Here is a 72,089-nt window from a genome sequence, read left to right on the forward strand (position 1 = left end):
CCACAGAGAATGTTCGGTCTTCAAGCAGTCCGACAAGCTCAACGCCGTACACAAAGGGGAGGATACACCAAGCGAAGACGAGGATGAGCCTCTCAAGCAAGACACTGGGGAACAAAAGAAATTTCCACCAGAAGTCAAAACAGTAAACGTGTTACACGTGATCAAGGGGAGAAACAAAATGGCACTCCCAGAAAATTATGCCCAAGGGCCTATCACCGCGGAGTCCCGCCACTGGTCGTCTCAACCGATCACTTTCGACCATCGTGATTACTCAGCAAGTATCCAGCGTGCAGGATGGGCTGCCCTGGTATTAGACCCAATAATTGACAGATACCACTTCACACGAGTCCTGATGGATGGTGGCAGTAGTCTAAACCTGATTGTGACGCCCTCGATGCGGCTATAACTCCTACGTGTCGAAGCACGACTTAGAGGCATAACCGCATTGAAAGCAATGTCGCAAGTAAGATAATCTTCACAACAACCCATGTAAATAGATAAAAGGGGTAAAGGTACATAGTTGGCTTACACTCGCCACGTCACACAAATACATGAATAGCATTACAATCATCCAATACACTCATGGTCCGACTACGGTACCAAAATAAAAGATCAACCCCAACATGCGACACGGTCCCCGATTGCCCCAACGGGGCACCACTATGATCATCTGGGAAAGACACATAGTAACAGCGAGAGTCTTCATCGAACTCCCACTTGAGCTCAAGCGCATCGTCTGGAACGGTATCATCTGTCCCTGCATCTGGTTTGGAAGTAATCTGTGAGTCACGGGGACTCAGCAATCTCGCACCCTCGCGATCAAGACTATTTAAGCTTATAGGTAAGGCAGGGTAATATGTGGAGCTGCAGCAAGCGACTAGCATATATGGTGGCTATCCTGTTCGCAAAAGAGAGCGAGAAGAGAAGGCAAAGCACGAACGAAGAACTATGATCAATAAGTGATCCTAGAACAACCTACGTCAAGCATTACTCCAACACCGTGTTCACTTCACGGACTCCGCCGAGAAGAGACCATCATGGTTACACACGCGGTTGATTCATTTTAATTAAGTTAAGTTTCATGTTATCTACAACTGAACATTAACAAATTCCCATCTGCCCATAACCACGGGCACGGCTTTCGAAAGTTCAAATCCCTGTAGGGGAGTCCCAACTTAGCCCATCACAAGCTCTCACGGTCAACGAAGGATATTCCTTCTCCCGAGACATTCCGATCAGACTCGGCATCCCGGTTCTACAAGACAACCTCGACAATGGTAAAACAAGTCCAGCAACACCGCCCGAATGTGCCGACAAATCCTGATAGGAGCTGCACATATCTCATTCTCAGGGCACACTCAGATGAGACATCCTACGAGTAAAACCAACCCTCAAGTTGCCCCGAGGTGGCCCCGCAGTCTACTCGGTCAGACCAACACTCAGAGGAGCACTGGCCCAGGGGGGTTTAAATAAAGATGACCCTTGGGCTCCGGAAACCCAAGGGGAAAAGAGGCTAGGTGGCAAATGGTAAAACCAAGGTTGGGCATTGCTGGAGGAGTTTTATTCAAGGCGAACTATCAAGGGGTTCCCATTATAACCCAACCGCGTAAGGAACGCAAAATCCGGGAACATAACACCGATATGACGGAAACTAGGGTGGCAAGAATGGAACAAAACACTAGGCAAAAGGCCGAGCCTTCCACCCTTTACCAAGTATATAGATGCATTAAGATAAACAAGATAATATGGTGATATCCCAACAATAAACAATGTTCCAATAAGGAACGATCTCCAATCTTCACCTGCAACTAGCAACGCTATAAGAGGGGCTGAGCAAAGTGGTAACATAGCCAATCAACGGTTTGCTAGGACATGGTGGGTTAGAGGTTTGACATGGCAATTTGGGAGGCATGATAAGCAAGTGGTAGGCATCGTAGCATAGGCATAGCAAAAGAGCGAGCATCTAGCAAGCAAAGATAGATGTGATTTCGAGGGTATGATCATCTTGCCTGCAAAGTTATCAGAGTTGACTTGATCCTCGTAAGCAAACTCAACGGGCTCCTCGTTCGCGAACTCGTCTCCCGGCTCTACCCAAACAAGAAAACAAGCAAAAGGAACACAATCAACCACGTGCAATGCTCAAACAACATGATGCGAACATGGTATGCTATGCGGGATGCGATATGTGATGCATATGCAAGATTTGACAAGGAATGATTGAACCTGGCCTCAACTTGGAAATCCAAGAGTGCCACTGGAAAGGTGAGGTGATTTTGGTTGAAATCGATATAAAGATCACCGGAATCGGGTGCACGGTTTGGAAATGGCAAGAAAAACAAATATGGCACCGATCTGCGATAATCAGCAAGTAGCCATCTAAATGCACCAATATAATTATGCTACAGCTCTCAAACATGACAACAAAACACATGGAAGGGATCCACTCATGATGCTTAACAAAAGATGAACACTGAGCTACGGCTAATTCATCCATTAACAGGTTCAAACAAGCATGGCAAAAGTGCAAATGATAACAGGTTCCAGACTTAGTGAAATTAACACAAGTCTGGAATTTAACATCAGGTAGCACACTTTGGAGCATGAAAACTATATGCTGCAGGAACTTAACATGGCAAAGCAAGGCATGGCATGAAGCTACCCAAAGCACTTAACAAAAGTCCCTTAGTGACCTTGAGCCAAAAGGGATCAGAAAATACAATTGCAAGCCTGTGAACATGGCAAAAACATAATCAGATTACAGACTTAGTGAAAAACTGGAGCATGCAAATCAGTTAACGAGTAGGCATGTTTACAAGCTCGATACACTCACTACAGAGCATGGCATGACAAACTAAGCATACACCCATCAATAATACATATCATAGAAGCTATACATGACAAGAAGAACAACATATCATACATGGATCAATAGCAACATCCTCGGCAAAATCGCTAACAAGTCAACAATCTGCCAGGATTCACGAAATAGCAAAAGTAGAGCTCGATTTACCCAAGCTAGGGTGCTCCATAAATGCAAAAAAAGACATGGATGGATAGAGCACCACAATGTTAACAAATCATACTTAATGATCATCCTCAAAAGAGGCACAGATCACTAGGAAACAACATGAACATATGGCATAATGACAAAATCAGAACAAGGACTTAGTGAAATTCTAAGTCCCCGAAATCAGCATTACCGAATACGCTACTTTGCAAGCTTGTGCTAGTCACCACACATATCACAAAAATACATGGCAAGCACCTCTGTAAAGATGGCATGGCATATAACAAAACTCATGTAGAACTCAGGAGCATAACATGCGCTCATTAATCCTGGCAAAAATGACAAATATCTATTTGATGAAACAGATCTGACAATTTTATCACATAGCCCTCTTTCAACAGCATTTCGGGCATCAATATGAGCTCAAATGAAAATGATGCAATGCAATGAAATGATGTACTCTTTGGGATGAACATTTCAATATGCTACACGCGCAAATTGAAGCTACAGATGCAGAGTTACGGCATGCCAAAGTTTGCAAAAAGATTAGGGTTCGGGGATGAAAAAGTCAACCGAGAGTTTTCCTCAGATCCAGATCCAGCGCGCGGATCGAGGCACGCCGGAGCACTGTAGCAGCAGGGAGTCGCCGGAGTTCGTCGCGGGCTTGCCGGAGGAAGAGGACACCGGGGCTCACCAGAGTTGGTGACAGGGAGGCGCGGGCGACCACCGGGTGCGGGCACCGAGGCGAGGCGGTGCCGGAGCGGCGCCGGCTGGGTGCGGCGGACGCGGCGACCGGGGCAGCGCGCGCCGGTGGCTGGGGCGGTGAACGTCGGTGGTGGGCGGCGGCCGGTCGACGTCGGAGGCGGTGGCCGGCGGAGGATACGAGAGGCGCGGGCGGCGCTGGTCCCAGGCGGCGGGCGCGGGCGACGGGCCGGGAGGGCCCCGCCTGGGCCTCGGCGGGCCGGCTCGCGGCGGCGCGGGGGAAGTGGGCGCGGTCGGCGGACGAATTGGGCGACGACATGTGGCGGCAGACGGCGGGAACGGACACGTCCGGACGGCGGGTTTTCGTCCGCCGGCACGAGGAGAGGGAGAGGTTAGGGTTTGCCCGAGATTTTTGGAAGGGGATTTATATATAGGCATAGAGGGAGCTAGGAAGCTCCAAATGGAGTGCGGTTTGTGTCCACGCGATCGTGATCGAACGCTCTAGATGATGGGAGAGGTTTTGGTGGGTTTTGGGCCAAATTGGAAGGGTGTTGGACTGCAACACAAACGAGGCCTTCTCGGTCCCTCGGTTAACCGTTGGAGTATCAAACGGAGTCCAAATGGCACGAAACTTGACAGGCGGTCTACCGGTAGTAAACCAAGGCCGCATGACAAGTCTCGGTCCAATCTAGAAATGTTTAACCCCCACACACGAAAAGAGGTAGAAAGGAGCACCGGAGGAGATAGGAAAGCCGGAATGCAAAACGGACGACGGGGAAAATGCTCGGATGCATGAGACGAACACGTGTGCAAATGCAATGCTCATGATGACATGATATGGGATGCATGACAAAGGCAACAACACACGAAGACAAAAACCCGAATCCGAGGAAAATAAAATAACTTAGCGCCGGAAACGGCAAGAGTTGGGATACATATAAGGTAAATTACATCCGGGTGTTACAACACTCCGCCACTATGAAAGGATCTCGTCCCGAGATCTAGGACTGGAAAAACGCCGGGTACTCAGAACGGAGGTGATCCTCGCGTTCCCAGGTGGCTTCACGGTCGGAATGGTGTGACCACTTGACTTTGAGGAATTTGATTGACTTATTACGAGTCTTGCGTTCAGTCTCTTCAAGAATAGCAACTGGGTGCTCACGATAAGAAAGTTCTTCTTGGAGATCAATGTCTTCGAAGTTGACGGTGCGGTCAGGGGTCTTGAAGCACTTGCGGAGCTGAGAGACATTGAACACGCCGTGCACATTTTCAAAGTTTGAAGGAAGCTCGAGTTGATAGGCGAGATCGCCTCTCTTGCTGACGATCTTGAAAGGACCCACGTATCTAGGGGCAAGCTTCCCTTTGATACCGAAGCGACGAGTACCTTTCATTGGAGAGACGCGGAGGTAAACATGGTCTCCGATCTCGAAAGCCAAATCACGATGCTTACTATCATAGTAGCTCTTCTGGCGCGATTGCGCTGCTTTGAGGTTATCATGAATGACTTTACACATCTCTTCTGCCTCTGTGATCAAGTCATTTCCAAGAAGTTGACATTCACCGGTCTCTGACCAGTTAAGAGGAGTACGTCACTTCCTGCCATAGAGAATTTCAAATGGGTCCTTGCCCGAACTTGCTTGAAAACTGTTGTTGTAGGAGAACTCGGCATATGGAAGACAATCTTCCCACTTCATACCGAAAGAGATAACGCAAGCCCTGAGCATATCTTCGAGAATCTGATTGACACGCTCGACTTGGCCGCTAGTTTGGGGATGGAAAGCTGTGCTGAAGCGGATGTTGGAGCCCATGGCCTTCTGAAAAGAATCCCAAAACTTGGAGGTAAAGATGCTGCCACGGTCTAAAGAGATCAACTATGGAATGTCGTGCAGAGAGACAATCCGAGAGGTATACAGCTCCGCCAATTGAGCTGCAGTGATAGACTCTTTGATAGGCAGGAAATGAGCCACTTTAGTGAGTTTGTCGATGACAACAAATATAGCATCATTGCCACACTTGGAATTTGGAAACCCAGTCACGAAGTCCATATCAATGTGGTCAAACTTCCATTCTGGAATGACAAGAGGTTGGAGGAGACCAGCTGGTCGTTGGTGTTCTGCCTTCACTCTTCTGCAGACATCACATTCATTCACGAACTGAGCAATCTCGCGCTTCATTCGAGTCCACCAATAAGCCTGCTTGAGGTCCTGGTACATCTTCGTACTCCCAGGGTGGATGGAGAGGAGTGAATTGTGAGCCTCATTCATAATGACTTCACGAAGGTCACCTTTAGGCACAACAATGCGATCCTCGAAGAAGAGAGTATGCTTGTCATCAAGGCGATAGCACTTGTACTTGGGTTGACTCTTGGCAATCCCAATCTTCACCTTCTTCACCATAGCATCAAGAAGTTGAGCCTCGCGAATCTGATCTTCCAAAGTAGGAGAGACTTGAAGGTTGGCGAGGAAACCTTGAGGAACAACTTGCAAGTTGAGTTTGAGGAAAGCTTCACAAAGCTCGGGTTGGTAGGGCTTGAGAATCAGACTGTTGCAGTAAGCCTTCCTGCTCAATGCGTCAGCCATTACATTGGCCTTGCCTGGAGTATATTCGATGCTCGGATTATACTCTTGAATCATTTCGACCCAACGAGTCAGCCTGAGGTTGATATTAGGCTGAGTGAAGATGTACTTGAGACTCTTGTGGTCAGTGAAGATGTCCACTTTTCTTCCCAATAAGAGATGTCTCCAAGTCAAAAGAGCATGCACAACTGCCGCCAACTTGAGGTCATGAGTGGGGTAGTTCTTCTCGTTGGGCTTCAGCTGGCGAGAAGTATAGGCCACAACTTTCTTCTCTTGCATCAACACTGCACCAAGACCTTGAAGAGAAGCATCGCAGAAGACCTCGAATGGTTTGGATCCATCAGGAGGAGTCAGAACTGGAGCAGTGACTAATTTTTCTTTCAAAGTGTTGAAAGCGACATCACATTCAGGAGACCAAACGTACTTGACGTGTTTCTGGAGAAGGTTTGAAAGAGGCTTCGCGATCTTTGAAAAGTTCTCAATGAACCTTCGACGGTAGCTTGCGAGACCAAGGAAGCTACGAAGTTGCTTCATGTTCTGAGGTGGTTCCCAATTCACAATTGCAGACACCTTCTCAGGATTCACCGCTATGCCCTTGGCAGAGATGAAATGCCCAAGATAGAGAACCTCATCGAGCCAAAACTCGCACTTTGAGAACTTGGCGTAGAACTGATGTTCTCTGAGCTTATCGAGCACCAAACGCAAGTGCTTGGCATGATCTTCCTTGTTCTTCGAAAAGACCAAAATGTCATCGAGGTAGACCAAGACGAAGTCATTTGTGAAGGCATTGAAGATGAAGTTCATCATGCGAGAGAAAGTCAGCGGAGCGTTGACGAGGCCAAAAGACATGACAGTGTATTCATATGAACCATAGCTTGTTCTGAACGCCGTCTTGGGAATATCTTGCTCACGAATTCGAATCTGGTGATAGCCCATACGGAGATCAAGCTTGGAGAATACTTGAGCACCTTTGAGTTGTTCGAACAGCTCATTGATGTTGGGAAGTGGGTACTTGTTCTTTATAGTCTTCTTGTTCAATGGACGGTAGTGAACACAAAGTCGGTCCGTTCCATCCTTCTTCTTCACAAAAAGAACTCCACAACCCCACGGAGAAGAACTAGGTTGGATGAGACCCATTCACTCTAGAATATCGAGTTGCTTCTTCAGCTCCTTCAACTCTTCAGGTCCAAGCTTGTAAGGACGTTTGCAAACAGGTTCCGTGCCAGGCTCAAGATCGATGACGAATTCAACTGGCCGGTGCGGAGGCATTCCTGGAAGCTCTTCTGGAAAGACGTCTTGATATTCACAAATGACTGGAATTTGAGAGATGGCATCCAGTTCACCCTTCTCATTGAGATAAAACAGACGGATGGTGTCATCACGAGCGGCAAAGACAATTACATCCTCAGATGAATGAGTCAATTGAATCTTCCTGGCAGCACAATCAAGATGCGCCTTGTACTTAGAAAGCCAATCCATTCCAAGAATAAGATCAATATCCGAGTTTCCAAGAACCACTGGAGAGGACAGAAACTTGTAGTCGCCCAACGTGATAGAGACATCGGGAGCAACCAAACTAGAAGTCAAAAGCTTGCCGGGAGAAACAACTTGCATGACTTTGGGCATAACCTCAGTATCAACATTGTGCTTCGATGCAAATGGGAATGACAAGAAAGAATGCGATGCACCAGTGTCAAAAAGTACTTTTGCGGGAACATCGTTAACAGGAAGGTTACCCATGATGACATCTGACGAGTCCTCTGCCTGAGCTGCATTCATCAAGTTGACCTTGGCGTACTTGGGGTTATGCTTGACCACAGCTGTACTTGCCGATATCACAGGAGGAGGAGGGAGACGCCTCTGATTGAAGCATTTGTTGGCATAGTGACCCTTCTGTTGGCACTTGTTGCACGTGACCTATGAAAGCGGACGGTGATACGAAGCACTCGATCTTGGAGCTTGAGACGAAGTCTTGTTCTAAAAGCTAGGGTTGGGTGGGTGGGAAGATCCACTGCCATCTTTGCTCTTCTGCTGATAAGGATGACGGAACGGAGGAGGAGGAAGCCAATACTTCTGCTGCTTAGCCACTTGAGTTGAGGAAGAAGGAGTAGCATCTCTGACTCGCTTCTTGGAAGCATCGCACTTCAGTTGAGCAGTCTCTTGCTTCATTTCCATGTTGTAAAACTCATCGTACCTCTTGGGCTCAAAGAGAACGAGACCTAGATGGATTTCTTCTCTGAGACCACCCCTGAACTGATATATCATGCTCTTCTCGTCAGGGACGTCCTGCTTAGCAAAACGGGCGAGCTTCTGAAACATCTTGCTGTACTCGTAGACAGACATAGAGCCTTGCTTCAGGTTGCAGAATTCCTCACGCTTGCTTTCAACCACGCTCTGAGGAATATGATGAGCTTTGAAGTCTTGACGGAATTCATCCCAGGTAATCACACGGCCTCCTCTGGAATCTTTGTACTGCTGAAACCATTCTGCAGCTTGGTCTTTGAGTTGGAAGGAATCGAACTTGACAAAGTCCTCAGGTCTGACGTTACTGCACTCGAAATGCTTGCATATGTCCACGAGCCAATCATCAACGTCTGTTGCCTCAACACAATTGCTGAAGGTCTTTGGCTGGTTAGCAAGGAACTGGTTGAGTGTAGCAAAGTGATTCTGATTGTTGCCTTGACCCTGGTTCCCTTGGTTGCACTCTTGAAGAAGTTGCATGATCAGCTGCGTGTTTGCATTGGTAGCGGCCATCACAACTTGCCATGCCTCCGGAGGTGGAGGTGGTGGTGGCAGATCAGGATTCGGAGTCGTGCGCGTTGGAGGAGCCATCCTGAAGAGGTTGACATCCATTAGCACATTGATAGACAAATATTGAAGCTGAATCAAACGGGTTAAAATTGCAACATATAGTCTTCACATTCGAACAAAATGAACGAATGCATTCCAATTGAAATGGTCACATATCCATAAATTGAGAAGCCACTTGGAATTGAGGTAGAAGAGAAACAACAAGGTACAAAACAAGAACAAATACTCGGTAAGGATCACCCAATCTCAAACCAAATATCCGTGGAAGAAGAGCTAGAGCTACAAGAATTCCCACCTATGCAACTCCCGAACCTTTCCGGTTATGCAATCAGGTGTTGGGGATACAGGGGAAGCATAATATCTCACCCAAATCTAGCAAATCCTACATCCAGCTGTATCCATCCTTCAACACATAACCGAGAAAAAACTTCGGAAATCGTCTACCTCAACCTTCGAAAAGCATCTGTTATACAAGTTATGGCAATACTCCCGAACTCCCGCCCCAGTACTGGGTGGCGTCGAGGTTATCTCACCAACAACTGCATAAAAGAGATTTTCGATGTCGGCGAAACTAAACTCAGGTATTCCAGAACTGCAACGATAAAATTATAACGACAACACCTCGGAGCTCAACTCCCCGGGACAATGCCACAACCCCTAAATGACAGGAGGCACCAAGAACAATGTTCTCGTCACAAATCGATCGGAACGATTCCAAAATACTCGCGTGATCCTAAATTTTTTAGTGAAATTTGAGAAGAGAAGAGTCAAAACTCTATGTCAGGATGCCTTAGCAGAGCGATGAAGGGACTGGGGATTAAAAAGAAGTCCTAACTCTCCGATATATATAATCCTAAATGACTCAAAACATTTTTCTAGACTCAATAACGCCAGCTATTCGATCAAGCAGGTACATAGTTGGCTTACACTCGCCACGTCACACAAATACATGAATAGCATTACAATCATCCAATACACTCATGGTCCGACTACGGTACCAAAATAAAAGATCAACCCCAACATGCGACGCGGTCCCCGATCGCCCCAACTGGGCACCACTACTGATCATCTGGGAAGGACACATAGTAACGGCGAGAGTCTTCATCGAACTCCCACTTGAGCTCAAGCGCATCGTCTGGAATGGTATCATCGGTCCCTGCATCTGGTTTGGAAGTAATCTATGAGTCACGGGGACTCAGCAATCTCGCACCCTCGCGATCAAGACTATTTAAGCTTATAGGTAAGGCAGGGTAATATGTGGAGCTGCAGCAAGCGACTAGCATATATGGTGGCTATCCTGTTTGCAAAAGAGAGCGAGAAGAGAAGGCAAAGCACGAACGAAGAACTATGATCAAGAAGTGATCCTAGAACAACCTACATCAAGCATTACTCCAACACCGTGTTCATTTCCCAGACTCCACCGAGAAGAGACCATCATGGTTACACAAGCGGTTGATTCATTTTAATTAAGTTAAGTTTCATGTTATCTACAACCGGACATTAACAAATTCCCATCTGCCGATAACCGCGGGCATGGCTTTCGAAAGTTCAAATCCCTACAGCGGAGTCCCAACTTAGCCCATCACAAGCTCTCACGGTCAACGAAGGATATTCCTTCTCCCGAGACATTCCGATCAGACTCGGCATCCCGGTTCTACAAGACAACCTCGACAATGGTAAAACAAGTCTAGCAACACCGCCCGAATGTGCCGAAAAATCCCGATAGGAGCTACACATATCTCGTTCTCAGGGCACACTCAGATGAGACATCCTACGAGTAAAACCAACCCTCAAGTTGCCCCGAGGTGGCCCCGCAGTCTACTCAGTCGGACCAACACTCAGAGGAGCACTAGCCCAGGGGGGTTTAAATAAAGATGACCCTTGGGCTCCGGAACCCCAAGGGGAAAAGAGGCTAGGTGGCAAATGGTAAAACCAAGGTTGGGCATTGCTGGAGGAGTTTTATTCAAGGCGAACTGTCAAGGGGTTCCCATTATAATCCAACCGCGTAAGGAATGCAAAATCCGGGAACATAACACCGATATGACGGAAACTAGGGCGGCAAGAGTGGAACAAAACACTAGGCAAAAGGCCGAGCCTTCCACCCTTTACCAAGTATATAGATGCATTAAGATAAACAAGATAATATGGTGATATCCCAACAATAAACAATGTTCCAATAAGGAACAATCTCCAATCTTCACCTACAACTAGCAACGCTATAAGAGGGGCTGAGCAAAGCGGTAACATAGCCAATCAACGGTTTGCTAGGACATGGTGGGTTAGAGGTTTGACATGGAAATTTGGGAGGCGTGATAAGCAAGTGGTAGGCATCGTAGCATAGGCATAGCAAAAGAGCGAGCATCTAGCAAGCAAAGATAGAAGTGATTTCGAGGGTATGATCATCTTGCCTGCAAATTTGTCAGAGTTGACTGGATCCTCGTAAACAAACTCAACGGGCTCCTCATTCGTGAACTCGTCTCCCGGCTCTACCCAAACAAGACAAACAACCAAAAGGAACACAATCAACCATGTGCAATGCTCAAACAACATGATGCGAACATGGTATGCTATGCGGGATGCGATATGTGATGCATATGCAAGATTTGACAAGGAATGATTGAACCTGGCCTCAACTTGGAAATCCAAGAGTGCCACTGGAAAATTGAGGTGATTTCGGTTGAAATCGATATAAAGATCACCGGAATCGGATGCACGGTTTGGAAATGGCAAGCAAAACAAATATGGCACCGGTCTGCGATAATCACCAAGTAGCCATCTAAATGCACCAAGATAATTATGCTACAGCTCTCAAACATGACAACAAAATACATGGAAGGGATCCACTCATGATGCTTAACAAAAGATGAACAGTGAGCTACGGCTAATTCATCCATTAACAGGTTCAAACAAGCATGGGAAAAGTGCAAATGATAACAGGTTTCAGACTTAGTGAAATTAACACAAGTCTGGAATTTAACATCAGATAGCACACTTTGGAGCATGAAAACTATATGCAGCAGGAACTTAACATGGCAAAGCAAGGCATGACATGAAGCTACCCAAAGCACTTAACAAAAGTCCCTTAGTGACCTTGAGCCAAAAGGGATCATAAAATACAATTGCAAGCCTGTGAACATGGCAAAAACATAATCAGATTACAGACTTAGTGAAAAACTGGAGCATGCAAATCAATTAACGAGTAGGCATGTTTACAAGCTCGATACACTCACTACAGAGCATGGCATGACAAACTAAGCATAGACCCATCAATAATACATATCATAGAAGCTATACATGGCAAGAACAACAACATATCATGCACGGATCAATAGCAACATCCTCGGCAAAATCGCTAACAAGTCAACAATCTGCCAGGATTCACGAAATAGCAAAAGTAGAGCTCGATTTACCCAAGCTAGGGTGCTCCATAAATGCAAACAAAGACATGGATGGATATAGCACCACAATATTAACAAATCATACTTAATGATCATCCTCAAAAGAGGCACAGATCACTAGGAAACAACATGAACATATGGCATAATGACAAAATCAGAACAAGGACTTAGTGAAATTCTAAGTTCCTGAAATCAGTATTACCGAATACGCTATTTGCAAGCTTGTGCTAGTTACCACACATATCACAGAAAAACATGGCAAGAACCTCTGTAAATATGGCATGGCATATAACAGAACTCATGTAGAACTCAGGAGCATAACATGCACTCATTATTCCTGGGAAAAATGACAAATATCTATTTGATGAAATAGATCTGACAATTTTATCACATAGCCCTCTTCCAAAAACATTTCGGGCATCAAGATGAGCTCAAATGAAAATGATGCAATGCGATAAAATGATGTACTCTCTCGGACGAACATTTTGATATGTTACACGCGCAAATCGAAGCTACGGATGCAGAGTTACGACATGCCAAAGTTTGCAAAAAGATTAGGGTTCAGGGATGAAAAAGTTAACCGAGAGTTTTCCTCAGATCCAGATCCAACACGCGGATCGAGTCACGCCGGAGCACTATAGCAGAAGGGAGTCGCCGGAGTTCGTCGCGGGCTCGCTGGAGGAAGAGGACGCGGGGCTCACCGGAGTTGGCGACTGGGAGGCACGGGCGACCACCGGGTGCGGGCACCGAGGCGAGGCGGTACCGGAGCGGCGCCGGCTGGGTGCGGCGGACGCGGCGACCAGGGCGGCGCGCGTCGATGGCTGGGGCAGCGAACGTCGGTGGCGGGCGGTGGCCGGTCAGCGTCGGAGGCGGTGATCGGCGGAGGAGACGAGAGGCGCGGGCGGCGCTGGTCCCAAGCGGCGGGCGCGGGCGACGGGCCGGGAGGGCCCCGCCTGGGCCCCGGTGGGCCGGCTCGCGGCGGCGCAGGGGAAGTGGGCGCGGTCGGCGGACGAATCGGGCGACGACACGTGGCGGCGGACGGCGGGAACGGACACGTCCGGACGGCGGGTTTTCGTCCGGCGGCGCGGGGAGAGGGAGAGGTTAGGGTTTGCCCGAGATTTTTGGAAGGGGATCTATATATAGGCATAGAGGGAGCTAGGAAGCTCCAAATGGAGTGTAGTTTGTGGCCACGCGATCGTGATCGAACGCTCTAGATGATGGGAGAGGTTTTGGTGGGTTTTGGGCCAAATTGGAAGGGTGTTGGACTGCAACACAAACGAGGCCTTCTCGGTCCCTCGGTTAACCGTTGGAGTATCAAACGAAGTCCAAATGGCACGAAACTTGACAGGCGGTCTACCGGTAGTAAACCAAGGCCGCATGACATGTATTGGTCCAATCCGGAAAAGTTTAACCCCCACACACGAAAATAGGTAGAAAGGAGCACCGGAGGAGATAGGAGCGCCGGAATGCAAAACGGACAACGGGGAAAATGCTCGGATGCATGAGACGAACACGTGTGCAAATGCAATGCTCATGATGACATGATATAAGATGCATGACAAAGGCAACAACACACGAAGACAAAAACCCGAACCCGAGGAAAATAAAATAACTTAGTGCCGGAAACGGCAAGAGTTGGGATACATATAAGGTAAATTACATCCGGGGTGTTACATTGATATACCAGGATACAATCCGCGAAATGGGGATAGACCCAACGAAAATTTGCCATAGCAACACTACCTTTAAAGGAGTAACGCCAGGCCCAGGGGCTCATGGTACGGGCTCCCTGCTACTAAAGGTTATATTCGGCTTCCCCGATAACTTCCGTAGCGAACATTTAACCTTCCACATCGCTCCGTTCCAGAGTGGCTATCAAGCACTACTTGGACGTGAAGCTTTCACTCACTTTAATGCAATACCACATTACGCTTCCCTCACGCTCAAGATGCCCAGTCCACGTGGCATCATTACAGTGAATGGAAGTATTGAGCGATCTTTGCACGCCGAAGAGAGTGCGGCTGCCTTGGCAGCCGCACACTAAAAACGGCCTCACCAACTAAAGCATTTAATAGGTCGTCAAGACCTTGGACACGGTTAGACGAGTCCGGCGCAGCTATATGTAATTCATACCGGATCGATGGTCACACCCCTATTACAAATACAAGGGGCTCAACGCGCGCAGACAAGTGGCAATTTTTACTCATCTTAAATTATACATGGTTTCTTTAAAAACTATCTTTTTGCATGACAACTTTTTCACCTAAGTTCCTCTCTTTTACAGATGATCATCGTGCTACACCCGTCCAGGATACGGCACAACAGAGACATAGGCGCAGACGTGCAACAGGGACCCACTCCAAGGATTCTTTTTAGATTAAGACCCTGCGTAAACCTTTTTTACTGTCTCTTGTTGATACACATCCACCGAATTCTCAGCATAATTGAGAAGGATGCTGACGTCTTGGCATGTGGCCACGTCAGAATAATGCACGTACCTGGACACAAAGGGCTTCTTACAAAGGGCTCTATTTAGGCCCGGTTTATACCATAAAGACCGAATACCTTAGGGAGTGTTCGGCGTCGCGAGTTTGGCCTTATATGCATCAGCTCCGAATCATTGTCTTTGGTCAAATGTTGGGTTTGCCAGGCTCCTGTGTTTTGGTGCCTTACGTTCCGCTTTATCGGCTAAGGCAGCACCAGGAGAACTACTGCGATTGTGCCCTGGTTCATCCGGACGAGCACCTCGGTAGAGAAAGCCAAAAACTGACTGCCATGATATAGCGTGAGACTGGTCAACCACTCGATGACCTATAGGAATGTTAGAATTCCTCCGCCTTAACGAAGGGCCGTTTCCCGGCCAGGCATGTACGCACCCCGAGATCGGGAGAGTGCGGAGCCACCAGGGGATATCTAGTAGCCCCACTGTCAAACTCCTATGGCTAAGTGAAAGTGTTAAAGCATTATAGTCCGGTTGCCTCGTTCGCTGTGCTATCACCTCCTTCATAGGACCAAGACATTGGGTTAAGTGTGAACACGCGTTTTTTGTGAGCACCCCCACATTATATGCATGGGGGCTGAAGCCGACGACTGCAATCTTTCAGGTTATACACATGTATACATAAACGGACGCACAGGAGGCATCATATTACTTTCGGGAAAAAGTACAAACACATCCTTATAAAATTTCATAAAAACATTGTGTTTACAATGGGAATACATGTCATTCAAACATAATATTCTTCGAGCACTGGGCCTCTATCAAATGAGCACCCTCGAGAACTTCCTCAAAATAGCGCTCGGTAGCCACCCGGCCTATGGCCGGACCCTGCGTCGCAACAGTGGTAGCATCCATCTCCGCCTAGTATGCTTTAACACGGGCAAGGGCCATCCGCGAGCCTTCTATGCACGCTGACCTCTTCATCGCATCAATGCGCGGCACCGCACCAAGGACCTGCTGCACTAAGCTAAAATAGCTATTCGGCTTTGGCTTTTCCGGCCATAGCTGATCCACGACAGACCTCATAGCGAGTCCGAACAACCTATTTAGTTCGGCCCATTCGGCTAGCTGATCAGTCAAAGGAAGCGGACGCTCTAGAACGTTGAATTGCGACCAGAATAACTTGTCCACCCCATGATCTGCTTGACCTTGGAAGTATTTGGCCGCATCGGCAGCGCTCGCCGCCAAGTCCATATATGCATCTGCCGAACTCCACAGCCGATCCAGAGGGGCATACCGTGGATCTCCGAACTTCCTCCGTAGCATGAAGGGCTTCCCAGCCGCAATATCCCCGGCTTCCCGCAGCTCCTCCTTCTTCGCTTTCATAGCAGAGCGGGTGTCTTTGTCCGCCATCGTGGCCTTCTCAAGGTCTGTTGCCTTCGCTCGGTTTTCTTTTTCAAGAAGCCAGCAACGGTCGGCAGTGTCTTTAAATTCTACGGCCATCTTGGCCATCTTCTCTTTGCTCTCGCAATGTGCGGCCTTCTTGGTTTTCAACTCTTCGGCCGCCTTCAAAGCAGCCGCGTTACTAATCCTCGCTTGTTCCTTGGCTCGGGCGAGCTCCGCCCGAAGGGTCTCCACGGTGGCAGCTCCGTCTATAGTCACAATATATTAAAGATACTGGCATCATGCTGCTCTTATTGTGTGACATTCACCAGAAAGCATTACTTACCCGGTGATTCGTCAAGCCTCTTGTTAACAAGCTCGATGTCGGCGTCTGCCGCATCCAGTTGCCGTTTTAATTCGGCAAACTCACTAGTCCGGCTAGCCACCGGAGCTTCCACCGCATACACATAAAGGCAGTCTGGTTATTGCCTGGGACTATGATCCTCTGTTCGCCGCCGTTCTCGTCGACAACCAGAGTCTCAGGGGCTACTATCTACACAGGGCACACCTAACATGTGCGGTACCATCACATACCTCAAAGCCTGTCAATAGACTCATAAAGGCTTCATGTAATCCGCTTTCGACGGATGAAATTCTTTCCATCACCGTACCCATCAGCGTACGGTGTTCTTCTGAGATGGCCGCTCGCCCCAACAGCTCCCTCAGAACATCCGACCGCATACCAGACGGTGCCGGACTCTTTTGTTCGCTCTCCTCGAGAGCCGGACGCTGGGGACTTCGGGGGTCTATGGGATTATCTTCTGGCCTCACCGGATCCGGAGAGGCCCTCTGTGACGACACTTCGGGGTCGCCCGCTTCTTGAGCGGAGGAGTCTGGGGGAGGCGTTTCGCTCTCCATCATCTCTAGAAGAAGATCCCCCGAAGACGAGCTCAGCTGAGAGGGGCTAAGACCCGAATTGCAAGATATATGCGGCGGTTATTTTCTCAGAAGAAAGATAGTATACCTTCACTATTAAAGTATTTTTTGGATCATTTACGACTCGTTGGAGGGCTGATCCCCCCGTGGACTTTGTGCGGCAAGAGCACCCCCCGAGGCAGGACCCTCTGTTGGATACTTCTTCTCCCGTTTGGAGGCCTCGGCTTCCGGATCCACGGAAGCAGTCCTCTTCCTCCCTCGGTCATCCTCCTTTATGGAGGCGCTCGTTCCCTCGGTTGGAACTGGCAGCGATGGGGGCCCGCATTTGCCCGTATTATCCTCCCATGTATCTTCCTTCGAGGGCTCCGGGCAAGGTGCGAGCTCGAGCATCTTTTCCAATACCGGATTTTCCAAACCCTCAGGGAGGGGGGCCAAACACCGAATCATCTTCGCCTTTGTCAGCCAGTCCTGGTCAAAGAGCAAACTCTCAGAAATAACTTCATGATGAATCAAAGACGATGTGTTCGGTTAGAGGGTTTATTACTTGTTCGGCGGCGCGGTTGCTGCTCAGGCCCACGTCCTCGGTAGTATCCGGACACTCTATTTGAATGGCCGAGGAAATGACTTGTACATCTCCTCGTGCGTCAGGCCGAGGAAACTTTGAATGGCACGCGGTCCTTCTGGTTTAAACTCCCATAAGCGAAGGGGCCGGCGTTTGCAAGGCTGGACTTGACGAACCAGCATAACTTGCACTACCACAACCAAATTAAAATCTCCCTCGAACTGATCTTGAATGCGGCTTTGCAGTATAGGAACGTCCTTGGCTGGACCCCAGCTCAGACCTCTGCTAATCCATGACATCAGTTGTGGTGGGGGGGCGAGCGGAAAGCGGGGGCAGCCGCCCACTTGGCACTTGTGGGAGCCGTGACGTAAAACCACTCCCGTTGCCATAATTCGGACACCTCTGGAAAGGAACCTTTCGGCCATGGAGCTCCTGCCATCTTGCTTATTGATGTGCCTCCGCACGCTGCATGTTGCCCCTCGATCATCTTCGGCTTCACTTCAAAGGTCTTGAGCCACAGGCCGAAGTGAGGGGTAATGCGGAGGAATGCCTCACACACGACAATAAATGTCGAGATGTGGAGAAAGGAGTCCGGAGCTAGATCGTGGAAATCTAGCCCGTAGTAGAACATCAAACCCCTGACAAAGGGATCCAGAGTGAGGCCTAGTCCTCAGAGGAAGTGGGAGACGAACACAACGTTCTTGTTGGGCTCGGGAGTAGGGACGACCTGCCCTCGAGCAGGCAGCTGATGCGAAACCTCGGCGGTCAGGTATCTAGCCTCCCTCAACTTTTTGATGTCCTCTTCCACAACGGAAGAGGGCATCCATCGGCCTTGAAGGCTGGATCCGGACATGATTGAAGATCCGGAGCACCTAACCTGGGCTTTGGGTGTTAGAACTCGAGGCGGGGGAAGGGTTCGATTGAGCACGAGAGGGAAAAAGCAAAAACCTTGTCCCTTTATAAAGGGGGTGAATATCAAGCGTCCTCTCCGTAGCCGTTTAGGACTTGCCTATAATTTAGGAGTCCTAGACACCGTTGGGTTACCCACGCCTGTATTAATGAGAATCCCGTAATAAGGGGACACGATCTCTGCTTTGACAAGACGTGTCGAAAAACTGCCCCGCGTTATGTGCGGGGCTGGTTAAAGGAAACGATTCGAATAATCATCGGGCCATGACATAACGTCATGCCGCCAAAACAAGCCAGCAAATTAGATCTGCGAAAATATTATTCTCTCTACGGTGGAATGTGGAACTTATTTCGCAGGGTCGGACACTATCCTCGTATTCAAATTCTTCTGTGTATTCGAAGAAGGAACCCGCCTTGCAATGCCGAAGACAATACCGCGCGCCGGACTCATCATCATTGAAGCCTGGTTCAGGGGCTACTGAGGGAGTCCTGGATTAGGGGGTCTCCGGACAGCCAGACTATCTCCATTGGCCGGACTGTTAGACTATGAAGATATAAGATTGAAGACTTCGTCTCGTGTCCGGATGGGACTCTACTTGGCGTGGAAGGCAAGCTAGGCAATACGGATATGGATGTCCCCTCCTTTGTAACCGACCTTGTGTAACCCTAACCCTCTCCGGGGTCTATATAAACCGAAGGGTTTTAGTCCGTAGGACAACAACCATAACATACAATCATACCATAGGCTAGCTTCTAGGGTTTAGCCTCCTCGATCTCGTGGTAGATCTACTCTTGTACTACCCATATCATCAATATTAATCAAGCAGGACGTAGGGTTTTACCTCCATCAAGAGGGCCCGAACCTGGGTAAAACATCGTGTCCCCTGCCTCCTGTTACCATCCGGCCTAGACGCACCGTTCGGGACCCCTACCCGAGATCTGCCGGTTTTGACACCGACAACCATGGCGGCCCCTCAATAGGCGAAACATAAGCAGTAACGATGTGGGAGTCATTGAGATAATTCGTCAACCGAACCCTCGTGGTGTCCCAAGCCACAAAAATGCCTCCTCTAGTCTCCGACGCCGGTAAGTAAGTGAAACCATCATAATTAGGTCCCATGCATTGCAAGATTACATACTTGTCCACCACTTCTAACTTAGTTTCTAAAATACAAACGATCGCCGCGTGGACAGATTGCACGAACCCTCTAAGGGCCTTCCTCTTGGCTGGATTGTTAAGACCTCTAACATTCCAGCACAGTAACTCCAAGGCGTTGCATGACATTAGGAAAAGATGACTCCAACACCACGGCGGCTAACACCCCTACTGCGCCAAAAGGGGTTCAGCCATCCCTGTCTCTCCCGCTAGATTTAGCGGTATTGCCTTCCCGAAGATGGCCGCTATAGCCTTCAATTGCGGCTCCTGTAGTGGCGAGTCGAAGACCGTATGTAGCTGACCTAGCGCGTCCTCGGAGACCGCCAGATCATCACAGTCAAATCCCAGGGTTTTCAGCAGCACCGTTTCCGCGGCCGAAGCCTTCGTCTTCCTGGCGCCACCAAAGCAAATAGACCAAGTGGTGCGGCGTGGTGTGAAAGGATCCTGACCCGCTTTGATGCCTCTCAGACCCTCGAACTCCTTGAGAAGAGGTGGTGCAAGCTTCTTGAGAAGGCCCGCACAGAAAGCCTTGATGTTACCTAGCGCCAGAATTTCCTTAGCCGAGAGATGCCCCTCTTGGTGTTGCGTTGCCACCACACATGCCACAGCCAACGCGTCCTTTCGCCATGCAGCGGCTCCTGCATGCATGCGCTAGACGTAGTCACATCAACGCACTCCAACTCCTGTAGCGTGGGTCAGTTGTCCAACGTATCATCTCCTGGAACCACCTCCCCTTCCTTTGTCGCAGGGTGCGTCAAATCCGCCACCGGCGCCCACCCGTCTGCTGCTTTGTCGGCCAGCATCGCCTCATGGGATCGTTGCATTGTCTCCTCCTCAGATTCCGCAGCATGATGGTTTTTGGTGGCCCCCACCGGCCGGTCCATGCTAGCCTGAATTGGCTCCACCAATGCCGCAACATCCTCAACCTTATTTGTTCCCTCGGGATCTGTAGAAGGCCCCATATCAATCATCAATTGCATGCATCCATTAGTGGCCACGCGATCCCCAGTCCCTCCTTGGTCAAAGGTTGTTTCAAACGAGCCAATCGAATCATGCTGTACCAGATCAGCCACCGCAGCCTCTGGCGTAGGCCTGGCCCCACAGCTCTGAACCGGATCTTCTGTGGCCAGCCTCGCTGCTGGTGGCACGCGTACGGCCGCACCCTCAACCTCCCGTTGTGCAACTGGTGGCACATGCGCAGCCGTGCCTTCAACATCCTGTCTCGCTCCCGTTGCCATAGTCACGATGGTGATCACCGGCGTGTGCACCGTCGCCGCTGAGCCGCGTGTCATAGGTGGAATCCTCCATTCAGACGGCCCAATGCGTCCCGTCAGCGCATGCAGATAGGAACCGCCGTGCACTCTGCTTGCCGGCGCCCCACCGTGGTGATCACGAACTCCCCTTGTCCACGACAAGACACGCCACTCACCCCGACCAGAGAAGTCTGCAGAGTCATCCAGCATCCCACTTTGGCCGCTCCCATCAGAGCTAGGCGGCTGCAGCCAGCGCTTCGGACCCTCATGATCTCGCATCTGCCCTATGTGAATGAGTGTCTTGTACTCCAGCAAGGCTCGCAACATAGGCCGCCGCGCCGCCGGACCTCCGAACACCTTCGGCTCTGGCACCCAGATACGCTTGGCCACCGGCACCTCGTCCGGGTCAATGCACCATGCCCGAAGCTTGAAGAGGGACAAGTCCTCTCTGTTCTCTGTCTCCGGCGCCAAACTCTCCACCTGACATGACGAGCCAAGGATCTCCACCGCCGTCTCGGTCGTCCACGCATGAGATGGGATCCCCTCAATCATAATGTCCACTTGTGTGCGCATCACTCTTGTAACAGCTTGAGCTTGCTTGAGCCACGTTTTGACGAACAACTTGAAGAACCCGTGCTCGATGGTGCCCTCCGCCAAAGCTCTGTTGCGCAACTCCGGTGCCGCAAAGACAACCAAGAAATCCTCAGGGTGGTATTTGTGGACAGAGAAACGGTGACGAGGGATGTGCAGCTCCTCCGACAAGGCTTCCGCAGCCTCCTGGCAAGACACCGTTGGCCGTGTGCCTCCCACATAGGCCACCACCGCCAGCCTCAGGCGTTGCTCGAGATCCTCCATCTCCTGCGTACGGCGGAGCACGCAGATACTCCTAGTAGCAGCAGCGGTAGCTGATGCCTGCCCGGACCCCACAGGTGCGGTGTCAGCCGGGACTGACGAGGGCCTCTCCAAGGGAGTGGCCTGCCTAGTCGCCGGTGACAGCCTGTTTGCAGGTCCGGCCTGCATCTACGGCTGCGACACTCGCGCTACCTTGGCCATCGCATCTCGCCGGAGATCCTCCTCTGACCTGGGGCTCCTTGGCCGCTTGCAGTCCGTGGATATGTGACCCTCCAAGCCACGCCGGATGCAGAGCGGAGGGAACCAGCAATCTTCCCGACGATGGCCCTCACGAAAGCAACTGAAACAGAGCCCAAACAAGTCCGCCGGGATCTCCCTCCGCTCCGGCAACGAAGCCGGGGAGCACGACGAACATGGCCGAGCACCGCCCGCCGCGGCCTGCTTCCGAAAGGCCTTCCTTTTGCGCCACAGAGCCTTGCGCGACGGCCCTGGCTTGCGCCACGGGACAGCGGCACCCGCGGCTTGCCCAGGATTGGCCCCGGCCGGAGCGCCTCCAGCCCCGGTCGAGGACTCCCCAGATTCGGACGACGCAAACAAACCCATACCGGAAACGATGGGCTGGGGTCTGGATGAAACCGAGGCCGGGCTAGCGGAGCCGGAGGCCATGGTGATTGGCGAGCCCCGCGCGGAATGGACGCAGGCGGAAGAGGGGGGCCGGGGCCCGAGCGGCCACCGGCAAGGGAGGGAGGATGCCGAGGCCGGGATGGACGCCGATGGAGGAGAGGATGGACGCCGGGGCCGGAGTGGCCGCCGGCAGGGACGCACTCGCTAGGCGGGGACGCGCTCGCTAGGGGACGCGCTCACTAGGGGACGCGCTCGCTAGGCGGGGACCCATTTGACGTTTCAATTCCGTAGAGAAATTCTTCATACATTTTTAGGGGTCATCTCTGGTAGGAAAACCGAATCAATGAGGGACTTCTACCTGTGTTATCCTGCAATTCTCACAAACACATTAGTCCCTCAACCAGGTTTGTCGTCAATACTCCAAAACGAACTAGGAGTGGCACTAGATGCACTTACAATCTCCCCCTTTTTGGTGATTGATGACAAACTGGTTGAAGTTTTACAATGGGGAATAAAATATGTGAAATTGTAAAGGATAGGGTATTGTCTTCATAAGTGGCAAAGGCTCCCCCTGAAGATGTGCATATAAGTAATTTTCTTTTGGAATGCAAATGCACATGGCAGGTTGTACTTGTGGAGATCCTCTTCAACTTATGATGACAATTCATCATGCATGATTTGATATTACGAAGATAATGACATGCATAATGAAAAATGGATGTCTGCAAAATGACCTAAGTGCGGAAGTTATCATCGCACATGCGGAATTTATCATCGCATCACAGAATAGCAAATAAGTAGCAGACGACCATTGAGTTTAAGTGTTACAACTCAAAGAACCAAATGTATCAAAAAGCGAGAGTTGTAAGCACTTGGCAAAAGTAGCAAAAAGTAAAGTGACCACCCATATGGACCCGCTTGAAGACTATCAACTCATATGCTTCTCCCCCTTTTGTCAGTAATGACCAAAAAGGTTTGAAGACATAGAGCTTCTACTCGTTCCCATGAGGTGCAGGCGAGGCAGCAGGGTCGTCGTTGAGGTCCGGTGGTGCAGAAGATCTCGGTGCAGTGTCGACACGCGTTGTAGTTGGAGGAGGTGAAGTGGCATCATCTTGGTCATCGATGACTCTGGCATTCACCGTCGCAGCTAAGGACGAATAGTCAGAGTCTTCAAGTGAGGGAGTCCGACTCAAGTGAGCATTCCTTGGAGGAGTTGAGTCAAACTTGAATCTTTCTGTGAAGCCATCGTCTTGCAGATCAGCTTCAGCACTAAGTAATGTCAAACTCTTCCAAGACCTCCGACAGGTTTCATGTGTAACAAAGGCATTCTTGGTGGCAAGATTGCGAATGCGATTGACGTCCACCAAGAGGCTTTGCATCTAACGCTTAAGCCAGTCATGATGCTTATCCTGTTTCTGATGTAGCGTGATGAGAAGCTCTCGGTCATTGAGAACACGAGATCGCTTCCGAGGCCTTTGGGCAATGGTGCTTCCACTGGTGTCAGTTTGAGCGCGAGGGGCACGTGTGTTACCAGCCAAGGGATAAACACGAGAGACTGCCTGAACTCCTTCAATGGGCTGGGTGAAGCTTTGACGATCAGCATTGTGAAGATAAATGGGATCCTTAGCAGGCTGTGGGTAAATAGCTTCAACAGACATATCAACCTCTGGCAAGAATACAAGATGATTGTGCGCAAACGGCTAATAGTTGAAGGCAGAGTGCAGCTTGATAAGACACATTACCCATGGAGCATAGAACTTCAAACCAAAAATGTCGGAGCCAGATGCAGCCAATTGTCTGATGAAGAAGTCTTGAGCATTGAAGCTGATGCCACTGAATATATAGAAAACCAAAGTCTTCATTGCTCCTTCAAGCTTCGCTGCAGATGAATGTCCTTTGACAGGCCATAGAGTTTTTCTGATGATATGGTAAATGGTGCGAGGCAGATACTCTAGGTCTTCAACAAAGAATTCAAATGGGTAGTCAGCGTCGTGATGCAAATGCTTCATCATGCTCAACATTTGGCTCATGTTGGGTTCTGGCTTCTGAAAAATGCTCTCCAAAGCATTCTGGTGTTGTTGACAACCTGGTTCATAGTATTCACCAGGAGTGGGCAGGGCTGTAAGCTCAATGATATCAAGAGCTTTGGCTTCATGATGGACATTGCCTGTCATCCACTCAAGGACCCAAGTCTTTAGATCCCTGTTGTAGCCTCGAATGTGAAGAGTGGCATAAAACTGTAATAGAAGCTCTTCATTCCAGTGTTCCTCGTCTATGACAAATTGCAGGAGGCCAGCGTCTCTGAAGCAATCCAACGCTTCTTCTAGACAGAGCAGGCTAGCTATAGCTTCAGTGTCAAGACGCATATGTGGAAATATGCGCCCTTGATTGTATAAGACGCATGAATAGTAGCTGCGCTGCTGATAGCTCCAGAACTGATCCGATGAAATGCGAGGTTTGGAGTAAGGGTTCTTGGCGCTGTTGAAGAAGGTGTTATGTGCCACGAAGCCATTCACATTGAAGACCCCAGGTGAGGTTGCAGTGCCTGGGAATCTTGGAAGTCTTGGCTTGGGCTTCTGGACTTGAGGCCTGTGCTCGACATGATAGTCAAATTGTGGACCCGCAGCAGGTGGAGGAACCAGAATGGGCCATCGGACCATAACAGGCTGACCACGATCAAATGCCAATTCAATAGTATGAGGTCTTGGAGGGGGTACAGGAGCATTGGCATTTTCATTGACATGGGCTGCAAGTGGCACAATAGCTTCAGGAGGAATGATTACGTCTGGTGCTGCATTGGCTTCAGGGGCCACATTGGCTTCAGGTGCTTCATTATTGGCTTCGGGCATGACGACATCAGTGTCGTCAGCAGTGTTGTTGGTGGTGGTGACGTTAGCTTCAGGCGCCACATTAGCTTCAGCCGTGACAATATCATTGGCTTTACTGTTGATGTTGGTGGCCGCCTCAGTATTGGTAACCTCCACTTCAGGAGCTGGAGGGTCGGACACGTTCTCCTCGAGAACAGCTTCAGGAATGGTTGGTGGTGTAGCAACTCTTTCTTCATCACGTGGTGCTTCTTCTTCATCGGCTGATGCAGCCGGAATATCTTCAGTTGTTTTGGCTTCAGACTCAGAGGCGTTCACAGTTGGAGTGGCTTCTGGAAACACTTGACGTGCAACAGATTGGTGGGGCACTTCTCCTTCTGGAACGCTCGGAAGAGTGACTTGGGGCCTTGGTCCTTTGCGAAGCCTGCGTAACACTGGCGACGCCTGTGGAGATGGAGTTGGCTGAGCCTCAAAGTCATCTTCATCTTGCATTGGTGAGGTGACTTGTGGTTGGGGAGAACTTGGGGTGTCTTGTTGTTGTGGGTGATCAACCCACGATGCATCCTGAGAAGTTGGCGTCAGAGCACGACCAATGCTGATGAGCTCGCTGTGCGTGAGCATAGGCGATGATACCAAATTGTGCTCGATCTGAGGAAGGACTTCATCATCTTCAACATTGTCGTGAGGACCAATGTCTTTAGCTGCGGTGGGGTCAACAGCTGGATTGTCTTCAGCTTCAGGAGCCTCTGTGGAAGCAAGCTCATGAACTATCAACTGGCGCTCTCGATGTTCAGACGCAGGACGAGCAACAGAAATTGGCTCGACAAGAAGGGGCTCTGTGAGAGTAGCCCGGTCTCTCTTCTTTGTTTTCCTTTTCTTGGTTGGGGAGCATCATCAGTGGTGGCTTTGGTCTTGCGCTTTCTGGCTTCGGCTTCAGCTGCTCTAGTTTTCTTGAATTCTGAAGTCACTATGGGGACCTTAGGCTTCGAGCCTGTCATACTGGCTGGGAAGACAATGCGAGGTTCTTCCTACCTTGATGCTTCTGGTTCTGCCACAGCTGGCTTCTTCTTCTTCTTGGCAGCCATTCGGGGGTCGATGCCTGGTCACCCCAAGGCCTTGCGCTTTTCAGCTTCATTGTAGCCTTGAACACATTTATCAACAAGATTTTTCATGCGCTCACGAGAACCTTTTGCTTCTTCTCATTTCTTGTGGAATGCCTCCTTGAGCTCATGCATCATGACCTTGAAGTTTTGAATGTCTTCAACATTGAGCTTGGCCATGTGCTTCTTGAACTAAGCCTTTTCATAATCGATCTTATGCTTCAGCTCAACAATTTTCTGAGCTAGAGCCAGCTCAGGAGCAATGGCTCCGTGGAAGGCGATGCTGAGGCCAATGGGAAGCTGAAGATCATCAAAGCTGACATCTGGGCTGTCAAACCACTCATCAATGAACTTGTTTAAGATTTCCACATCAAAGAGAGGAAGATCATTGAAGATTTCCGCCTCTTGCTTGCTCTTGATCAACTGCTCAAGAGCGTCATCGCCAAGATCGTCGTCACTGGACAGATCAATGGCATCATTCTCGTTTCTCAAAACAGCAGCAGGGGTCAGTGCTTGACCAGTGAGTTGCATGGGCTTTTTCAACTTGGCAGACTTGGAGATACGTGAGAGATCTTCAGACTGCACACTGGCTTCAGGAGGTGCAGTGGCTAGAGGCTTCGCCCGTGAGACATTTGGTGCAGATGAGGGCTTTGAAGCCTGTGGTACTGAAGAGGGCTTTGAAGTCTTGGGTTTCATTTGCTTCACAGGCTTCGGTGGTGCAGGCGCTTCGTCAGAATCAGCGTCGTCTGCAGGTTGATCCACGTCTGCCCCTTGAACCATTATGTGAGTGATGAGACCTTCTAAGTTGTAGAAGGGCCCAACAAGATTGGGTTCAGCTTCTCGTGTGCCGTCGGCACGTGGCGCAGAGGGGCCTGGGCTGAAGTCTAATCCCAAAGACTTCTTGTTTTCCTTGGCCGAGTTCTTTGCAAACTGATAGTTGCGCTTGAAGAGATTATCTTCTCGACACCATAACAGAGAGCATGGGTCGGCATTTGCAGACTGAGGTCCATGAATCATGCAGGGGTAGAAGCCTTGAGCAATAGCTTCGGACTTCGACTTGGGCTGAAGACCTTTGTATATTATATCTCCCCAGGGGGCCTTGATGGCACTCTTCTCAGCATATTTGTCGGTGACGAATCTGTACTTGAACCATTCCTCTGCCCAATGTCTTTGAATCCATTGGATTCGGTTCTTGCGTTCTCCATAGGTCTCTTCTGGATCTGACTTGTATAGCTCATAGAGATCTGGTGGCAGGTCCTTAGCAGTGTTTCCACGACGTTGTCTGCCGCCCTTCCTGACTGATTTTTCTGTTGCCATGAAGTTTCGACGGAAAGGCTTCAACACTGTCAAAGTCTTCCGTACTGGTCAGACAAGAATTGGCTTCAGGAGAATTTATATGATGCTGTAAGAACTCTGCAAATGAATGCAGACTATGAGAACCAAGGGATTCTCCCATGGACATGTACCTATGACTGCATTAAAGGTGCGAGGGAAAGGGAAGAGGTCATATGCATTCTCAGAAGATTTTTAAGATAAATCAGTTTAGAAGACATTGACCTCATAGTGCGAAGACATTCACTCATATGTAGAGAGTTGGTTCCAGATTTGTACGAATCCATGAATAAGTACAAGTGAGGAATCTAACTACTTTGTGAAGCATAAGTGAACATACTAGGCATGCTATGAGATGCAAAATGAGATAGATCCAACTTGTGGGAACAGAAACCACTTGTGGTTGTAAAGGATGAATCTATCGGATCAAAAAGACTGTAAAAAGAGGTTTTATTTACCACGCGAGGAACTGCTAGATGGAGTGGGAGAGGAGGCCGAGCAGTTCGATCTTCCGAGCCCTAACTTGGCGATGGAGGACACCTACGGCGACGGCGAAGAAGACGATGTCCGCGGCTGGCGTGAGGACGGCGTCGGTGAGGTCGCGACAGCTAAGAGCTTCGTCGCCGGCGTAGTCGAGGGCTAGCGGTGGCGCTAGGGTTTGTGCGAGAGTGGAAGAAGAGATAATGACTAGGGTGAGGCGTGTATTTATAGAGACAGGGACAGCACAGCGTTATTACGCAGGTGCCCCTGGCGGTTCACATCTGAAGGACACGTGGCGATCATGCAACACATTGGAGGTTGTTCCATGTTCCCACGCACGTCTGGATTGTCGGGTGGTCGTTCCCACTTCTTCGGGTTTCAGGCAAAAGGATTGAGCATTTAAAAACGGATTTAATGTTTGTCTCTGTATCTCCTGCTGACAAGCACACAACGAAGACATTCGACAGTTTCAATAGAACGCATATAATTTGGATAGATAGACTTGAGACAGAAGCATAGAAAGGTTAGGGTCCAATCACATTCACTTAGTTCAAAAGATTCAACATGAAGACATAGATATAAGTGAATGTTGTAGAGGACATAAACTAAATCAGTACATTGAAGATAAACATGAGGCCATATTAACATTGAAGATAAACAAAATGCGAAGACTTTGCAAATGTAATGCCATGAGAAAAACACTTCTAAGGGAAGAATTTGATGGTGGCGTTACCCACCGTATAGGAATTATTAGACCCAAACACGGCGCATAATTATCATGGCGCTCCGAAGTCAAATTCCACGTTAATGTATTCACACTCAGAATGTAAGTCTTCATTGATTGAAGACATACTTTACTTCGTGTGTTGCACATATAAGTCATCAACATGCATAAGTGTTAGGATGTGTGCCTGATCACAGGACATTTGAGGATTCCAAGATATTTAGCTCACACCGTAACTTGCAAAACCTTTTCTCATCCAAGGGCTTTGTGAAGATATCTGCTAGTTGCTCTTCAGTGTTGACGTGTATGATATCAATATCTTCCTTCATGACATGATCTCTGAGAAAGTGATGACGAATTTCAATGTGCTTTGTCTTCGAGTGCTGAACTGGGTTGTTAGCAATCTTGATGGCGCTTTCGTTGTCGCAGTAGAGTGGCACTTGCTTCAGATGAATGCCATAGTCTTTGAGTATTTGCTTCATCCATAGAAGCTGAGCGCAGCAAGATCCAGCAGCAATGTATTCAGATTCAGCAGTGGAGAGAGATACACAGTTCTGCTTCTTTGAAGACCAACATACAAGTGATCGTCCCAGAAAGTGACATGTGCCTGATGTAGACTTGCGATCCACCTTGCCACCAGCATAATCAGCATCCGAGAATCCAACTAGATCAAACTCTGAGCCCTTTGGATACCATAATCCTAGTGTTGGGGTGTGAGCCAAATATCGAAGAATTCGCTTCACAGCTAAGTGATGCGATTCCTTTGGTGCCGCTTGGAATCGGGCACACATGCAAACACTAAGCATGATATCTGGCCTAGATGCACATAAATAAAGCAAAGAACCAATCATGGAGCGGTATACCTTTTGATCGAACTCTTTATCATTGTCGTCGGGACCCAGATGGTGTTTAGCTGGCATTGGTGTCGTGTAACCTTTGTAGTCTTGCATTCCAAACTTCTTCAGGCAATCTTTGAGGTATTTCTCTTGAGATATGAAGATGTCGTTGCGTTGCTGTCGTATTTGAAGACCAATGAAGAACTTCAACTCTTCCATCATGGACATTTGATATTGCTCTTGCATCATGTATCCAAACTCATCATTGTATTTATGATTAGTGTAGCCGAAGATAATGTCATCCACATATATTTGGCACACAAACAGTTCACCATCATATGTCTTCGTGAAGAGTGTGGGATCTAGGGAACCAGGTTTGAAGCCTTTGCTCTTCAGGAAGTCTTTGAGTGTGTCATACCAAGCACGAGGAGCTTGTTTGAGGCCATACAATGCCTTGTTGAGCTTATACACCATGTCAGGATGTTTTGGATCTTCAAAGCCAGGCGGTTGTGCAACATATGAAGGAAATATGCCCTAGAGGCAATAATAAAGTTATTATTTATTTCCTTATAATCATGATAAATGTTTATTATTCATGCTAGAATTGTATTAACCGGAAACATAATACATGTGTGAATACATAGACAAACAAAGTGTCACTAGTATGCCTCTACTTGACTAGCTCGTTAATCAAAGATGGTTATGTTTCCTAACCATGAACAATGAGTTGTTATTTGATTAACGAGGTCACATCATTAGTTGAATGATCTGATTGACATGACCCATTCCATTAGCTTAGCACCCGATCGTTTAGTATGTTGCTATTGCTTTCTTCATGACTTATACATGTTCCTATGACTATGAGATTATGCAACTCCCGTTTACCGGAGGAACACTTTGGGTGCTACCAAACGTCACAACGTAACTGGGTGATTATAAAGGAGCATTACAGGTGTCTCCAAAGGTAGATGTTGGGTTGGCGTATTTCGAGATTAGGATTTGTCACTCCGATTGTCGGAGAGGTATCTCTGGGCCCTCTCGGTAATACACATCACATAAGCCTTGTTTAATGCGAGACGGTTATTCATTTAAATCAGAGAATAATGGTTGTTCTATTTATATGAGTAATATCTTTTATGGTCATGCACCCTTGAAGAGTGGTCTATTCTTATTGAATCTCGATAGTAGTAATACACATATTCATAATGTTGAAACCAAAAGATGCAGAGTTGATAATGAAAGTGCAACTTATTTGTGGCACTGTCGTTTAGGTCATATCGGTATAAAGCGCATGAAGAAACTCCATACTGATGGACTTTTGGAACCACTTGATTATGAATCACTTGGTACTTGCGAACCGTGCCTCATGGGCAAGATGACTAAAACACCGTTCTCCGGTACTATGGAGAGAGCAACAGATTTGTTGGAAATCATACATACCGATGTATGTGGTCCGATGAATATTGAGGCTCGTGGCGGATATCGTTATTTTCTCACCTTCACAGATGATTTAAGCAGATATGGGTATATCTACTTAATGAAACATAAATCTGAAACATTTGAAAAGTTCAAAGAATTTCAGAGTGAAGTTGAAAATCATCGTAACAAGAAAATAAAGTTTCTACGATCTGATCGTGGAGGAGAATATTTGAGTTACGAGTTTGGTGTACATTTGAAAAATTGTGGAATAGTTTCGCAACTCACGCCACCTGGAACACCACAGCGTAATGGTGTGTCCGAACGTCGTAATCGTACTTTACTGGATATGGTGCGATCTATGATGTCTCTTACTGATTTACCGCTATCGTTTTGGGGTTATGCTTTAGAGACGGCCGCATTCACGTTAAATAGGGCACCATCAAAATCCGTTGAGACGACGCCTTATGAACTGTGGTTTGGCAAGAAACCAAAGTTGTCGTTTCTTAAAGTTTGGGGCTGCGATGCTTATGTGAAAAAGCTTCAACCTGATAAGCTCAAACCCAAATCGGAGAAATGTGTCTTCATGGGATACCCAAAGGAAACTGTTGGGTACACCTTCTATCACAGATCCGAAGGCAAGACATTCGTTGCTAAGAATGGATCCTTTCTAGAGAAGGAGTTTCTCTCGAAAGAAGTGAGTCGGAGGAAAGTAGAACTTGACGAGGTAACTGTACCTGCTCCCTTACTGGAAAGTAGTTCATCACAGAAAACTGTTTCAGTGACACCTACACCAGTTAGTGAGGAAGCCAATGATAATGAGCATGAAACTTCAGATCAAGATACTACTGAACCTCGTAGATCAACCAGAGTAAGATCCGCACCAGAGTGGTACGGTTATCCTGTTCTGGAAGTCATGCTACTAGATCATGATGAACCTACGAACTATGAAGAAGCGATGGTGAGCCCAGATTCCGCAAAGTGGCTTGAAGCCATGAAATCTGAGATGGGATCCATGTATGAGAACAAAGTATGGACTTTGGTTGACTTGCCCAATGATCGGCAAGCAATTGAGAATAAATGGATCTTTAAGAAGAAGACTGACGCTGATGGTAATGTTACTGTCTACAAAGCTGGACTCGTCGCAAAAGGTTTTCGGCAAGTTCAAGGGATTGACTACGATGAGACTTTCTCACCCGTAGCGATGCTTAAGTCCGTCCGAATCATGTTAGCGATTGCCGCATTTTATGATTATGAAATTTGGCAGATGGATGTCAAAACTGCATTCCTGAATGGATTTCTGGAAGAAGAGTTGTATATGATGCAACCGGAAGGTTTTGTCGATCCAAAGGGAGCTAACAAAGTGTGCAAGCTCCAGCGATCCATTTATGGACTGGTGCAAGCCTCTCGGAGTTGGAATAAACGTTTTGATAGTGTGATCAAAGCATTTGGTTTTATACAGACTTTCGGAGAAGCCTGTATTTACAAGAAAGTGAGTGGGAGCTCTGTAGCATTTCTAATATTATATGTGGATGGCATATTGCTGATTGGAAATGATATAGAATTTCTGGATAGCATAAAGGGATACTTGAATAAAAGTTTTTCAATGAAAGACCTCGGTGAAGCTGCTTACATATTAGGCATTAAGATCTATAGAGATAGATCAAGACGCTTAATTGGACTTTCACAAAGCACATACCTTGACAAAATTTTGAAGAAGTTCAAAATGGATCAAGCAAAGAAAGGGTTCTTGCCTGTGTTACAAGGTGTGAAATTGAGTAAGACTCAATGCCCGACCACTGCAGAAGATAGAGAGAATATGAAAGATGTTCCCTATGCATCAGCCATAGGATCTATCATGTATGTAATGCTGTGTACCAGACCTGATGTGTGCCTTGCTATAAGTTTAGCAGGGAGGTACCAAAGTAATCCAGGAGTGGATCACTGGACAGCGGTCAAGAACATCCTGAAATACCTGAAAAGGACTAGGGATATGTTTCTCGTATATGGAGGTGACAAAGAGCTCACTGTAAAAGGTTACGTTGATGCAAGCTTTGACACTGATCCGGACGATTCTAAATCGCAAACCGGATACGTGTTTACATTAAACGGTGGAGCTGTCAGTTGGTGCAGTTCTAAACAAAGCGTCGTAGCGGGATCTACATGTGAAGCGGAGTACATAGCTGCTTCGGAAGCAGCGAACGAAGGAGTCTGGATGAAGGAGTTCATATCCGATCTAGGTGTCATACCTAATGCATCGGGTCCAATGAAAATCTTTTGTGACAATACTGGTGCAATTGCCTTGGCAAAGGAATCCAGATTTCATAAAAGGACCAAACACATCAAGAGACGCTTCAACTCCATTCGGGATCTAGTCCAGGTGGGAGACATAGAGATTTGCAAGATACATACGGATCTGAATGTTGCAGACCCGTTGACTAAGCCTCTTCCACGAGCAAAACATGATCAGCACCAAAGCTCCATGGGTGTTAGAATCATTACAGTGTAATCTAGATTATTGACTCTAGTGCAAGTGGGAGACTGAAGGAAATATGCCCTAGAGGCAATAATAAAGTTATTATTTATTTCCTTATAATCATGATAAATGTTTATTATTCATGCTAGAATTGTATTAACCGGAAACATAATACATGTGTGAATACATAGACAAACAAAGTGTCACTAGTATGCCTCTACTTGACTAGCTCGTTAATCAAAGATGGTTATGTTTCCTAACCATGAACAATGAGTTGTTATTTGATTAACGAGGTCACATCATTAGTTGAATGATCTGATTGACATGACCCATTCCATTAGCTTAGCACCCGATCGTTTAGTATGTTGCTATTGCTTTCTTCATGACTTATACATGTTCCTATGACTATGAGATTATGCAACTCCCGTTTACCGGAGGAACACTTTGGGTGCTACCAAACGTCACAACGTAACTGGGTGATTATAAAGGAGCATTACAGGTGTCTCCAAAGGTAGATGTTGGGTTGGCGTATTTCGAGATTAGGATTTGTCACTCCGATTGTCGGAGAGGTATCTCTGGGCCCTCTCGGTAATACACATCACATAAGCCTTGCAAGCATTACAACTAATATGTTAGTTGTGGGATGATGTATTACGGAACGAGTAAAGAGACTTGCCGGTAACGAGATTGAACTAGGTATTGGATACCGACGATCGAATCTCGGGCAAGTAACATACCGATGACAAAGGGAACAATGTATGTTGTTATGCGGTCTGACCGATAAAGATCTTCGTAGAATATGTAGGAGCCAATATGGGCATCCAGGTCCCGCTATTGGTTATTGACCGGAGACGTGTCTCGGTCATGTCTACATTGTTCTCGAACCCGTAGGGTCCGCACGCTTAAGGTTACGATGACAGTTACATTATGAGTTTATGCATTTTGATGTACCGAAGGTTGTTCGGAGTTCCGGATATGATCACGGACATGACGAGGAGTCTCGAAATGGTCGAGACGTAAATATTGATATATTGGAAGCCTATGTTTGGACATCGGAAGTGTTCCGGGTGAAATCGGGATTTTACCGGGTTACCGGGAGGTTACCGGAACCCCCCGGGAGCCATATGGGCCTTCATGGGCCTTAGTGGAAAGGTGAAAGGGCTGCCCACAAGGGCTGCGCGCCTCCCCCCTTCCCCTAGTCCTATTAGGACTAGGAGAGGTGGCCGGCCACCCTTCTCCCTCTTTCCCCCTTTGGGGAATCCTAGTTAGAATAGGATTGGGGGGGGGAGTCCTACTCCCGGAAGGAGTAGGACTCCTCCTGCGCCTCTCTCTCTGGCCGGCGCCCCCCTCCCCCCTTGGCTCCTTTATATACTGAGGTAGAGGCACCCTAGAACACACAAGTTGATCCACGTGATCTATTCCTTAGCCATGTGCGGTGCCCCTGCCACCATATACCTCAATAATACTGTAGCGGAGTTTAGGCGAAGCCCTGCTGCTGTAGTACATCAAGATCGTCACCACGCCGTCGTGCTGACGGAACTCTTGCCCGACACTTTGATGGATCGGAGTCCTGGGATCGTCATCGAGCTGAACATGTGCTCGAACTCGGAGGTGCCGTAGTTTCGGTGCTTGATCGGTTGGATCGTGAAGACGTACACTACTTCCTCTACGTCGTGTCAGCGCTTCCGCAGTTGGTCTGCGTTGGGTACGTAGACAACACTCTCCCCCTCGTTGCTATGCATCACATGATCTTGCGTGTGCGTAGGAATTTTTTTGAAATTACTACGAAACCCAACAACATACACTTCTTCTTCAATCTTGCCATTGAGAAAAGCACTCTTAACATCCATTTGATACAGAAGGATGTTATGATGATTTGCATAGGCTAGCAGTATGCGTATAGCTTCAAGCCTAGCCACAGGAGCAAATGTTTCATCAAAGTCAATTCCTTCAACTTGAGTGTATCCTTGAGCAACGAGATGAGCTTTGTTTCTAACAACTTGACCATGCTCATCTTGCTTGTTGCGATATATCCATTTAGTGCCTATGATATTGTGCTTATGAGGATCAGGACGCTTGACCAGTTCCCATACATTATTCAGCTCAAATTGTTGAAGCTCTTCTTGCATAGCTTGAATCCATTCAGGTTCCATGAAGGCTTCATCAACTTTCTTGGGTTCAGATATTGAGATGAATGTGAAGTGCCCACAGAAATTTGCTAGTTGTGTTGCCCTTGAACGAGTGAGTGGACCAGGTGCATTGATGCTGTCAATTATTCTCTCAATCTGTACTTCATTTGCAACACGAGGATGAACAGGACGAAGATTTTGGTCTTGCTGATCATTATCGACGTTAGAAGGACTGTCTTCAGGTTGATCAGGTGTAGAGATGATGAGTTCCTCTTCGGGCTGTGCTTCAGACGGTATGATCTCTCCAGTTCCCATAAGCTTGATGGATTCACTGGATGGAACTTCATCTAGCACATTTGGCAGGTGCTCTCTTTGCGAGCCATTAGTCTCATTGAACCGCACATCCATAGTTTCAACCACTTTATAGTGAAAGAGTTTGAAGACTCTATAGGAGTGCGAATCCTTTCCGTATCCAAGCATAAAACCTTCATGTGCTTTCGGTGCAAATTTTGAAGTGTGATGTGGATCCTTGATCCAGCACCTGGCACCAAATACTCTGAAGTAACTAACATTTGGCTTCTTACCAATGAGGAGCTCATAGGATGTTTTGTTCAGAAGCTTGTGAAGATAAACACGGTTGATGATATGGCATGCATTATCAATGGCTTCAGGCCAGAACTTTCTTGGAGTCTTGTATTCATCGAGCATCATCTGAGCCATCTCAATGAGTGTTCTGTTCTTGCGTTCCACGATGCCATTCTGCTGTGGCGTGTACGGAGCTAAGAACTCATGAGTGATGCCCAAAGTATCAAGATAAGTGTCGAGGCCGGTGTTCTTGAATTCAGTGCCATTGTCACTTCTGATGTGCTTGATCTTGACACCATAGTTGTTCATGGCTCGATTGGCGAAACGTCTGAAGACATCCTGCACTTCAGTCTTGTAGAGAATTATATGCACCCATGTATATCTTGAATAATCATCAACAATGACGAAGCCATAGAGACAAGCAGTAGTAGTAAGAGTTGAGTAGTGAGTGGGACCGAAGAGGTCCATGTGTAGCAGTTCGAAGGGTTGAGTTGTTGTCATGATTGTCTTCGAGGGATGCTTGGCCCTTGTCATCTTTCCAGCTTCGCAGGCACCGCATAAGTGATCCTTCTTGAACTTGACGCCCTCGATGCCTATGATATGCTTCTTCTTTGCAAGAGTGTGCAAGTTCCTCATGCCAGCATGCCCCAGCCTCCGATGCCAGAGCCAGCATTCTGAAGTTTTTGCAAGAAGACATACGGCAAGCTATGGTCCTGCTGAGAAATCTACGATGTACAAATCATCTTTCCGATACCCTTCAAAGACTAGAGATTTGTCAGATTCCATTAGAACAAGGCAACGATATTTTCCAAACATCACAATCATGTTTAAATCGCAAAGCATTGAGATAGACATTAAGTTGAAACCAAGGGATTCAACAAGCATCACTTTATCCATGTGTTGATCCCTTGAGATTGCAACTCTTCCTAGACCCAATACCTTGCTTTTACCAGTATCAGCAAATGTGATGTGACTCTTGTCAGATGGACGTAAGGTTGAGTCCATGAGAAGACTTCGCTTGCCAGTCATGTGATTAGTACATCCACTATCAATAATCCATTCTGAAGCAGCTGGTGTCATACCCTAGAGTGCAGTTAGGGGGATAGGCTTCACGAAGAGAATTGTGAAGCATAAACATTTGACGAGCAAGTGGATTATGAAAGCTTAGATCGAGGTTAGGACTGATAGGGCAAGTAGCAAGCGACTCAGGAACAAAATACATAATAAGACCATTTGGGCATTTGATCTTGCGCCCTACAAGATGTTTAAAGTCCCTAGCAATAGCTTCAAACGCATTTGATTTTCGGTTGGAGACCCTTCCCTACAAAAGAGAGTTAAGCTTTCTTAGCCACCCACATCTTCAAGGGTGGCTTTGAAGCAATGAGTCTAAGTGCAGCATCTGAGAACTTTGGCTTTGGAGCCCTAGCAAATAGTCTTGCAGGTGGAAAATAGTACTCATAAGAATAAGCAGAGTAGTTCTTGGTCTTATGAACATGGCGGTTTGATGAAACGCGCTCATATTCATAGGCCCGAGTATGGTTTCCCTGCAAAACATTTGCGTTAGTGCGACTCAGGTGAGTCCTCTGTCTGTATGAAGCCTTTGGACCATATGAAGCCCGTGGTCTGGGGTTTGTCTTCTTCACTTGTGGTGTCATGACGACATACACAGGAAGATTTTCCAGACATTTTTTCGGCACCCAGACCTTCTTCATAGGTGGCCCATACCTGCAGTTAGTACCAATATACCTGGCAAACACTTCACCATTCTGATTCTTAAACATTTTATAGTTTGCATCAAAGGATTCATCAATAACAATGGGATTAACACAAGTGAAGCCAGATAGGGTGGATGGATCCACTGAAGGTTCCTTTGCAGCAACCCATGTGGTTTTGGGGTACTGCTCAGGTTTCCAGTAAGAGCCATCAACATTCATTTTCCTTTCGAACCCAACACCCTCTTTTCTAGGGTTTCGGTTCAGGATCTGTCTTTTGAGGACATCACATAGTGTCTGATGCCCTTTGAGACTTTTGTACATCCCTGTTTCAAGCAATGTCTTCAACCTAGCATTTTCATCAGCAATAGCAGTGGCATCCTCAGCAGAGGGGTTAGTTACCACATCAATAGTTGAAGATATTGCAACAGTAGCAGCAGTGGAACATCCAGCAACAGAAGTAGCGTTGTCATGCTCAATGCATTTAATACATGGTGGTTCAAATCCTTCCTGAGCGGAACTGATCTGTTTGGCACGAAGCGACTCGTTTTACTTTTGAAGATCTTCATGAGCCGCTCTCAATTTCTCAAGATCTTGCTTCCTTTGAAGATAATCATAGGAAAGCTTTTCATGAGTTGTTGATTTCATGACGATTTTCAAGTTCCTCATACTTAACATGAAGATTTTTTATGTCTTCAATTAAGGACTAAGATCGAGTCATTTCAGCGTCTAACAGGTCATCGCTTTTGTCTAACAGTTTTTGAATATGTTCCATAGCTTTTTGTTGTTCAGTTGCAATTTTAGCAAGTGTTTTGTAGCTGGGTTTGGAACCACAATCAGAGTCATCTTCATTGGATGTTTGATAGTGAGTAGTGCGTGAGTTTACCTTGGCACCACGTGCCATGAAGTAGTAGGTGGGAGCGGAGTTGTCCTGGTCATCAGCATCGGCGTCGGTGATGAAGTCATTGTCTTTAATGTTGAAGATGGACTTGGCAATGTAGGCTGTAGCTAGACTTGCAACGCCAGAAATCGGACTCCTCCTCAGACTCCACCTCCGCCTCCTCAGAAGCAGACTCCTCCTCTGAATCCATTTCCTTGCCAACAAACGCACGAGCCTTGCCAGATGAGCTCTTCTTGTATGATGAAGACTTTGATGAAGACTTGGAATAAGACTTTGAATATTTCTTCTTCTTCTTGTCGTCAGAATCATATTCCTTGCTCTTATTCTTCTTCTTGTTCTCATTGTCCCACTGCTGACACTCAGAGATGTAGTGACCAGGTTTCTTGCACTTGTGGCATGTTCTCTTTTTGTAGTTATGAGCAGAAGCTTCATCATTCCTTGAGCTGGATCGTGAGGACTTTCTGAAGCCTTTCTTCTTGGTGAATTTCTGGAACTTCTTCACAAGCATAGCAAGCTCCTTTCCAATGTCTTCAGGATCATCAGAACTGCAATCAGATTCTTCTTCAGATGAGGAAACAGTTTTTGCCTTCAAAGCACGAGTTCGCCCACAGTTGGGACTGTAGATGTCTCTTTTCTCAGAAAGCTGAAACTCATGTGTGTTGAGCCTTTCAAGTATGTCAGACGGATCAAGTGTCTTGAAGTCAGGGCGTTCTTGTATCATCAGGGCTAGGGTGTCAAACGAGCTATCAAGTGATCTCAGGAGTATCTTGACGACTTCATGCTTGGTGATCTCAGTAGCGCCGAGGGCTTGAAGCTCATTTGTGATGTCAGTGAGTCGATCAAACGTGAGCTGAACATTCTCATTGCTGTTTCTCTTGAAGCGGTTGAAGAGGTTGCGAAGGACACTAATTTTTTGATCTCTCTGGGTTGAGACGCCTTCGTTGACTATGGAGAGCCAGTCCCAGACTAGCTTGGATGTTTCTAGAGCACTCACACGGCCATACTGTCCTTTGGTCAGATTACCACAGATGATGTTCTTGGCAGTGGAATCCAGTTGAACGAATTTCTTGACATCAGCAGCAGTGACACCTTCACCAGCCTTGGGGACGCCACTCTTGACGACATACCAGAGGTCGACATCAATGGCTTCCAGATGCATGCGCATCTTATTCTTCCAGTAGGGATATTCAGTTCCATCGAAGATTGGGCACGCAGCGGAGACTTTGATTATCCCTGCAGTCGACATAGCTAAAACTCCAGGTGGGTAAACCGAATCACACAGAATAAGGGAGTACCTTGCTCTGATACCAATTGAAAGTGCTAGTAATCGACTAGAGGGGGGTGAATAGGCGATTTTTATGAAAGTCTTCAAAACATGGAAGTTACGAAGACAAACGATAGAAATAAACCTATAACCATGCAGCGGAAGGTAGACTACACTAAGCAAGCCATAGTCAAGTATTCAATAAAATGAAAGCACAAAGACTAATAGCAGCTAGGCAGTATAGATCAGGATGGAAGATAGTATGAAGCCAATCAGAACAAGCAGTCACACAGTGAAGACAAATAGATAGTGCAAACAGGCAATGACTTCACAAGGACCAATCTGCAAATAAAGAGATGGGAAGGATAGAATCGGTGGCTCGTTGAAGACAATGATTTGTTCGACCAGTTCTAGTTGCTGTGACAACTATACGTCTGGTTAGGGAGGCTAAGATTTAACTCAGAGGACCGCGTCTTCACCTTATTCCCCTTGAGCTAAGGACACCCAGTCCTCGCCCAATCACTCCGGTAAGTCTTCAAGGTAGACTTCCAAACCTTCACAGACTTCGTTCACCTGCGATCCACAATGACTCTTGGATGCTCAGAACGCGACGCCTAACCGGCTGGAGGATTCACAGTCCTCAAGTGTAATAAGTCTTCAGATCACACAGACAGGAAGACTTCAGTGATGCCTAACACTCTTTGGCTCTGGGTGTTTAGGGCTTTGTCCTCGCAAGGAATTCTCTCTCAAAGGCTTCGAGGTGGGTTGCTCTCAAACGACAAAAGCCGTACACTAACTCTGAGCAGCCAACCAATTTATGGTGTAGGGGGTGGGCTATTTATAGCCATTAGGCAACCCGACCTGATTTGTCCGAAATGACCCTGGGTTACTAAGGAACTGATACGTGTTCCAACGGTCAGATTTCAAACACACACGACAACTTTACTTGAGCTACAAGCAAAGCTGACTTATCCAGCTCTGGATAAGATTTGCTCTCATTGTCTTCGCTCGAAGACACAGGATTTTGGTTAAGCATCACTTCAGTCATTCTGACTGGTTCACTTGGACCCCACTTAACAGTACGGTGGTTCCTATGACTCAACAAAGAAGAAAAAGAACGACGAAACAACTAAGTCTTCGCGCTCCATAGTCTTCACGCAATGTCTTCTCTTGTCACAGTATTCAATGTGAATGTCTTCACATATCACCTTTGACTTCAATGTCTTCATACATTTTTAGGGGTCATCTCTGGTAGGAAAATCGAATCAATGAGGGACTTCTACCTGTGTTATCTTGCAATTCTCACAAACACATTAGTCCCTCAACCAGCTTTGTCATCAATACTCCAAAACCAACTAGGGGTGGCACTAGATGCACTTACACATACATGATAGAACCTATGGCTGAGGCATAGGGAATGCCTTTCATTTTCTCTCTATCTTCTGCAGTGGTCGGGCATTGAGTCTGACTCAACTTCACACCTTGTAACACATGCAAGAACCCTTTCTTTGACTGGCCCATTTTGAACTTCTTCAAAACTTTATCAAGGTATGTGCTTTGTGAAAGTCCAATTAAGCGTCTTAACCTATCTCTATAGATTTTGATGCCTAATATATAAGCAGCTTCACCGATGTCTTTCATTGAAAAATTCTTATTCAAGTATCCTTTATTGCTATTCAAAAATTCAATATCATTTCCGATCAACAATATGTCATCCGCATATAATATTAGAAATGCTACAGAGCTCCCACTCACATTCTTCTAAATACAGGCTTCTCCAAAAGTCTATATAAAACCATATGCTTTGATCACACTATCAAAGCATATATTACAACTCTCGTGAAATGAAAAAAATTAAAATTAATGACTTGTGCGTTGTCTCCTACTGGATTGATACCTTGGTTCTCAAAACTGAGGGAAATACTTACGCTACTTTGCTGCATCACCCTTTCGTCTTCAAGGGAAAACTAACGGATGCTCAAGGGGTAGCACAAATGGACTTTGGTGAATATTTTCATGTATCAAATCACGCCGCACTTTCCACAAAGGCAAGAGAGGAAAAAGGGAAGGAGAGAAAATGGGAGGATGATGGCCTGGGGTCTGGTAGGGGTTTAGGGTGGGTCGGAGGTGTCGGAGACTGCTGTCCGGACTTTGATAAAGAGAACCGAGTTTGTCTCGGGTTTGCCGGAAAAAGTGCGTCCAAACCGATTGAAAAATGTGAACTATTTTTGAAATTTATAAACATAATTCGAAAATTAAAACTTAATGTTTTTTTGAAATATTGATTTTCTTTTGGAAAATGCAACATATTTTGAAATTCCCCAAATATTTTTGAATTTGCAAACAGGTATAATTAATGACATGAACAATTTTTTAATTTGTGCACAATATTTGAAAACCAGAACAATTTTTAAGTTTGTGAACAAATTTTGAATTCTAATCTTTTCTTAAATCTACAAACAAAATTCCAAATGTGTCCTAAAAAGAAGAGCAAAGAAAAGGTAGCATGACCAAAAGTGAACCAACCCCTTTGAAAACAAGAATAGTTTTTGAAATTTTGAACACCTTTTTAAAAATGCAATAATTTTTTAAATTTCAGAACTGTTTTGAGATGGAAATAAACTTGAAAAAATGAAAAAGGGAAAGGAAAGGAAAGAAAAAGAAAATAGAACAAACAGAAAAAACGAAAAACGGAAAAGGAGAAAACCAAAAATAAAATATAATAGTAACCCAGAAAACCGAAAAGGAAACAACATAGAGAAAAAACCCGGTTCAAGGAACCTTATAGAAGGTTCCCAAAACCGGTTGGCCGCACCTGTGTAAATCTCCAAGTGAGCCGGCTCATGTTTCTGGCTCACTTAGTGGGTTTTGTGTGGAAGGAAATGTTGTAATCTGAAATGCAAATGCGGTTTTTGTGGAATGGAGTTGTCTGGAATGCATTTCAAACTTGGTGGCCCATGGCTGTAACTAACCTAATTATGGCCGAAGATTTGAAATTTAAATAGTGATGACTAGTTGAGAGGGCCACCAGATGACTATCTAGCTAGCTAGTAGACCAGACTAGAGTAGAGTTCATTCAGTTGTAAAGCAAGGAAAGAAGCAAAGCAACGCATATGAGTGCCTTGAGCTGTTGAGCATGCAGAACTCAAAAAGGAGCCGTGACGGTGAGAGAGAGCAAAGAAGATTCCAAAACCCTCCCTCTCATCCAAGCTTAACAAATTATCCATGGACATGCACCGCTCCATCCAATTCCCGTTTCCTTCCTTAATGCGCACTCCATCCCTCCGGCCGATATCAACCCAGCCCAGCTCGATCGAAGCGCCCGCGCGCGGCATGAGATGAGGGCCGGAGACAGCAGGATGGAGGCCGACCGCCGCCACCACCACGAGAGCGAGAGGGCGGCTGAGGCGGGCGCGGGCCATCACCACCGCCACGGGAGGCACAGGCGGCGGTACCCGGACGAGGACAGGCAGCGGAGCTCCCCGTTGGTGTGGATGGCGGTGATCCTGTGCACGCTGCTGGCCATCGGCATCATCGTGGTGGGCGCCGCGGTGTTCGCCGTCTACCTCATCTACAAGCCCCACATGCCCTACATGGTGGTGACCAACGCGTACCTCCAGCAGCTCGACTACAGCCCCGCCGACGGCGTCATCCGCGACATCCAGGTGAGGGCGGACGTGCTGGCCAGGAACACCAACTCCAAGGTCAACGCCTCCTTCTCCAGCTTCAACATCGACGTCAGGTTCCACGGCACCACCCTGCTGCAGCTGCGGGCCGAGACCTTCAGCGTCGCCCGGGAGAGCTCCATCACGCTGCCGTACAGCGGGAGCTCGCGCGGGGCCAAGCTGGACCTCGCCGGGATGCGGGCCATGGAGGAGGCGCTCAGGTCCCGGGTGGTGCCCATCACCCTCTCCGGCAAGGCGCGCACCCGGTGGAGGATGGGCATCTTCCTCAAGGTCGCCTTCTGGACGCGCCTCAACTGCCCCCTCAGCTTCAGCTACCCGCCCGGCAGCGTCATGCCCATCGACCACGAAAGCTGCCGCTCCAGGTCGCCGTAGCACGCCGCTCCTCCTCTGGCTCTGCTTCGCCCTCCTTTGCTCCACCCTGCTCTGCTCTGCTCTGCTTAGCCCGCCAATGGCGTATACTCTGCTATTCTATTCATTATAGGTTCATTCGTCGTAGCGACAGGAACGTACATATCAACATATGCAGTTCTTATACAGCATTCCCGAAGAAGAAAATTACTTGTACAGCCATACAGGCAAACAATGCTGATAGCAGTACTGTGTAAATAGCCGCAGCTACATAGAGTCGGGCTAATTTGTGGTTCTGTACAGAGTTCAACTCCATCTCCTTCCGTTTACAGTTTAATTTATTGATTATTACTTGCAATCGAGTTGTGGTGCGAAGATCTACTTCGTAAAAGAAGCGTAGATTGTTAAGACGCGGCACGATATCATATCAGCATGTAATTTGATGAAATGTCTCTGTAATCCAATGAGAGTTGTCGGTTCTGAAGCCATCACCGGAACATTGTGACTTGTGAGTGGCCGTCCGGCTCAGCTGATTGAACAAATCAACCTGAAAGTCTGTAGCATTTCTCTGTTGGCATCACGAAAAGTACTTCACGTGAAAGCATTGCCAATTTACCGTCTAGCACGCTCCTTCTGAAAGCAAAAAGCACAATCTGAATCCCTGACGAAGTAACCATAAAACCCAATAAGAGTCGCCACAATGGCGCATCCTCGCGCGTGCCACGTCATCCCAAACGCACTGTGCATGCCAGCCAATGACGAGAGAGCTTGTGCGAGAGAGGAGGGAAGAAAACATCGGTGAATGGGGACGAAAGAGAGAGAGAGCCACGAGCAGCCACGAGCAGTTTTTTTTATTCCCACGCAACTTCCTCTCTTTCCCATCCCGACCGGCTAGGGTTCCGCCGGCGCCATCCCTTCTCGTCCAGCGCTGGCCAACAGAGAAGGCGGGCGCGCGGAGGGGATTCAACCTCGACCACGTCTGCGGCAACGGCGAAGGCCTCCGCTCGCAGGTCTCCGTCTCGCTGCTCGTCCGGGAGGCTGCGCGGAGGGGATTCGCTGTGAGCGAGGTGCCGTGGATCGGCAAGCGAGCGCTCGGGACGAGGACCTTTTCTTCTCCGGCCTCTTGGTAGTTGGGATCCTCTGTCTTCTCGCCGTGGCTAGGGTTGCCGCCGTCGCCGCCCTCCCCATCCTGACTCCTCTAGCGCCGGCCTCGACCCGCTTGGCGATAAGGCACTGGTACTTCAGCTCCTATGTCATCCATGATTGACAGTGATCAGGTACGTGCCATGCTCCTCCTTGTCATCTCCCTTCTCTGGTACATATTCATGGAACTGTTTTTGTGTTCTGGCCCTTGCTATGTCGTTGGTTTTGAATGTCTATATGCAGTGCTAGCTGGATGGATTAATAGATATGTTGAACGTATACATTTTGTATTACCTAGATGGATTAATAAATGTGCTTTTTTTGTTTTCTTGATGTGTCCCAGCTAAGCATCTTCTTTCCTTGCTCATAGTATTTTCTTGTGTGCTGATGGCTGCAATTATATCTGATACAAGTTGTCCTGCTTGTGGTGGTTGCCCAGATGCCAACAATGCATGGGAGTGGATGTCATCACCCAGTGGCGTGTCTCTTTGCCGATTATGGTTGGACCCTTTGCTGTTCGCGGAACCCATAATTCATCCCATAGTTCTTCCTCAACATTGGTCGGGGGCGGGATGGACCTACACATCCGTCAAGGTAACTAGCGGGGGTGGTGTTCACGAATCGGGGCAGTACGAGATAAGATCGATTACAAGGGTTGTCCCTTTGCAGCAGGTGTTTTGGATGGGAGGGACATCCAAGTTCTATTCTTGTTTTGATTTCTTTTTTGATAAGCTGCAAGTAATTGCTATCATCATGAACATTAGGCTCGTCAGTATATACTCACAAAATCTGGTCAAACTGACAATACTGGTACATCAATACTATTTTGGTGATATCTCAAGTTCTCAACAACCATTTATTTGAATTGAGCAAACTCAGTCCCTTTGGAAAGATATCAACAAGCTTAGCAAAACTGATTTTGGTGTCATCTCGAAATTATGTACAGATTAATACCAGTTTTCAGAACACTAATCTTGTCCAATGATTCAGTCATCGGAAGCAATTCAATGCACCTACTTAGATCAGCAAACTGCATATTTAGGAACTAGGGACTGTCAAAGAGGTTATCCTTATGTTGTAGAACAGAGATTCGAAATCAGTTGATATGTCCAGATCCAATCCGGTAGTCCTCTTCGTTTCTCTCTTTCTATTCCTTCGTGTCCTGATCCTTCTCTTTCTCCTTGCTGCTTGTGCTATGCTGCAGCATCAGGCAAACCTCCTGGGCGAGGCTTCCTTGTACAACAGAAAGCATCATCTGTGTGCCCTCCAGATTCTCTTGTAGCACCTCCTGCTGCTTGCCCTTGCACGGTAGCAAGCCTAGCAGGTAGCATCAACACAGGAAGGTGAGGTTGCCAGCGGCCGGTGGGTGGCTGCTCCAGCAAGAAACTAGCAGAGCCTATCATGTGGCAACATGACTTAAGGTGGAGGCACACTGTATTTTTTACTATTACATGAAATTCCACTAACACCTGCATCTGTTCTCTGTTCTTTGCTATTTTTGTTTGTAATCCTTCTGGTTCTGCTAATTAGCCCCTTCATGTTTTTCTTCAACTATGGTTGTTCTTGTCAGGGTATATGGCTTTGCTTGAGAAGCCCACACAGAGCCAACAGTCGAGGTAATTCTTTCTTTGCTTTTTCCAAAGGCATCTAAAAGGTTTTCTTAAAGGCTTCTGTCTTGGTCCTCTCAGTCTGGGATATTCAAAGCACTTGAAAGAGCAAACTACTCGATGGAAGTAGGAAAGATTAATGATATTCTGGGTGTGGAAGAACCAACAATGGAGTTTCTGCTACTGGACAGGTAATTGCATATGCGTAGGTGCCTCATTGTTGGACTGCCAGCTCACACATGATAATTATGCTTACAATACTAATAGTACTGGCTCGTATATGTTCTAGATTTATTGTTGTCTCTTATTTTTATTTTTAAGTACCAGTTTCAAGTCTCTATACAGAAATCATGTCTTTTGAATTGGTATTGCTACTATTTATCGAATGTCATGTGCAGAAGTACATGACCACCTATGTGATAAGATCGTTGTAATGTCACAATTATGTACTCCGCCATGCAACCACATCTTTATTGAAATATATTGCAAAAAAAAAATGAAAAAAATCATAGGATGTTAGGAGGCCAAAGGAGCACTATAGCAAGAGGATAGGGACAGAGGGAGTCCCTAGCCCCTAGGTACCCTCCAGCCCAGGGCGCCTAGGAGGCGTGCTTGCGCACCCTCTGACCTCTATCATATCTATCACCATTTTTCCTCCGCCGCACATCCGTATGTAGTCCATATTGGAATCTCTAAAAGGTCTTGTATTTAGGAATGGAGGGAGCAGTTGACATCTTGAAATTAGGACAATTTTTTTGAGAAACAAGTAAGATATCTTTTAGCTCGGGCCTTAAGATAATCAAAGAAAAGATCTACGACTATTGCATCCTTTGGATTGTTAGGCCTCTATATAAAGGGGATCCTGTATGAGGAACAACTAAGCAGAGCATAAGCCAATATTATTCATGGTCTCCTTGTATGCAGCAGGCTTAGTTTATCTTGTACTCCCTCCGTCCCAAAATTCTTGTCTTAGATTTGTCTAGATACGGATGTATCTAACACTAAAACGTAACTAGATACATCCGTATTTAGACAAATCTAAGACAAGAATTTTGGGATGGAGGGAGTATTTGTCCAGGTAAAAACAGCTGCACGTTCGACCTGAAGCTTCTCAATTCTTTCCAGATGCATTAGATAATTGTACTGCCATGTGTTTTTGGCTCCCATGTATCCTCCAATTCATCAGGTATGCCTTCTTGCTGAACTAATTAATCACATTTAACTATAGCATCTCAGTTGCATCATACTAGCTTTATTCTATGATTTTGGCTTTCTATGTGTATGCTGAAATATGTGATCAGATAAGAATATCCAGTTGCAAAAGAATATGAAATTGCCAATTTACTTTCAAGGGTAGGCGGAGCTAAAATAGTTTTGGTTGGTGACGTTTTTCTGTGAATCCCTTTCACCCTAATAGGTGACATCCCTTCCTTTTTGTTATCCACCCCATGCATCAGGCCTACCTCTGACTAGCTCCCTGCAAACATTTTGGGCATTTGATAGCAAACTGGCAAAGTGGTTTTTTATAACTATAATAAATGGGGTTGAACTGGTTTTGATATTGTTTCTGGTACTAACCAGTAGGCTGTTACAATTTTGTCCTTGTTCCCTCATTTAAAGACTCATTTTTGTCTTATTTAGCAAGCATCCTCTGGAAGTTGGCCATGGTTTTGGTTCCCTACTCCTGACAGTAGTTGGGGTAGTGGCAGTTCGAAGGATGAACTTCCATGGAAGATCGAAGCTTTAGTCCTTGACTCAGCTCGTGCACACCCTGGGGCTCTACGGTCATTCGAAGTCCATCATGATGATTGCACACTTTTTACTGGGGGAGTTGGACATGGTTTTAAAGGGTGTATACATCATTGGGAGTTGTCCAACGTGTCAGTTTGTCTCACTACCTGCACATGACTTTCTTTTTTGCAATTATTGTTGGATGGTTTTTGAATTAAATGTAGTTTGTACAGATCTTGTACTGGTGTTTGGCTTAGTGTATGAAATACTAATATAGGATTAATGGTTTATGAATTATTATATGATAGATAGTGATGGTAAATTATTTGAAGATTGTTCTGTGTAGATCAGAGTTAAACATGTTTATAACGAAGCCTTTTCTTGGAATGAAATTAAATTTATGACTTCAAAAGTACACCTCTATATCAAAATATAAGATGTTTTTGCAGTTCAAATTGAACTAAAAAAACGTCTTACATTTTGGTATAGAGGTAGTAAGAATTTAGCATTTGCTTGATTGTCTAATTTGAGAGCCTTCATGTTCTCGGATGTCTTTGTTTTCAACTCTTTGTTGATGTCACCATGAAGCTTGAATATTTTCCATTCCTTGATAAATACATTGCTCTACAGAATTGGTTGATTAAAGAATTAACTCTTCTTCATAGTAGTATTTTCCTCAAATTATGAAACCTCCAACAACGTAGAGAGATAACCATTTTGTTAGTTTTTCAATCAAAGCTTCCATCAAATAATTTATTACAATTGTCCTCCAGCTTATTCAGAAACTGCATGATTCGAATGATGGATCAGATGAGGCCGCTGGCCATGGCGCATAGGCCTGCTTACGGCGGGACATGAATTAGCTGATGGCGACGCGTGCAGGCAGAGCTCGCCACCTTGAACCCAACACGAGGCGAAGCTGGAAGCCGACATCACAGGCGCGCACGCGTCCATGACACGCTCCCCGATGGCGGGTGGCACACCAAGCCGTCGTCTCCGTCCACCATGAAGTGCCCCACCCTGTTAAGTAAAGGTGGAGAATCCTCTTTGAAGTGTATGGTGTTCCCTATGTAGAATTTTTGTTGAGCAAACAATGTTGAGTGACTTTTTGAATCAAGTATGATCTGGATTGCACAGGATACCGCCTGCTCTTTGTTGAATGACTTTTTGAATGAAGTGTGATCTGGATTGCATGTAGTTCTTTAATCAGATCTTACACTTGATGTGTTGTTCATAACCGGGTTGTTCATAGCCTGTTCACAAATGTAGTGTACTAATGAGTTCAGTTTGTAAGCTACCCTATTGATCATGTCATGAAGCTGACAAAAACAGAGAGTTGGCCAACACGGCTTAGGAAGCGGTGCACCTGTGAAGCGACAATGAACACTGCTAATGCCAACACTCCAAGGAGAGCTTCCCCTAATTCCTCTCTGTATATATGCAAGCCTGTGTGATGTGCTCTGCTTCCTCCTCCCTTATTTAATTAATGAATCTATTACTGAGCAGAGCATGTGCTTTAGGTTCGCAGCACAAAAGATATAGTTGAATTAGTGCTCTTTTACTGGCGGTTTTTGGTAATAACCTACTATGCTTCACATATTTGGAAAGCCTATGCATTTACATTCCTGCTGTCAAATTGTGCTATGTAAATTACAGGAGGACAATCTACCTTTGCCTTTAAATATGAAATTACTTACGTGCAATTGAATGCAATCTAAAATTCATAGCTATGAAAGAAGGCCTTGATATTCAAATAACTCTCATTTTAAATCGTGTAGAGTGCAGGTGCTATCCTGCTAAGTGAATTATGGCCACCAAGGAAATTTCCTACTAGGAACATATGCAATGTTTGGTTATCTCTGTCATCTTACTGTCAAAAGCATCTGTGGAATGCAATGCGGACTATGTAATACTTCTTGAAGAGACAATACTTGTTATCTGTATGCAAGTTTCTAACTGCCCTGGCAGGAGAAAAGTCCGGTTTATGTTAATGTAATCTTCAATACATCTTTATCTGCTGCTTGCAACTTTAACTTCTGTTCCACTTTCTATTTATTCTCTGGTAAAATAAAAGAAGTGTGATCCAATAACAGCATACTTAGTATAAATAAGAAAGTGAAAGGAGTGCATCCCACCTGGCACCGCCTCAACTTCTTCTCAAGCGGCGCACCAGGGGTGCGCCCCAACCACTAGTAGTAAATAAACATCCTGGTGAAACAGCAACCAAGTGGCAACAAATTATTTTTTTAGGGAACAGAGTGCTTTCATTCCTTTATTGCATCACGGGTTACATTGTCAGAACCAACAGGCTCATACAAAAGGATCAGGAATACGGTCTAACCAGGTTTCATCTATGCCCTGGCTTCTAGCCAACAAAGCTAGGTGATGAGCTACCGAATCACACTCTCCAATATTTCTCACCCAAAAGTCATCATGACGAGACTTCACTTCTGATGACTCCAACAAGAGCAGAATTATCAGACTCTAGGACAATACGTGCCTGAGTAATGTTATTAGCAATTTGCAAATCTACAGCACATGTCTTTGCTTCATCTTCTTCAACATCTAAACATCTGCTAATTTGACAACATATTTCAACCTAACCCCAGAGATTTCACTAATTAACACAAAGTAGAAAGAAGATGGAGGATTTGTTGAGAGCCTGGAGAAGGATGGTAGAGCAGGCTCCGGCTCTTTCACTGAGAAATCATCTATTTGCAGCAAATTCTGTATACCACTCTTTGTGAGCAATAGCCCGTGGTCGCCTAGGCACGCTCCGCCGTTGGTCCGCCTGGTAGCGCCGGGTTTCTTCCTTGCCCTTTCTTTTCATTTTTCATTTTCCTTTTTCCTATTTCCATTTGTTGTTATAATAGTTTTTATTTTTATTTTTCTGTTTTATTTTATTTTTGTTTATTTGTTTTCCCTTGATGTTACTTTCCCTTTTTGTGTATTTTATGTTTTATTTTCTTTATGCTTTGGTAGAAGTAATGCATGTATATTATTTAGAGATACATTAACACTGTTTTTGCAACATATTAATATTTTAGGAAATCTAACCATGTCTTTCAAAACATATATGAACATTTTAAACACATGAAAACACATTTTTGAAACGCATTAAATATTTTCTGACACCTCCGAAAATGCTAAACAAAGCTCATATATTTTTCACGTGTATTTTTCTAAAAACAATACATGCATTTGTAAGGAAATTTATATTTTGAATTTTTTTCACTCATATAAAACTAATGTTCTTTATGTTTTAATACATTTTTTACAAAAACAGATGTACATAAAAGATCTCCATATAGCTTAAAAAATGGATCATGTTTTGAAAAATAATATTCACATAATTAAAAAATCAGGGTTCATACATGTGACAAAATATTAGTGTATTTTACTCAAAGAACAGAGAAAAAAGATACAAAAAATGTAAAGAGAAAAAGAAAACGAAAGAAGAGAAAAATAACTGCACTGCTGGACCCAGCCCATTTGAGTCGCGGTATAGGAGTTCCCCCATTTTTGCCGGACTGACTGAACAGGCCTCTTCAAATTGCGACGTTGGAATTTGGCCCGCGGGCGTGGCCCAAGAAACCAACCAGTCAGTGGCTTCCAAAAAAAAAAAAAACTCGCGAGTGACGACGCGAGCCGTGCACGCCTGTGCCCTGGCGCCGACGAGAGAGTCCGCGGAAAGGAGTGGCCGAGGCTCGCCGGGGAAGACGACGACGACGACGACACGAGGCCGCCAGATCATCGCCCCGAGCGCGGAAGTATCTCCATCCCTTTCACCAACCGGCCGGACGGGATGCAAGGCGCGGGAAAGGGGGGACTCTCCTCGTCCCCCGCCAACGTGGGCTCGTCGGCCCGCAACCCGACGAGCGAGAGCCGTCGCCGTCGCCGTCGCCCTCCGCGTCCGCACCCGACACGGTGCGCCGAACGTGGCGCCCCACTTGTGGCGCTCCCTCGCTCGCGGCTGCCTACTTAGCCACCAGCTCCGCGCCGCTGAAGGGTTGAATCGAAGCGGCAGTGATGATGAGGCCCAGACCCTTCGGTTCCGGTGTGGCGTCGGCGGCCGCGGCCGAGGCTTCGGTGGGCGCGGGGTGCCGCGGAGGCTGGGCGTGGAGGCCGAGGCCGAGGGCGCGGCCGGGGCAGCGCGTGAGGGTCAGGGGGGAGCCTGGCCCCCACGCGGCCGCGGCGGCGGCGGCGAGCGCCGTGCACGCGGAGCCCGACCACGGCGTGCGGTCCCGCCCGTTTGGGCTGCCCCGCGCGGGATTCGGGTCGGACCTGGAGGCGGGCATCGAGAAGGTCATCTACGCCTGCCGCTTCATGGCCTTCCTCGGCATCGCCGGATCTCTCGCCGGATCGGTCCTCTGCTTCCTCAAGGTGCTTTTCCTGCTTGATTCATCGGCCTGCCAAGTTCATCTCCGTGTCTCTCGATCTGATTTTTAACCCGTGCACTTGGTTGGTCACCCAGGGCTGCACTTTTGTGATGGACGCCTTCGTGGAATACTACTTGCGCGGTGATGCAAAGGTGGTGCTCATGCTGATTGAAGCCATTGGTAACCAAACTGTCTCATCTCATTAATCTTTGCACAATCCACCACCAGTACCTTCAAGTTCACCACTGGCATAAGTTTTACATGTTGGCACAATTGTCACCAGTTTTACATATACATACCATCAGTTTATATAGTTGTGATGCCTGACCATTGTGCATTACTTGTCTCACCTCAGATATGTATCTCATCGGCACGGTCATGTTTGTCTTCGGGACGGGCCTGTACGAGCTGTTCATCAGTAACATGGACATCGCAAAACAGTCCCATGACCGCTCCAGCCTCTTTGGCTTGTTCAAGCTTCCGGTTGGTCTCCTCTCAATTATCATAGAGATAATGTGGTCGATTCAGTGTCCTTATATCTCTGATTCTGTCGGCAGGAACGGCCCAAGTGGCTGGAAATCCGCTCGGTGAGTGACCTCAAGACAAAGCTGGGTCATGTAATCGTCCTGGTTCTGCTGGTTGGCATCTCCGAGAAGAGCAAGAGGGTGACCATCACGTCATGTACTGACCTCTTCTGCTTCGCTGGATCTATCTTCCTCTCTTCAGGTTGCCTCTACCTACTATCCAAGCTCGGTAGCACCAAAGGAGGGAGTCATGCCTGAAACAGAAAATCTTCTTCATAAGAGATAGATCTGTTGTGTGTCCTTTTCAGCACTTCAGGTTGTGTATGCCTCATGTACTGCTTGTATGGATTGACATTAGGCACTATATAGTGGTATATAGAGATGTACATCGTCTGATATTGTAACTTGCTGCTAGATGGTGTCCATGATCAATTACAGATATGTTGTGCCATGAACTGATTGGTCTGTCATGATTTATGTTGACTTCACAAATGGAGAACTCGACTACTTAATTAGTTTTACATCAGAAGGAACCTCTTGTTACATTTTCTGTTGTCTTCTGCAAAATACTGGAATTAGTCGTCTGCTTTTAAATCATCATCTGTATTATCGCTTGGCGTTGAAATCATTAGCAGGTCAACACATATGTTTCTCCTTGGTCTTCCTAACACAGTAATATGGAAGTGCTCCTACATACTCACTTCTTGCATTTTGATGTACGGATGGTGCTTTTATGGGGCTGGCGTACCCTGTTCTTGTGCGGGTATATTGTCAATGAAATGAACCTGCAGAAGCTAATTCCTTGTAACCATCCTGTTGTACTAAGTGATAAATTGGGGTATCCTGATTTCAGGTAACTATCTGGCAAAACAAACTACAACAGATTTTGGTTTGAATAAGAACCTAGGTTACTTTATGCGCTAACTGTAGTTTTGACAAGGAAAAGAATATCTGATATTGCAGTTTGGTGAAAAGACTAATATGGACGATTTACCAGTTCTGTAACTTTTCTGAGACCAAGACATCTTTATTAGTTGCAGATTGTGAATGCTTTGCTTTTGTGATATATTTCATTGTTTCTGACCTTAAAGGCCTCTCTGATTGGAAGGATTTTTTTAGGATTTCAATCCTGAGGAAATTTTCCTATAGTGACTGTTGGATTTATAGAATGAGAAATTTTAGGAATTTTTAGTATGTGCCACTTTGCATTCAATACCACAGAAAATTTACCTCAAGTCTAAGATCTTGAAGAACTCATATACCTCTTGAGTTCTTGTGTTAACTCTATGGTGTAATACTGTAATCAAACATACTTTGGTGCCACGTCCGTGGGTTTCAATCCTGCAGGATTCAGGAAGGTATGCCATTGGAATCCAGCATTTTTCATATGTCTTTGTTTCCAGAATCCTGTGAATCAAAGAGGCGCTAAGTTCACAACTCTTTGCGGCATGTAGCGAGGTGAGTTTCTCACCTTAAATTTTTGCTCTCTTAGCGTCGTTCAATCATATCCAGTTGGATGCACACTTGATGACTACTGGGAGTTGACACTTCCTTTTCAAGAAGTCCTGGTAGTTCCTATTTTTGGAACAGAGGTTGCTATTACTGTTTGTGATTACTGAATAAGAGCCTAGATTACTTTATGCATCAACTGTAGTTTTGACAAGGAAAAAAAAAATCTGATATCACAGTTTGGTGAAAAGACTATAGCTGATTTACCAGTTCTGCAACTTTTGTGAGATAGTATAAAACAAAAACTTTTGTGAGACCAAGTGCCTAGACATCTTTATTAGATGCATATTGTGGATGCTTTACTTTTGAGGTATTTTTCTGACCTTAAAGGCTTCCTTGAGCGCAAGGAATTTTCTAGGGTTTCAATCCGTAGGAATTTTTTCTATAGCGGTTGTCTGATTTGTAGGATGAGAAAACTTAGGAATTTCACTGTGGGCCACTTTGCATTCAATTCCACAGGAACTTTGCATCAAGTCTAAACACTCTTGGAAGAACTCATGTGCCTCCTGAGCTCTTATGTTAAACTCTATTATGGTGTAATACTGTAATCACACACAGTTTGAAGCCGCTTCCTATGGTTTACAATCCTACAGGATTCGGGAAGGCATGCCATTGGAATCCAGTGTTTTTCCTATATCTGTGTCTTCAGGATCCTGCGAATCAAAGAGGCCTTAAGTTCACAACTCTTAGTGGCATCTAGCGAGGTGTGTTTCCCACTTTAAATATTTGTGACTCTTAGCATCTTTCAATCATTTCCAGTTGGATGGACACTTGATGACTACTGGGAGTTGGTATTTCCTTTTTCTAGAAAGCCTGGCAGTTCCATTTTCGGAACAGGGGTTGCTATTTACTGTTTGCTAACAACTGTAAAAAACGTTGTGGCAATAATGATGAAAATTCCCATGCTTTTATGTCATATGGTGAAGTTTACCACACTTTCTGTGTTACTGAATTAAAGGAGGTGAATAAAATGAGATTACCTGTATTGTGTCACCAAGGCTGAGGGACCTCAAATAAATTATTTGCTTAATTGCAAGCCAACCGGTAGGAAGCAAGGTTCCAAATAAAAGAAGAGGGATAGCAACCCCTGAACTGATTAGCCTGGCAAGATTTATGTTGACATCACAAATGGAGAATTCGAGTACTTAATTAGTTTTACATCAGAAGCAACCTCTTGTTACATTTTCTGTTGTCTTCTGCAAAATACTGGAATTAGTCGTCTGCTTTTAATTCATTATCACTATTATTGCTTGGCTTTGCAAATCATTAGCAAGTCAACACATATGTTTCTCCTTTGGTCTTCCTAACACTAGTGATATGGAAGTGCTCCTACATCCTCACCTTTTGGGGTCTGTCATTTGACCACAAGTTCACAATTCCCTGTTGAGGCGTATCAAATTAGTAATATGGTGCATATTTGATGTATCGATGGTGCTTGTATGGTGATGGTGTATCCTGTTCTTGTGTAGGTGTATTGTCAATGAAATGAACCTGCAGAAGCTAATTGCTTACTAAGTGATAAATTGCGGTATCCTGATTTCAGGTAACTATATGGCAAAACAAACCACAATATATTTAGTTTGAATAAGACCCTAGGTTGCTTTATGCACTAACTGTAGTTTTGACAAGGAAAATAATATCTCATATTGCAGTTTGGGATGATTTACCAGTTCTGAAACTTTTGTGAGACCAAGACATCTTTATTAGATGCAGATTGTGAATGCTTTGCTTTTGTGATATATTTCATTGTTTCTGACCTTAAAGGCCTCTCTGATTGAAAGAAATTTTTAGGATTTCAAGTGTGAGGATTTTTTCCTGTACTAGTTGTTTGATTTGTAGAATGAGAAAAAAAAAAGGGCAACCTGGTGCATGTAGCTCCCGCTTGCGCAGGGTCCAGGGAAGGGTCCGACCACTTTGGGTCTATAGTACGCAGCCTTTCCCTACATTTCTGTAAGAGGCTGTTTCCAGGACTTGAACCCATGACCTCATGGTCACAAGGCAGCAGCTTTACCACTGCGCCAAGGCTCCCCTTCATTTGTAGAATGAGAAATCTTAGAATTTTTAGTATTTGTCACTTTGCATTCAATACCACAGAAATATTTACGTCAAGTCTAAGCTCTTGGAAGAACTCATATACCTAATGAGTCATTGTGATAACTCTATGGTGTAATACTGTAATCAAACGCACTTTGTTGTCACTTCCATAGGTCTCAATCCTGCAGGTTTCAGGAAGACATGCCATTTTAATCCAGCATTTTTCATGTGTGTGTGTGTATGTGTTTTCAGAATCCTATGAATCAAAGAGGCCCCAAGTTCACAACTCTTTGCGGCATCTGGCGAGGTGTGTTTCTCACCTTAAATATTTGCTACTCTTAGCATCGTTCAATCATATCCTGTTGGATGCACACTTGATGACTACTGGGAGTTGGCACTTCCTTTTCTAGAAGACGTGGTAGTTCCTATTTTTGGAACAGAGGTTGCTATTACTGTTTGCTAACAACTGTAAAAAAAGCATTGTGGCAATGATGATGAAAATTCCCATGCTTTTATGTCACATGGTGAAGTTCACGACACTTTTAGGGTTATTGAGTTAAAAGGAGGTGAATAAAATGAGATTAGTTGAATTATAGGATGAGAGAACCTTAAATAAATTATTTGCTAAATTCCAAGCCAACCAGTAGGAAGTAAGGTTCCAAATCAAAAGAAGACTTCAAAGCACCTTTTCCAAATGCAAATCAAAGCTTCCGAAATTTTAGAAAATGGGGATCCACAGAAAAGGAACAATTTTTGGTGGTGCAATATCCTATACATATATGATAGCTTTAGGCATTTGCTACTCTTTTCTATATGCAGCTATGAGCAACACAATTAGAAGCTCCAACTTGCTGTTTGTTCCCTCCACCTAAGACTTGATGAGTTCTGATAGAAGATCCAACTTGCTGTTCTTCCTTAAACTTTGACTGGAACATGTCACTTTGATAGTTCAAGCTTGCAAGTTGCATGCTTACTGAGGCTTCCATGACCCCCAAAGTATGCCATACTAGTACAACTGGGTCAACTTGTGCGTTAAACTTAGGTTGTCGAGGAGATCTTTCGTTAGAATAACGGATGATATGCTGGTGACTAGATGATTCGTAACTGCCCCTTCAGTCTTTGGTAACACTAAATAAAGAAAAGGTAGTAGTTGTTTGTTTGATTGATGCACTGGCAAAAAGATTAGTAAATTACCATGCTGGTAAGAAGGATAATTCACATGAAAGTATCACTCTGACTGGTCATGGAAACAATATCACACTGATACCTGTCAGGCTGTCACAGAGTTCAGGCCAAACTTGAGGCATATTCACATGCCATTGCTTTTTTTAATAACCCTCACTTCATACAGTGTCTATCCAGGTAGAAGAAGCTTATATGTTTCTTAGAATAAAACTGGATTGGGAAAAGGTGTTCCCTTGAGCATAAAATTCGTGAAAAAAAAATATGTTGAGACATCCAAGTTGTAAACAATGGGCTGGAGATTGTTGTTATCACCTCCCTTGTCCTCCCATCACTCGACTCCTCTAAAGGTATCTTTCTTGAACTAAAATAATGACAAAATCTGCATATATAAAGAAGGGAGCTGGCTCTAGAGGTAAGCCATCTTAGTAGTGAGTGAGGAACTTGTGTCTTCAGCTCTTATTCTTGCCCGCTTCCATTGTTCAAGCTAGCTACCACTAGCTACTTCTCTCATCGATAGCATGGCCATTTCATCAAATACGGTCGTGGTTTTCATGTTGCTGCTCAGTACTGCCTTCATGCAGCTTCCTGTGCCAGCTGATGCAAGGAGGCTAGAAGTGAAGGCGCCTATCATCAGCGTGCGTCCTCCCTGCACTGGAAGGGGCACTCTGGAGGCGCCTGCTGAGCAAGTCGAGTCGACAACTCCAGGTCATAGCCCTAGCATTGGCCATAATAGTCCACCAAACTGAGATGGCCCGATGCTGCTTCGTTCCATACCAGGACTTTGCAGCTTGGTATATGATACTCCTGTGGTGTATTCTCTGTGTGTTTGTTACGAAAGGCATAAGGCATGCGATCGACGCTAGGGGAGATTTTGTTTCCCTTATATTTGTTTTGTCACCAGTGAAACTTGTGCCTGCATTTTCTTTCGCTCTTACGTGAAAAACTTTTGCTTACCGTTGTCTCCGAGGAGGGCCTATTGATCTGTAGCAGTTTGGTTTTAGAATTTTTTTACTCTTCCTATGTTGTAAACTTGAGGAGGTATATGTGAGCTTGTTGAAAGTTTTCCTGCAATGATGACGTAAAGTTGAAAGAGATCCATTGTGAATGGCACTTTGGTTTCCCATCTAAATGGAACAGCTTAGCTCGGTACTGGTCTACTGGATCCATCTATGTAACCGTTGCACAATACCTTCAATATAAACATTAAGTTTGTGTAAATTGGTCAAGGCTAAAATATTTGTTAAGAAAGCCCTTAGAATATAGGGGCATACTTTGCTGAAGGAACAGATGCATCTTCACAAACAAGGCCTCGTGTCCAGCCTCTGTTGTTGGTGGTCTTGTCAATGATCTGCACCTGATCCGGCTGAATGTAGCAGAACATTAGCTGAAACATCCATGTACAGGCAGCCCCTGGGGTCACTGCTTTTTCGTTTTTCTTATGCTTCCTCCCTCTCTTTCTCCAATGTGTTTTCCTCTTGTACAATCCTAATCTATAATGCAAAGGCAGAGCACCTGCCATTTTCCCCTCAAAAAAGAATAACACAAGTTTGTAAATTGTTTGGTTTCTTACTTCCCTTGGAACTCTATGTACTTGACCATCTATTTTCCTAACCAGTTTCATTCTTATGGCTGTATTCCTGTTGCATACACTTGATTCAAACAGCTAGCCAGGATACACGCTCGTTGCGAAGTGAGCTAATCTGTCCACAATTATTTTGCCTCACTGAGTGTTTTCATTTGCAGTTACCCTGGAAATTCATGCCATAAAGGAATTAAAAGAATCATAGTATAGTCAACATTGTTGCCCAGGGTCTCTCTTTTATGTTTTATAGATGTCCCTTTTCTTGTACTGGGTTGCATTCTGTGTGTGAGAGAGACAAGTTGGCTGTGCCGTACTACAATTCTAAAGAACTTTGTTATGCTGTACACCTTTTTCTCTTTGGTTCAGGGCCAAAGCATGCAGCAGCAGCTGTACTATGATCTTAAAATACTTCAGCCAACTATGTGCACAGATCACTTGCTGGTCCCAGTTCATAATCAAATCACAGTGTACTAGGTAGTACTCCGTGCTAATGCAACTCTATTGTATTGCTACTAAAAACCGCGGCATCATGTACCAAACTTTTGGTGACAGCTCTTGTAGCGGTTCATGGTTGTAAATTGCCTGATATTTTCCCACCCTAGCAGTCAAACATTTAACATATCGTATTGTTTTATATATTTAACATATCGTATTGTTTTATATACATTAATGTTCAGTTGGTGTTGCACAAACTTGAATAAGACAGCCAGCTAGTATGTTCATTTCAAAGTGGTCTGATCATGTTCAAAGAAAAAGTTGTCTGACCTCTGCATAAGATATATTTCTGCCAAGGCTTTCTTTTTTCTGGAAGTCTGTGTTGTACTGAGTTACACTTCTAAAGGACTTGCCTGGATTATACATTTTTTTTCTGTACTGATAGAGTGATTGTATACAACTCTAAAAGACTAGTCTGAGTTATACAACTCTGTACAGAGACATAGACGGATCGGCGCCCTTCATGCCAGAGTGAGAGGGTAGGGAGCCGCCATTGGAGATGGAGAAGGTTATTAACTTATTACTGAATCGGCTTGAGCCCATGGAGCTGACGAGGGCGTTTCTTCACCTGCTGGTTGTTTCTTCTCCTAAAGACCCGGCTTCTGTCTGTCTGATTTTTAGCAACTTCAAGCTGAGCTTGTGCTCTAGACTTCAGATTTTTGCTGCTTGTCTGATTGATGTTTGTTAGCAGTTTGCACAGCACTACGTATCTTTCAACCGCCGCGTTTGTTTCTTTGTAAGTTGTTGGTCCTTGTAAACCTGGCCGGCCCATGACTTTGTTAATTCAGAGATGAGCTCATCGCGAGCCTCCGTTTTACAAAAATGGCTGTATTGCACACTTGTGAAGTTGGGTCTTTTATTGTACTGTATACTCCTCTGTAAAGAAATATAATAGCGTTTGGACCACTACAACGCTATTATATTTCTTTACAGAGGGAGTACTTCTAAAGATCTTGGCTGTGTTATATCCATTGGTTTAGGGGCAAAGCATGCATGCAGCAGCAAGTGGTACCATGATGTTAGAATATGAAGGAAGTGCACAGATCACTCAATGGTCCCAGTTTTTAAACAAATCACAGGGTACTAGGTAGCACTGCATGCTAACGCATCTCATCACTTTTGCAAAAGGAAACCTAGTTGTTGCTAAAAATTGACCAGCAACTGCTAGTGTCTGAGAAGGTTATTTCCTGATTAAGGCATGTCGGAGTTGTGATAGCTTATTTATAACACATCTTGTTTGTTTTTTAATCTTCCCCAGATCTGTTGGAATCTCCATCATCTGTGTTCAGCAATACCATGCTGCTTTTCTGTGGGGGAGAGCAGAGCTAGTGTGTGATGTCCTAAGCTTGCTGAGATATTGTATGTATATATTTTTATTTTGCTTTTGTAGAAAATAAATGGTTTACCTCAGCGCGCCAGGTTATAAAGTTTTCCTTTTGGTCATTACTATGAACTATATGTCGTAGGCTTCGCCCATTAACTGCAAATGTCAACTGAATGGTGATGCATGCCATCAGTCCTATGTGTCTCCACATCAGTCACTTTGACAACCCTAATATATGCGGTCAAATTACACCCGCTTGTTCGATCCAACTGCATGTCTACTTCAGTTGCTCCTAGGATTTCAAGAGTGGCCACTGAATTGGAAAATCTTATCCTCCGGTATGGAAAAAATACTTATTCCGAAGTGCTTCCTTTTGTTTTGTTTTGCGGGGGAAGTGCTTTCTCTGGCCCTTGAATAGCTGATCATGTGAAGGTCAAGAGAATGCTATGAAACGATAACGTGTAAATTTTGTGAAAAATTGTAGGTTAAGGAATGCTAACCATTTTATTATCTCGTCATGGAGGACACGAACCATTTTACTATCTTATTTCTCATCTGCCGAATATGCTGAATTGGGTTGTCATGTGTGCGAGAACCACCCACATGTCACCTAAAAGATTGAAATTCTGAACTGTTGTAGCTTTAATATGTAGGGACATGGTCTAAATTCGATGGATCGCTGTTAAAAATACACACTCAGTGAACTCTCGTAGCTTGTGCACATAGATGCTGTTCTTTTTTCTTTTCTTTTTTGCGGGTTACATAGATGCTGTTCAAAAGCAGCCCAACAGCTTTAGGACATCTCCAACGTCCACCATGCAAATTTCCTCCCTCATCCGTCCGCAGACAGAGGGACCAGTTCATAGATACGGACGCGAAAGGCAGCCATCCAACGCTGCCCGAATATATCCGGTCTCCCTATTTTTTTTAAAGTCCACACTTCAATGGCAGCATACATAGACTACACACGTTCAAATGTTTAAATGCAGCGGTAGTTTAAACTAAAAAGAACAAATATTACATTCTAACATTGTTGTTCCTTTAACAACCCACAGATGTTCAATAAGATCTTTCTTCGGCTGCTCGTGAGTTGCTCGATGCCGAATTTATTGATGCGTTTAAATAAACTCTTCAAATGTAGTCATATTCTGGTCTCAAAGTTTGATAGGATCGCCCATATTCTCAAATTCTAGAGCTACGGCAGCATCCTCACCCTCATCCTCCACGATCATGTTGTGCATAATCACACAACATGTCATCAACTCCCACAAGGTCTCTGGATCCCATTACTTAGCAGGTCCACGAACAAGTGCAAAACGGGCCTGCAGAACTTCAAATGCCCTGTCGACATCCTTTCTAGCTGCTTCTTGTCTTTGAGCAAAGTGATATATTTTCTGGCCAACTGGGTTATAGATGATGTTGACAAAGGTAGCCCACAGATGATAGATACTGTCAACCATATAGTAGCCCATGTTGTACTCATGTCCATTGAACAGTATAGTGGCATGAAGTTTTTCCTTCAACCAGCCTCGCAAATAATGGTGATCGATGCAACACATTGATGTCATTGTGAGACCAGGGCATGCCAAAGTAAGCGTGCCAAATACAAAGATCATGTGATGCAACTGCTTCAAGAATGATATTGTTGGGGAACGTAGCATGCAATTTCAAAAAAATTCCTACGATCACGCAAGATCTATCTAGGAGATGCATAGCAATGAGAGGGGGAGAGTGTGTCAACGTACCCTCGTAGACCGAAATCAGAAGCATTAGTTTAACGCGGTTGATGTAGTCGAACGTCTTCTCGATTCAGCCGATCAAGTACCGGACGTACGTCACCTCCGAGTTCAGCACACGTTCAGCTCAATGACGTCCCTCAAAATCTTGATCCACCAAAGTGTCGAGGGAGATTTTCGTCAGCATGACGGCGTGGTGACGGTGATGGTGAAGTGATCCGCACAGGGCTTCGCCTAAGCACTACGATAATATGACCGGAGGAGTAAACGGTGGAGGGGGGCACCGCACACGGCTAAGAACAATTGATGTGCCTTAGAGGTGCCCCCTGCCCTTGTCCAATTCAGACTCCCCATGGGGGGGACCCCTTGTGGGCTGCCTTGACTCTTCCCTATGGCCCATGTGGCCCATTACTTCCCCCGGGGGGTTCCGATAACCTCCCGGTACTCTGATAAATACCCGAAACCATTCCAGTGTCCGAATACTATCATCCAATATATCAATCTTTACCTCTCAACCATTTCGAGACTCCTCGTCATGTCCGTGATCTCATCCGGGACTCGAACAATCTTCGGTCACCAAAACACATAACTCATAATACAAATCGTCACCGAACGTTAAGCGTGCGGACCCTACCGGTTCGAGAACTATGTAGAAATGACTGAGACATATCTCCGATCAATAATCAACAACGGAACCTGGATGCTCATATTGGTTCCTACATATTCTACGAAGATCTTTATTGGTCAAACTGCAATGACAACATACGTTATTCCCTTTGTCATCGGTATGTTACCTGCCCGAGATTCGATCGTCGGTATCTTCATACCTAGTTCAATCTTGTTACTGGCAAGTCTCTTTACTCGTTCCGTAATGCATCATCCTATAACTAACTCATTAGTCACATTGCTTGCAAGGCTCATCATGATGTGCATTACCAAGAGGGCCTAGAGATACCTCTCCGATACTCGGAGTGACAAATCCTAATCTCGATCTATGCCAACCCAACAAACACCTTCGGAGATACCTGTAGAGCATCTTTATAATCACCCAGTTACCTTGTGACGTTTGATAGCACACAAGGTATTCCTCCGGTATTCGGGAGTTGCATAATGTCATAGTCAAAGGAATATGTATAAGTCGTGAAGAAAGCAATATCAATAAAGCTTAACGATCATTATGCTAAGCTAACGGATGGGTCTTGTCCATCACATTATTCTCCTAATGGTGTGATTCCATTCATCAAATGACAACACATGTCTATGATTAGGAAACTTAACCATCTTTGATTAACGAGCTAGTCTAGTAGAGGCATACTAGGGACACATTGTTTTGTTTATGTATTCACACATGTATCAAGTTTCCGGTTAATACAATTCTAGCATGAATAATAAACATTTATCATGATATAAGGAAATATAAATAACAACTTTATTATTGCCTCTAGGGCATATTTCTTTCAGTCTCCCACTTGCACTTGAGTCAATTATCTAGATTACATTGTAATGATTGTAACACCCATGGAGTCTTGGTGTTGATCATGTTTTGCTCGTGGAAGAGGCTTAGTCAACGCGTCTGCAACATTCAGATCCGTATGTATTTTGCAAATCTCTATGTATCCCTCCTTGACTTGATCACAGATGGAGTTGAAGCGTCTCTTGATGTGTTTGGTTCTCTTGTGAAATCTGGATTCCTTTGCCAAGGCAATTGCTCCAGTATTGTAACAAAAGATTTTCATTGGACCCAATGTACTAGGTATTACACCTAGATCGGATATGAACTCCTTCATCCAGACTCCTTCATTTGCTGCTTCCGAAGCAGCTATGTACTCCGCTTCACACGTAGATCCCGCCACGACGCTTTGCTTGGAACTGCACCAACTGACAGCTCCACCATTTAATATAAATACGTATCCGGTTTGCGAGTTAGAGTCATCCGGATCAGTGTCAAAACTAGCATCAATGTAACCCTTTAAGACGAGCTCTTTGTCACCTCATAAACGAGAAACATATCCTTAGTCCTTTTCAGGTATTTCAGGATGTTCTTGACCGCTGTCCAGTGATTCACTCCTGGATTACTTTGGTACCTCCCTGCTAAACTTATAGCAAGGCACACATCAGGTCTGGTACACAACATTGCATACATGATAAAACCTATGGCTGAGGCATAGGGAATGACTTTCATTTTCTCTCTATCTTATGCAGTGGTCGGGCATTGAGTCTGACTCAACTTCACACCTTGTAACACAGGAAATAACCCTTTCTTTGACTGATCCATTTTGAACTTCTTCAAAACTTTATCAAGGTATGTGCTTTGTGAAATTCCAATTAAGCATCTTGATCTATCTCTATAGATCTTGATGCCCAATATATAAGTAGCTCCACCGAGGTCTTTCATTAAAAAATTCTTATTCAAGTATCCTTTTATGCTATCCAGAAATTCTATATCATTTCCAATCAACAATATGTCATCCACATATAATATTAGAAACGCTACTGAGCTCCCACTCACTTTCTTGTAAATATAGACTTCTCCGAAAGTCTGTATAAAACCATATGCTTTGATCACACTATCAAAGCGTATATTCCAACTCCAAGATGCTTGGACTAGTCCATAAATGGATTGCTAGAGCTTGCACACTTTGCTAGCACCTTTAGGATCGACAAAACCTTCTGGTTGCATCATATACAACTCTTCTTTAAGAAATCCATTAAGGAATGCAATTTTGACATCCATTTACCAGATTTCATAATCATAAAATGCGGCAATTGCTAACATATTCGGGCAGACTTAAGCATCGCTGCGGGTGAGAAGGTCTCATCGTAGTCATCTCCTTGAACTTGTCGAAAACCTTTCGCAACAAGTCGAGCTTTGTAGATAGTAACATTACCATCAGCGCCAGTCTTCTTCTTGAAGATCCATTTATTCTCTATGGCTTGTCGATCATCGGGCAAGCCAACCAAAGTCCACACTTTGTTCTCATACATGGATCCCATCTCAGATTTCATGGCCTCAAGCCATTTCGCGGAATCTGGGCTCATCATCGCTTCTTCATAGTTCGTAGGTTCGTCATGGTCTAGTAACATGACTTCTAGAACAGGATTACTGTACCACTCAGGTGCGGAACATACTCTAGTTGACCTACGGGGTTCAGTAGTAACTTGATCTGAAGTTTCATGATCATCATCATTATCTTCCTCACTAATTGGTGTAGGCATCACAGGAAATTTTTTTTGTGATGAACTACTTTCCAATTCAAGAGAAGGTACAATTACCTCATCAAGTTCTACTTTCCCCGCACTCACTTCTTTCGAGAGAAACTCCTTCTCTAGAAAGGATCCATTCTTAGCAACAAATATCTTGCCTTCGGATCTATGATAGAAGGTGTACCCAACATTTTCTTTTGGGTATCCTATGAAGACGCACTTCTTCGATTTGGGTTCGAGCTTATCAGGCTGAAGCCTTTTCACATAAGCATCGCAACTCCAAACTATAAGAACAACAGCTTAGGTTTCTTGCCAAACCACGGTTCATATTGTGTCGTCTCAACGGATTTAGATGGTGCCCTATTTAACGTGAATGCAGTTGTCTCTAATGCATAACCCCAAAACGATAGTCGTAAATCGCTAAGAGACATCATAGATCGCATCATATCTAATAAAGTACGGTTACGACGTTCGGGCACACCATTACGCTGTGGTGTTCTATGTGGCTTGAGTTGTGAAACTATTCCACATTGTTTTAAATGAAGACCAAACTCGTAACTCAAATATTCGCCTCCACGATCATATGGCAGAAACTTTATTTTCTTGTTACAATGATTTCCACTTCACTCTGAAATTCTTTGAACTTTTCAAATGTTTCAGACTTGTGTCTCATTAAGTAGATATACCCATATCTGCTCAAACCATCTGTGAAGGTCAGAAAATAACGATACCCGCCGCGAGCCTCAACACTCATCGGACCGCATACATCGGTATGTATTATTTCCAATAAGTCAGTGGCTCGCTCCACTGTTCTGGAGAATGGAGTCTTAGTCATCTTTCCCATGAGGCATGGTTCGCAAGCATCAAATGATTCATAATCAAGTGATTCGAAAAGTCCATCCGCATGGAGTTTCTTCATGCGCTTTACACCAATATGACCTAAACGGCCATGCCACAAATGAAGGAAATATGCCCTAGAGGCAATAATAAAGTTGTTATTTATATTTCCTTATATCATGATAAATGTTTAATATTCATGCTAGAATTATATTAACCGGAAACTTAGTACATGTGTGAATACATAGACAAACAGAGTGTCCCTAGTATGCCTCTACTTGACTAGCTCGTTAATCAAAGATGGTTAAGTTTCCTAGCCATAGACATGTGTTGTCATTTGATGAACGGGATCACATCATTAGAGAATGATGTGATGGACTAGACCCATCCGTTAGCTTAGCACTATGATCGTTTTTTATTGCTATTGCTTTCCTCATGACTTATACATGTTCCTATGACTATGAGATTATGCAACTCCTGAATACCGAAGGAACACATTGTGTGCTATCTAACATCACAATGTAACTGGGTGATTAAAAAGATGCTTTAAAGGTGTCTCCGATGGTGTTTGTTGAGTTGGCATAGATCGAGATTAGGATTTGTCACTTCGTGAGGTATCTCTGGGCCCTCTCGGTAATGCACATCACTATGAGCCTTGCAAGCAATGTGACTAATGAGTTAGTCACGGGATGATTCATTACGGAACGAGTAAAGAGACTTGCTGATAACGAGATTGAACTAGGTATGATGATACCGACGATCGAATCTCGGGCAAGTAACATACCGATGACAAAGGGAACAACGTATGTTGTTCTACGGTTTGACCGATAAAAGATCTTCGTAGAATATGTAGGAACCAATATGAGCATCTAGGTTCCGCTATTGTTTATTGACCAAAGATGTGTCTCGGTCATGTCTACATAGTTCTCGAACCTGTAGGGTCCGCACGCTTAACGTTCGATGATGATATGTATTATGAGTTATGTGATTTGATGTAACGAAGGTTGTTCGGAGTATCGGATGAGATCACGGACATGACGAGGAGTCTCGAAATGGTCGAGACATAAAGATTCGTATATTGGAAGGTTACATTCGGACATCGAAATGGTACGGGTCGTTTCGGATAAGTTTCGGAGTACCGGGGGTTACCGGAACCCCCTCCGGGAAGTTATTGGGCCTTATGGGCCTAGTGGTGGAAGAGAGGAGGCAGGCCAAGAGGTGGCGCGCGACCCCTAGCCCAAACCGAATTGGACTAGGGCTAGGGGGCCCGGCCCCCCTTTCCTTCTCTTCTTCCTCTCCTTCCTTCTTCTCCTACTTGGACTAGGAAAGGGGGAAACCTACTCCTACTAGGAGTAGGAATCCCCCCCTTGGGCGTGCCCCTTGAGGCCGGCCCTCCTCCTCCTCCCCTCCTTTATATACGGGGAGGGGGCACCCCATAGACACACACGTTGATCTTTAGCCGTGTGCGGTGCCCCTCTCCATAGTTTTCCACCTCGGTCATATTATCGTAGTGCTTAGGCGAAGCCCTGCGTCGGTAACTTCATCATCACCGTCAACACGCCGTCATGCTGACGCAACTCACCCTCGGCCTCAGCTGGATCAAGAGTACGAGGGACGTCATCGAGCTGAATGTGTGCAGATCGTGGAGGTGCCGTGCATTCAGTACTTGATCGGTTGGACCATGAAGACGTTCGACTACATCAACTGTGTTACTAAACGCTTCCGCTTTCGGTCTACGAGGGTACGTAGACACACTCTCCCCTCTCGTTGCTATGCATCTCCTAGATAGATCTTGCGTGATCGCATGATTTTTTTTGAAATATGTGTTCCCCAATAGTGGCATCCGAGCCAGGTCTATGCGTAGATGTTATATGCATGAGTAGAACAGAAAGAGTTGTGGGTGATAATAGTCATACTTCTTACCAACATGTCATACTTTGATTCGGCGGTATTGTTGGATGAAGTGTCCCAGACCGACATTACATGACCGCGTTCATGAGACTGGTTCTACCGACGTGCTCCGCACACAGGTGGCTAGTGGGTGTCTGTTTCTCCAGCTTTAGTTGAATCGAGTGTGATGATACGTCTCCAACGTATCTATAATTTTTGATTGTTCCATGCTATTATATTATCTGGTTTGGATGTTAATGGGCTTTATTTTACACTTTTATATTATTTTTGGGACTAACCTACTAACCCAAGGCCCAGTGCAAATTGCTGTTTTTTTGCCTATTTTAGTGTTTCACAGAAAAGGAATATAAAACGGAATCCAAACAGAATGAAACCTTAGGGAGAGTTATTTTTGGAACAAACATGATCCAGAGGACTTGGAGTGGACGTCAAGAAACAAACGAGGAGTCCACGAGGCAGGGGGCGCGCCTACCCCCCTGGGCGCGCCCTCCCCCCTCGTGGGCCCCTCATGGCTCAACCGACCTACTTCTTCCTCCTATATATACTCATATACCCTGAAGACATCCAGGAGCACCACGAAACCCTATTTCCACCGCCGCAACCTTCTGTACCCAAGAGATCCCATCTTGGGGCCTATTTCGGAGCTCCGCCGGAGGGGGCATCGATCACGGAGGGCCTCTACATCAATTCCATGGCCTCTCCGGTGATGTGTGAGTAGTTTACTTCAGACCTTCGGGTCCATAGTTATTAGCTAGATGGCTTCTTCTCTCTCTCTGGATCTCAATACAAAGTTCTCCTCGATCTTCTTGGATATCTATTCGATGTAACTCTTTTTGCGGTGTGTTTGTCGAGATCGGATGAATTGTGGATTTATGATCAAGTCTATCTATGAACAATGTTTGATTCTTCTCTGAAATCTTTTATGCATGATTGGTTATCTTTGCAAGTCTCTTTGAATTATCAGTTTGGTTTGGCCTACTAGATTGATCGTTCTTGCAATGGGAGAAGTGCTTAGCTTTGGGTTCAATCTTGTGGTGCTCGATCCCAGTGACAGAGAGGGAAATGACACGTATTGTATTGTTGCCATCGAGGATAAAAAGATGGGGTTTATATCATATTGCTTGAGTTTATCCCTCTACATCATGTCATCTTACCTAATGCGTTACTCTATTCTTATGAACTTAATACTCTAGATGCATGCTGGATAGCGGTCGATGTGTGGAGTAATAGTAGTAGATGTAGGCAGGAGTCGGTCTACTTGTCACGGACGTGATGCCTATATACATGATCATGCCTAGATATTCTCATAATTTATTCACTTTTCTATCAGTTGCTCGACAGTAATTTGTTCACCCACCGTAATACTTATGCTATCTTGAGAGAAGCCACTAGTGAAACCTATGGCCCCCGGGTCTATCTTTTATCATATAAGTTTCCAATCTATTTTATCTTGCAATCTTTATATTTCAATCTTTATCATAAAAATACCAAAAATATTATCTTTTCATCTCTATCAGATCTCACTCTCGTTAGTGACCGTGAAGGGATTGACAACCCCTTTATCGCGTTGGTTGTGAGGTTCTTATTTGTTTGTGTAGGTACGAGGGACTTGCGTGTGGCCTCCTACTAGATTGATACCTTGGTTCTCAAAAACGGAGGGAAATACTTACACTACTTTGCTGCATCACCCTTTCCTCTTCAAGGGAAAACCAACGCAGTGCTCAAGAGGTAGCAAGAAGGATTTCTGGCGCCGTTGCCGGGGAGTCTACGCACAAGTCAAGACATACCAAGTACCCATCACAAACTCTTATCCCTCGCATTACATTATTTGCCATTTGCCTCTCGTTTTCCTCTCCCCCACTTCACCCTTACCGTTTTATTCGCCCTCTTTTCCGCCCCTTCTCTTTTCTAGTTTGTCTCTTTTTGCTTGTTTCTTGTTTGCTTGTGTGTTGGATTGCTTGCTTGTCATGATGGCTCAAGACAATACTAAATTGTGTGATTTTTCCAATACCAACAATAATGATTTTATTAGCACTCCGATTGCTCCTCTTACCGATGCCGAATCTTGTGAAATTAATGCTGCTTTGTTGAATCTTGTCATGAAAGATCCGTTTTCCGGCCTTCCTAGTGAAGATGCTGCTACCCATCTAAACAACTTTGTTGATTTGTGTGATATGCAAAATAAGCAAGATGTGGATAATGATATTGTTAAACTGAAGCTATTCCCGTTTTCTCTTAGAGATCGTGCTAAAACTTGGTTTTCGTCTTTGCCTAAAAATAGTATCGATTCATGGAATAAGGGCAAAGATGCTTTTATCTCTAAATATTTTCCTCCCGCTAAGATCATCACTCTTAGAAACGAAATTATGAATTTTAAGCAACTTGATCATGAACATGTTGCACAAGCTTGGGAGAGAATGAAATTAATGATACGTAATTGTCCTACACGTGGTTTAAATCTTTGG

The 72,089-nt window shown here is 45.5% G+C and overlaps 3 protein-coding genes and 1 long non-coding RNA gene across 6 annotated transcripts; 3 read left to right on the top strand and 1 right to left on the bottom strand.

Moving 5' to 3' along the window:
- Positions 1-20,575: 20,575 nt before the first annotated feature.
- Positions 20,576-22,792, bottom strand: LOC147960606 (uncharacterized). Its single transcript, XM_087533439.1, has 2 exons — positions 22,761-22,792; positions 20,576-22,652 (listed from the first exon to the last, which is right to left on the bottom strand). Exon 2 carries the CDS (start codon positions 22,151-22,153, stop codon positions 20,576-20,578), a length of 1,578 nt encoding a protein of 525 aa, XP_087389565.1. The 5' UTR covers positions 22,154-22,652; positions 22,761-22,792.
- Positions 22,793-43,564: 20,772 nt separating this feature from the next.
- LOC125521584 (uncharacterized) lies at positions 43,565-44,781 on the top strand. The gene has a single exon (XM_048686643.2). It carries the CDS (start codon positions 43,728-43,730, stop codon positions 44,445-44,447), a length of 720 nt encoding a protein of 239 aa, XP_048542600.1. The 5' UTR covers positions 43,565-43,727; the 3' UTR covers positions 44,448-44,781.
- A 456-nt stretch (positions 44,782-45,237) lies between these two features.
- Positions 45,238-50,064, top strand: LOC125521062 (uncharacterized). Of its 3 annotated transcripts, none has more exons than XR_007288996.2 (6): positions 45,238-45,700; positions 46,006-46,160; positions 46,771-46,987; positions 47,137-47,182; positions 47,255-49,053; positions 49,678-50,064. It is a non-coding gene; the product is annotated as an uncharacterized LOC125521062 (long non-coding RNA). The 3 variants fall into 3 exon arrangements; XR_007288997.2 differs by having other exon boundaries at positions 47,255-48,359; positions 48,815-50,064; XR_007288995.2 differs by having other exon boundaries at positions 47,255-50,064.
- Positions 50,065-52,562: 2,498 nt separating this feature from the next.
- Positions 52,563-54,262, top strand: LOC125520936 (uncharacterized). The gene is made up of 4 exons (XM_048685978.2): positions 52,563-53,287; positions 53,379-53,463; positions 53,639-53,766; positions 53,841-54,262. The coding sequence occupies exons 1-4, from the start codon at positions 52,934-52,936 to the stop codon at positions 54,063-54,065; spliced, it is 792 nt and encodes a 263-aa protein (XP_048541935.1). The 5' UTR covers positions 52,563-52,933; the 3' UTR covers positions 54,066-54,262.
- The last annotated feature ends 17,827 nt before the right edge of the window (positions 54,263-72,089 follow it).

This window comes from Triticum urartu, chromosome 7A (genome assembly GCF_056163025.1).
Source record: "Triticum urartu cultivar PI428250 chromosome 7A, HENAU_Tu73, whole genome shotgun sequence".
Lineage (NCBI taxonomy): Eukaryota > Viridiplantae > Streptophyta > Magnoliopsida > Poales > Poaceae > Triticum > Triticum urartu.

What these genes read in the sequence shown, in the direction of transcription:
- LOC125520936 (XM_048685978.2), top strand. Translation starts at nt 52,934, where the DNA reads ATGATGAGGCCCAGACCCTTCGGTTCCGGTGTGGCGTCGGCGGCCGCG. An exon ending in CGGTCCTCTGCTTCCTCAAG is followed by an intron (nt 53,288 to 53,378) that starts GTGCTTTTCCTG and finishes TTGGTCACCCAG; the next exon opens with GGCTGCACTTTTGTGATGGA. An exon ending in TTGGCTTGTTCAAGCTTCCG is followed by an intron (nt 53,767 to 53,840) that starts GTTGGTCTCCTC and finishes TTCTGTCGGCAG; the next exon opens with GAACGGCCCAAGTGGCTGGA.
- LOC125521584 (XM_048686643.2), top strand. Translation starts at nt 43,728, where the DNA reads ATGAGGGCCGGAGACAGCAGGATGGAGGCCGACCGCCGCCACCACCAC.
- LOC147960606 (XM_087533439.1), bottom strand. Translation starts at nt 22,153, where the DNA reads ATGCAGGCCGGACCTGCAAACAGGCTGTCACCGGCGACTAGGCAGGCC.